The sequence below is a fragment of the Saimiri boliviensis genome, chromosome 3 (assembly GCF_048565385.1).
Source record: "Saimiri boliviensis isolate mSaiBol1 chromosome 3, mSaiBol1.pri, whole genome shotgun sequence".
NCBI lineage: Eukaryota > Metazoa > Chordata > Mammalia > Primates > Cebidae > Saimiri > Saimiri boliviensis.
The window spans coordinates 110,919-183,007 of NC_133451.1; the positions used below are offsets into that span (position 1 = coordinate 110,919).

General features: G+C 41.3%; 1 protein-coding gene and 1 pseudogene across 2 annotated transcripts; both read left to right on the forward strand.

Annotated features, from left to right (window-relative positions):
* Nucleotides 1–6,034: 6,034 nt before the first annotated feature.
* On the forward strand, nt 6,035–50,771 carry LOC101044614 (uncharacterized). Of its 2 annotated transcripts, XM_010332987.3 has the most exons (4): nt 6,035–6,214; nt 10,180–10,306; nt 10,822–10,917; nt 48,974–50,771. In XM_010332987.3, exons 1-4 carry the CDS (start codon nt 6,212–6,214, stop codon nt 50,689–50,691), a joined length of 1,944 nt encoding a protein of 647 aa, XP_010331289.3. In that variant the 5' UTR covers nt 6,035–6,211; the 3' UTR covers nt 50,692–50,771. The 2 variants fall into 2 exon arrangements, with proteins under 2 accessions (XP_010331289.3, XP_010331291.2); XM_010332989.3 differs by lacking the exons at nt 6,035–6,214; nt 10,180–10,306; nt 10,822–10,917 and adding an exon at nt 31,202–31,273.
* On the forward strand, nt 11,923–18,707 carry LOC101043756 (serine/threonine-protein phosphatase PP1-gamma catalytic subunit-like; annotated as a pseudogene).
* Nucleotides 50,772–72,089: the final 21,318 nt, after the last annotated feature.

A 72,089-nucleotide genomic window follows, 5' to 3' on the forward strand; every position in this document is an offset into this window, starting at 1 on the left:
TGTAAATGAGTGTTATACATGAACCTCCTTTCAGAAGCCAATTCCTTGTTGCACTACAGAATATTTAATTACATTGCAAAAAGTAAGAAATAAAGAAAACAGTTAATGATATTACTGTAAACATCGAAAAGGCTACAAAAAAAGAAATAAGATTTTGTTTTTGTCTTCAAAGTGTTTTCCATGCAGTGAAGCACTTGCATGTTGAACTGAATGCAATACTGGAGAAAGTTCTGGGTTCTTCAAAACAATATACAATCAGCTTGGTGCAGTGGCTCATGCCTGTAATCCCAGCACTTTGGGAGGCCAAGGTGGGTGGATCACCTGAGGTGAAGAGTTTGAGACCAGCCTGGCCAACATGGTGAAACTCTGTCTCTCCCAAAAATACAAAAAAATTAGCCAGGTGTGGTGGCGGGAGCCTGTAATCTCAGCTACTCAGGAGGCTGAGGCAGGAAACTCGCTTGAACCTGGGAGGCGGAGGTTGCGGTGAGCCAAGATCACGCCACTGCACTCCAGTCTGAGCAACAAGAGTGAAACTCCACCTTAAAAAAAAATAATACAATCAATTTATATAGTAATTCCTTAAAATTAGATTCTAAAATATAGTAGCATGCGGATAAAGCATAGCTAATGCTTTAAATTATTCTGGAACAATGCTTTCTTGAGGATATCCAAATTTTCATGATAGTTTTCATGAAATGGAAGCATATACTGAGAGGGGAGATCCCATTCCCTCCTCCCGCTTCCAGCCTCTGCCTCCTCCCCTCCAGAAGGGAATGAGGGTGATAACGAGAAAAAAAGAAATAAAATACCAAAGAGCTGGGGAAATGACTCCCTTTTCAATTCCCAACATCTCTGCTATCTGTAAGCCTTGAAAGAGTTGCAAATGAATGTTATCCCTACTGGCTGCAGCCTGGCACTGGGTCACGCCCCTACATCTGCAGGGCCCAGGCTCCCTCCTGGAAACACCTCTGCCAACTAATAGTTTATTGTCTTTGTCTTGTTTCTGTAAGCCCCCTCCCCTGCCACGATGCATATAAATTAGCACCCTCCCCCTCATGCTGCATATAAATTAGCAAATCAATGAAGCCAAAGGATTGTAAGATTGAATGTCCAGCAAATGGACAATGACATAGTTTCACCTTAGTTTACCCTTTAGCGTTGTAAGCCTATAAAAAGGGAGAGAAGCTGCTTCTCAGGGAGCTCAGTGAATGAGACTGTAGCCAGCCCCCCACCCCACTGACCCTAGGCTCCCGGCCAAATAAGAAGCCACTTCCAGCCAGGTGCAGTGGCTCATGCCTGAAATTCCAGTACTTTGGGAGGACGAGGTGGGCGGATCATGAGATTAGGAGTTTGAGACCAGTTTGACCACCATGGTGAAACCCCGTCTCTACTGAAAATACAAAAATTAGCTGTGTATGGTGGTGGGTGCCTGTAATCCCACCTACTCAGGAGGCTGAGGCAGGAGAATCACTTGAACTTGGGAGGTGGAGGTTGCAGTAGGCTGAGATAGCACCACTACATTCCAGCCTGGGCAACAGAGCAAGACTATGTCTCAAAAAAAAAAAAAAAACAAAAAACAACAACAAAAGGCCACTTCCTTCCTCCGTTTGGTGTTCGAGAGGTTGTTTCTCACTGCTCCTGCTTAAATTAGATTAATCAGGAATGGCCTCTGTTACCCTTCATGGGACCTTCAACTTCTGACTGAACTTTTTTCAATTATTCTGCATCAATACTAGAATAATTTTAGTTAGGGATGATTTGTATCAGACTAGAACACTCTGGACCTTTTGGTTTCACATACTAATTGAAAACTCTGTAGGATGTGTTGAAACAGTGAAGAGAGACTTACAGGTCCAAAAAGCTGGGCAAGTGAAAATGATTTCAAAATAGCTCTAAAATTTTTAAATGTAGCAGCTGCTGTTGTGAATTTCATTGTGCCTTTTCTCTAATTCTCTGGGTCCAGATCTAATTATAGCACCTCCTGGTAGAACACCCTCAAGAGCTGACTTTGGCCACATGTGTCTCCGGTACTGGGGTTGAATCAAACATCTTAGTGAACAAACTTTAGTTTTACTCTTCAATACTGAAAAAAAAAAAGTTATGCCCATGGTTAAACCAGTATCCTACTCAATTCTTCTGTGGTGTTACTCACAAAATGAATTGCATAAAATCAGATAGCCCACAAGCTCAGCGCTCTTCCTGCAGCTGTCACCCGTAGACGCCAGTCCCTGCCTCTGGACACGCGTCTCCATTTCTGAACACCTGCTTACAAACCAAGGGCACCCACACCCTCCTCAGGTTCAATCACATGGCAGCTTGAGATTGTTTTGGCTGGGAGGATTCTTGAATTATAAAGATTAAATTAGATCAATCAGGAATGGCCTCTGTTACCCTTCATGGGACCTTCAACTTCTGACTGAACTTTTTTTTTTTCCTTTAAAATTGGGGTAATAGCCCATATACTCCATATCTCACAAGGTCCATTTGTATTGCTCAAAAGAAGGTATATGAAAATACTTTGAAAAAAACGTGTAGACATTGTCAGTATATCATACCATGTGAGAGAAGCAACAAAAGGAGTTTGGTCTTTAAAAACTTAACACAAGTCCATGTTCATGCATTTGAATGTACACCATCCTTTAAAGCAGTCACCATTGGAAGCCATATACATCAAATATTATGAGGGAGAAACTTGAACAAAAAGATGAATTGGCTATAATTTATGGAAAAGTAAAGAAAATTTCAAAAACCTCTATATGTGAATGCTTACCTATATTTAAAACACATCAATTCTATGAGGTTTGTATTAACCCTTTTTTACAGAAGAAGGAACTGAACCCTATTAAGGCTACATGTAGTAAGTGCAGAGGTGGAACTTGAACCCAGATCTTCCAACTCCAAGCTTCTTTCCAACTAGACTATAACTGCATTTTTTATTGCTTGTAACAAAAGACATAGGAGAGAGTAGATTTAAATTATGTACAAGCAGCTGAGAAAAGTCCTTATGAGGGGCTTTTCTCAATTGAGAAAAGGATGACATTCTTTGGAGGGCAGAATTTCTAATCTCTCCACCTACAATTGAATGTTATGTTCACTGCTACCACTGGTTAAATGTGAGGTAGACATTGACTGATAGTTACAACCAATGATACAGTCACTGGCCTAATTACTTTGGTGATTTCTATACCTTGCTGTCTGACATTTTCAGGTGCTTTGTATAAGGCATATGTGTTTCAAGAGCTCTTCAACTACACCTGATCTCTATGCTGATGCGTCAGTCTGCTTGCTGTTAGAAAGCTTGGCATATTCTCCAGACAAACTCAAAGGATGGTATCTCAAAGCTATTTGTGAGTACACTGAATTCTATGCCTCAGATGATTCCACTGTGGAAAATGATGTGGAAACCCAGTTGAAACTCTCTCAATTCAGTTAACTTTTATATCACAAATTTTAAGTCTGGAAAAGGAAAACAAGCTCTTGTGTCCATACTTATTCTTTCTTAAGCTATGAATACAATAGTGCATCTTAACATGGCTGAAGAAAAACTAATTTATTTGACTCTGTTTATAGAATATAATATAGTTTTCTAAGATAAAACTTAAGGATAATATTTTACTTTTTTTGTGAGACAAAGTTTCACTCTTTTTGCCCAGGCTGGAGTGCAATGGCACGATCTCAGCTCACTGCAACCTCTGCCTCCTGGGTTTAAGAAATTCTCCTGGCCGGGCGCGGTGGCTCAAGCCTGTAATCCCAGCACTTTGGGAGGCCGAGGCGGGTGGATCACGAGGTCGAGAGATCGAGACCATCCTGGTCAACATGGTGAAACCCCGTCTCTACTAAAAATACAAAAAATTAGCTGGGCATGGTGGCGTGTGCCTGTAATCCCAGCTACTCAGGAGGCTGAGGCAGGAGAATTGCTTGAACCCAGGAGGCGGAGGTTGCAGTGAGCCGAGATCGCGCCATTGCACTCCAGCCTGGGTAACAAGAGCGAAACTCCGACTCAAAAAAAAAAAAAAAAGAAATTCCCCTGCTTCAGCCTCCCAAGTAGCTGGGATTACCAGCATACACCACCATGCCTGGCTAATTTGATATTTTTTTAGTAGAGACAGGGTTTCACAATATAGGTCAGGCTAGTCTCGAACTCCTGACCTCAAGCGATCCACCACCTCAGCCTCCCAAAGTGCTGGAATATTTTACTTTTGTATACAGGCAAAATATTTTAATATAAGTAATTATTAATTTTGAATTTTGAGTCTTCTAAGTTAAAATAGACAGTTGTAACTCAGAGACAGAAAGTTGTTGCTTTTTGTTCTTTAGTAAAGATTGTTATGAAGCAGCTTATCACTCTCTGTGCCTTCACCATTCTCCTGGGTTATGATTTGGTGAAAGGGCTGCAGGACAAAAGATGGAACCTGTACAATAAATGGGGAGAAGTGAGAAAATTGATGATACCTACAGAAATGAAATCCTCTCCAATCAACAAACTAGGTGATTGGATTCTATCACAATTCTTGTATTTCCATCCCGGACTTGGTGGCTAGTCTTTTGAAAGTAGAGGCATGTTGTGGCTTATAGGATCACATACCACTTAATAAATGTGGTTAAGAACTTCCTCTTGTGCCAGGATGTTGCTCCTAAGGGACTGTCCCAGCTTGGGCAAAGGGGCAATAAGTCAACCTAAATGTCCTTAACTTGACCCGGCTCATTATAAAGTCATTAACATGACATTAGCATAGCGGTTTTAGCTCCCCTCCTGTAAATTTCACTTAGGCACTCATGGGTAATAACCAAAATGGAGTCGCTGTGGCCAACCCCAGGCATGTGCAGAAGCAGTACCCTTAATGGGGAACTTCAGCCCTCCCATTTGGGCAGAACCCACAGAAGACTTCCTTTTTCTTGCCACACAAAAGACCTAGAACTCAGCCTCATTTCTGCCAACCTGTTTTCAAGTCCCCTCTTGCTGCTAAGAGCTTTCCTTCTGCTTAATAAATCCACTCTGCCTTACTCACTGTCTAGCATCAGTGTGCTCCATTCTTTTTGGTCGTGGCACAAGAGTCCAGACGTGGCTGAACTGAGGAGACCACCACACCTCCACCAAACAGCAACTGGGAAACCGTGGTCTTCACGTGGATACTCTCAGATTGCAGCCACTGCTCTCTTTATGGGCACTGTCCCATCCCACAGTGAAGCCTGAGGAGAAAAGTTGGTAGAGAGAGGCTGTTCCCTCACTTCCAGCAGCAAAGAGGTGTTCAGGCCCTCACCTCCCTGAGATCAGAGGCCTTATGGCAGCACTCAGTGTGACAGCCACCTGACATATGCAGCTACTGGGTACCTGGAATGTGGCTGGATTTAAGTAAAATGTGCTGCAAACATAAAAAACACAGTGAGTTTAGAAGAGATTTAGGTCAAAAAATACTTTGTTATTAATTATATATTGATCACAATTTTTTTGATACAATGGGTTAAAAATTATTACAATTTCACTTTTTAAAGTTATTTTTGACGTGGATAATAAAAATGGAAAATTCACAAATAGCTAACATTTTATTTTTTACAGGATTGCCTCCCTCTTAAAATCTCAGGTGTCCTACTCAAAAGACAAGCGGCCAGAGGGGTTATGAAATGTAAAATATTAAAATAATTGTCATTATACTATTTCCATTTGTGAAAAAGTGTGTCTGTGCATCCATGTGTGTGCGCGCGCGGCGTGTGTGTGCGCATGCACGTCTGTGTATGCGAGCGCGTGTGTCTGTATAAATGTACGTCTGTGTGCATGCTTGCGTGTACTTTATAAGTGGACCTTACACACCACAAGGTTAAAAATGACCCCGGGGCTGCATCAGGCCAGGCACGGAGAAAAAGCCTGTAAGCGCCTGGAGGCCCGAGCCTGACACTGGTGCCTCATGATGTGGAGTGTATGGTTGCAACTTCTGTCACTCAAGGCCTGAGGGCGGGGATTGGAGCCACATCCAAGAGTGATGGAGCGACAACTGCCCAATCACGCACGCAGCCAGAGAGAAGGGGGCGGCTTCCGGGATCTGGCAAAGTCTTTTCCTCTGGCTCCTGCTAGGGCGCGGGTTAGGTGTTTACCGACTTGTGTCCTCGGCTTCCGGAGGCCCGGGTGACTCTGCCACAGCCTCGGCCTCCGTCGCTCTGTGAGCTGATTCGCATGATTCGCAGCTGAGACTCCGCGACACCCTGAAGCCCAGAAATGGTGAGTGTGCGGGGCAGGGCGTCCCGAGGCCGGGGAGGCCTCCTCGGAACCGGCGGGAAATGGCGGCGGCGGCGGGACCGAGTGTGTGAGCCGAGTCCCCGCCGCCGCCGCTCGGCCGTCGGTCCTCAGTCCCCTCCGGTGGGGGACCCGGGCTCCCGTCGGCCCCCGCACGGCGGCTCTGGCCCGGCCTGCGGCCCTTCCTGTGCAGCTCTGCGCCCGCACCCGCAGCGTCCCCGGGCTGTGAGGTGAGGAGGAGCCGATCGGGAAGACGCCGGCGCGGCGTGCGCGGTGCCTGCGTGGGAGGCGCTGTGGTCCGGGGTCCCGCCGCTACTGGACCCCGTTCGGAATTAGATGGAGGCTCCGTGGAAACATGGAGTTCCTGTGAGCAAACGGGGACTCGGGGATGGGACGGCCCCGGCCGTGGCTCGTGGTTTGGGGGCTGCCCGCGGGTCTTGAAGGAAAGGCTTTTGTGAGGTGTGTGAGGGAGCGAAGCGAATCACCCGCCCGCCCCGACTTTCCCGCCGGTTCCCTCGCCCTGTGCGTGTCCCCCGCGTGGCGTTCCTGAGGGGCGTCTTTTCGAATCCACCGGCGTAGGTGCGCCCAGCGCTGCGCTGAGTTCTGAGCAGTTCTGCCACGTGATTGAGCCTGAGGAGGGTGTGGGCGCCCTTGGTTTGTAGGCAGGCGTTCAGAACTGGAGACGCGTGTCCAGAGGCAGGGACTGGCGTCTGCGGGGGGCAGCTGCGGGAAGAGCGCTGAGCTTGTGGGGTCGGCGCTGACCCTGGGTGGTGTCGTTAGTGACTTGTTGGACGTCCCATCCCGTTGGGGTTGGAGCGTTGACTGGTGTTGAGCAAACTCCCGACGTTTTTTCTCAGAAGAAAGACATGGCTGAGTCTGGGCTTGAGGGAGCCTCGGCTGGTTTCTGCCCATACGCTGTCCCACTGGGCAGTGTCCTGTTCCTCCAGGTCTCCTCCCGGGGAGAGAGGGGACTGGGAACTTAGAGGAAAGGAGTTCTGAGAAACATCCCTTCCCTGCACCCTGCTGCCAGCCCCCACCCAATGCTAACCCAATCCTGAATGCGCCTGCTGGGAATTTGCGTGGCCACACTACTCCTAGGACTGGGTTTACCCTCAAGAATTGTGCACATGGCACATTTGCTCCTAGCCTTCTGACAAAAACACAGGCAGTGCCCAGAAGACTCCTGGCTTATCTCAACCCCAGACACTGGATATGTAGCAGGAACCTGTTTTCTTCAGCAACCCAGGCTTCTGGACCACCTGATCCTAATCTCTTCTTCCTTTATGGACACAGGAATCAGAGCGTAGCCCTGACTGGGTCTGTACCTGTACTGTATGTAGCACACACCAGTGCTTCAGTCAGTCCTGCCCTGCTCCCACCCGTGACTCTTGGTAGCTCCTTTCTTCTGCTTTTTCCTTCCCACACATTCTCTCTTCTGTGCACTCAGTGTGCCCATGTTCATCCTTTAGGTGCCTATGAGAATTCAGATGTTATGGGTTCAAGACCATGCCTTTAGGCCTGGCTGTTGTAGGAGCAAGCACAAATTAGAAGAGGTTTAATGCTTTCTCTTTAGAATGAGGGAGGAATTTTTGCTCTTCTCCTTTTTCTTAAAGCATTTAGTTTGAGAACTTTTGTATTTAAATATTTTCTCCGCTTCTTTGAAATATTTTTGAATCATTTTTATCAGGTAAATAAGTCATTTGTCTTTTTTGACTCAAAATTGTCTTTATCTGGGACCTAGGAACTATTGTTTGAAATGTAAATAGCAAGAATATACACTCTATTTCACAGTTTCCATAGGAGACTAGGAGGCTGTCTTCAGCAGATACCTAGCTCCACATTGCAAATCTGTATCCTGTCTTTGAATATTAGAAAAAAATTAGAAAATCCAGATGACTTCCCAAATTACAAGGTGAAATTATAATAAACTGTGTATGACAAATGGTACTCTTCAAGGCTTTTACTTGAGAACTGATTATGGTGACTTTCTGTGTTTGCAGTCTCTTAATAGATTGCTTACGACGCACATCACATTTTCGTTGAATTATACAACAAAACATTTTCTTGCAATTCTGTTATTGTGGAGACTTTTTTAGAATTGCAGATGATTTTGCTTTTAGTTGTATTTTCCACACGCAGACCAGAATTACCAGATGTTATACACAAAGTGCCATTGAGAAAACGTTATTTCTCAAGATTTCAGTCACAACCCACAGTTGTGCAGCAGAGTGCACAAAGTACAGCAAAGTGCTTCCCAAATCTGCAAACAGAATGGTCTCTCTCTTTGGAATCTATAGTCCTTTGTAGTGCACTTAGACTAAATTTCTACAAAAATAACTTTTCAGGACAGCAGTTATTTAACCTCCTTCAGTGCTCCTGGCGTCTTCAGTTCTGACACTGATTTCGGAGATTTGGGGCCCGTAAACCTTACCATAATCACACATATGTATTGATTAAACATGGGAATTTCTGCTCCCTCCCACCTTCCGTTGCCCAAATGGCCACAAATGTGCATAATCACCAGCCCTCCAAGATCTAAATGGGCAGTTCCAAATTCTGAATTTATGTTCTGGGACTTGATAAAAGAACTTTTATCTGAGAAATACACGTTTTTAAATTTATGAGACTCAGATGTATTAATATGAGACCACACTCACATACTGTTCCACTCATTGAACTATTTGTCTTTTGAAATTCCTTGTTAATTGCCACAAGTGGCTATAAATTAACCTAATAATGCCACACTGGACACTATAACCCACACCCTGTAGCTTAACATATATGGCCAATCACTAACCAATAAGAATTTCTGACAACTTTTTTTTGAGATGGAGTTTTGCTGTTATTGCCCAGGCTGGAGTGCAATGGCATGATCTTGGCTCACCGCAGCCTCTGCCTCCTGGGTTCAAGTGATTGTCCTGCCTCAGGCTCCTGAGTAGCTGGGATTACAGGCATGTAACACCATGCCAAGCTAATTTTGTCCTTTTAGTGGAGACGGAGTTTCTTCATGTTGATTAGGCTGAGCTCGAACTCCGGACCTCAGGTGATCTGCCTGCCTTGGCCTCCCAAAGTGCTGGGATACAGGCATAAGCTACTGCACCTGGCCAGCTATCAGTCTACTCTCTGACTTTCTTTTTGCCTTTAAAAATATGCTTGTAACTGCTTCTAATTAGAGTGTATATTCAGGGCAACTTTATATTCCAGGATTGCAGCACACATCGATCTCACCTAGAATCTACACATAAAAGCTGGCCTCTGCCTAAGATTCACAAGACAGGGCCAGACTTTGGGTTGAAGACATACAGAAATGTCATAGAAAACATTTTCTGTGTTATGAGAGATCAACATAAATATCCTAAGCCCCACTTTCAGAGTGGAGCCCTTTGAGTTTTCCAGATCTGCTGCAGCTATGTAAGAGGCTTCTGGTGTGAATACAGTCCTATGGCAGGATCTGTAAGTGTAAACAAGCACCTTAGCAGTGGGAAGTCAAGACCACTAAATATCTAAGTCCATAATCCCAACTATGCCTTCCTGTGTTACTGGAGTAGAGTACTTTTGTCCTTACCCTACCTCAGATTAGTTGATCGGGGACAGGAGATACCACATCCGAATTCAGTTTCTCGTGTGACATTACAGTGAGGCCTGGGTCAAGCATGAGGGCTTCCAGATACTTTAATAAGACATGAATTCACCCTTTGTTCCAGGAGGTCAGAGGGACTGCTCTGCTTGGTTTTAGTAGGGACAGGTCAGTATAGCCCATATTTCCATAGCAGCAACAAAAATTGCTGGCATGCCCTCGTTTTTCCTCAGAGTTATAGAATACTTTAGAGAACATTATTGTGTTAAAAGTTAGTTTATCAGATAATTCCTGTCAGTCCCATAAGTCAGAACTAGTTCTCTTCTTTGACTTGTAGTCAAATTAAGAACTCTGTCACTTACCGTGTTTTCAGGAACTCTTAACATTCAGGGATGTGGCCGTAGAATTCTCCTCAGAAGAGTGGAAATGTCTGGATCCTGCCCAGCAGAATTTATATAGAGATGTGATGTTGGAGAATTACAGAAACCTGGTCTCCCTGGGTGAGGATAACTTTAATACATAATTCCTAATACTTCCTCAAAGTTTCATTTTATTTCTTTGTAGAATGTCTCTTGGGAGCTTCTGATTGGCATGAATTTAATTTCAATTCCTTTCTACAAGAAAAAATTGGGAGTTTGCTGGTATAAAAAAATACTTAGGATGTTTCATCATTACATAAACCTTCTGTTTTCTTGAATTTATTTGTGTCCTTCACTATAGGACAGTGGCAATTCTAGAAATTAAATGACGTAAAATGTTGATTTTTACATTTTAAAATCCAATTTGCCCCGCTTATTTTTGACTCAGTAGTACTGGGTAGTAGAACTTATAACCCACAGGTTTAAAATATTTAAATACTCTAAAGATTCTGTCAGCAAACAATTTTTGGATTTTCTAGAATGTTCTATAATTTCTCTCTTCTACTTAACATAGTAATAGGTTGGTAAGTGGAGTATCCTCTAGCAATAGCCATGTGAATTTTTTATTTTTTTTTATTTTTTATTTTTTAACTCAGGTGTTGTGATCTCTAACCCAGACCTGGTCACCTATCTGGAGCAAAGAAAAGAGCCCTACAATTTGAAGATACATGAGACAGCAGCCAAACCCCCAGGTAGGTGAGAGTGAATGAAGGAGAGGACACAGGCAAGGTGGCCAAAGATGAATAAGGAAGCTAGGCCTTAAAATGTAGTTTGGGAAGCTCTGTGCCAATGAAAGTAATTTCTGAAAAGGCTGCATTTTTTCTTCTATTCACAAGTAGAGTCATCTTCTGTCCCATGCTCTTAAATCTTACAAGAATTTTCATTTTTTCTTCAGTGATCTCCCTTCAAGTTTACAGGGAGAGCCAATGTCCACTTTCTCAATAAGGGGCTGCATAATCAGACTGTTGTTACATTGCTTTTAGAGACAGTAGGACATTTATATTAATAAGGAGCTCTATGTTAAGATATTTTTTTGAACTACTGTTTTTGCATCATGCCTAAAATGTATAAGGTGAGTAGTAGACATAATGGGATTTGGTTTAGAAATCCCAGGAACACCAAGGTCAGGTGTTGCATCTTTTCTGCTTAGTGATTTTTCATCCTGTAGAGGTCGCAAATATAATTCTACAAAAATTCATATGCAGCAATTTTAGCACAAAAATCAGCATTTTTCCAAATATGAAAAAATATGTTATTTTACTTCAAAATGTCATTTAAAACAAACTGATATTTGTAATTTAAACTCTATATATTCAGAATTTCAAATTATAATACAGTTTAAAGCAAAGGTTTCCAAACTTTGGCTTCCCTGTGCCACACTGGAAGATTTATCTTGGAACACTCTTAAAATTATTAAATACACAAACAATAATTACAGCTGATGAGCTAGGAAAAAAGAAATAGGTTTGTGAATAATTTTTGTGATATCCATCGGCACGGATAAGCAAAAATGTTCTCACACTCAAAGGATTGGATACTATTGGTTTAAAGTATCTACTCACCTTCTAGATTTCTTTCTTTTTGGGGGTGGGGGCAGGCAGATGGAGCCTCGCTCTGTTGCCCAGGCTGGAGTGCAGTGGCATGACCTCGGCTTGCTGCATCCTCTGTCTTCTCCTGCTTCAGGCTCCCGAGTAGCTGGGATTACAGGAACCCACCACCACACCCAGCTAATTTTTTTGTATGTTTAGTAGAGATAGGGTTTCATCGTATTGGCCAGGCAGGTTTTGAACTCCTGACCTCTAGTGGTCTGCCCGCCTTAGCATCCCAAAGTGCTAGGATTACAGGCATGAGCCACTGTGTCTGGCCCACCGACTAGATTTCTTAAATGCACTGTGTCATTAACCAGTTTAGAACGTTCCTAAGTGTATATTAAGCTCTTATTACCTTATTTCTTAATAACTATTATAACTATTATCTTACAATTTTGTCTTACTTGAGCTATAATCTATATGTAGAAATATGTGTCACACATATGCACATCTATATGAGTCATATGTATATAGGAAATTCTCACTTAACATTGTTGATAGGTTCTTGGAAAATGTACTTAAAACAACATATTGTTTAAGAAAAGGAATTTTACCAGAGTTTAATTGATAAAAACAAGTTATGTTTGAATGGCATATAGCTACATTGTTTCATTTAAAGATGCAGTTTTCAGCCGGGCGCGGTGGCTCAAGCCTGTAATCCCAGCACTTTGGGAGGCTGAGGCGGGTGGATCACGAGGTCGAGAGATCGAGACCATCCTGGTCAACATGGTGAAACCCCGTCTCTACTAAAGATACAAAAAATTAGCTGGGCATGGTGGCACGTGCCTGTAATCCCAGCTACTCAGGAGGCTGAGGCAGGAGAATTGCCTGAGCCCAGGAGGCGGAGGTTGCGGTGAGCCGAGATCGCGCCATTGCACTCCAGCCTGGGTAACAAGAGCAAAACTCCGTCTCAAAAAAAAAAAAAAAAGATGCAGTTTTCAAGAACCTATTTTGAATATTAAGTGAGGACTTATCATACATATGTGTTTGTGTGATATGGATTTTTCTGATGAATAAAAATTGTAAAGCTGTATATTTAATGTGTACAGTGTAATGATTTAATATGCATATACATTTTGAAACAATATTGTCAAGTTGCTGAACACATCTATTACCTCACATAGATAACCTTTTTTTTTTTTTGTAGTAAGAACACTTAAGGTTTACTGTTGTAGGAAATATATATGTATCTCTGTTCCATTGGTTTTTGTATCTGTTTTTATGCACATACCATATTCTTGATTACTATAACCTTTAAATAAAGTTTGAAATTAGAAAATAGATGCCCCCAGCTTTGTTCTTTCTCAAGATTGCTCAGGTTATTTTAAGTTATTTAAGATTACACTTAAATTTTACAAATATATTTTCTATTACTGAAAAATGCCACAAACATTTTGATAGGGATCACACTGAAGCTATAGATCACTTTGGATAATACTCCTTGACAATATTAGTTATCCTGATGGAATGTGTTTTCATTTATTGGTATCTACTTCAATATCTGTCATCCATATCATACTGTATTTAGTGTATACATTTTTATGTCATCCTTTACATTTATTTATTTTATTTATGTATTTATTTTTTGAGACAGAGTCTCGCTCTGTCACCCAGGCTGGAGTGCAGTGGTCAATCTCAACTCACTGCAACCTCCGCCTCCCAGATTCAAGCGATTCTCCTGCCTCAGCGTCCTGAGTAGCTGGGATCACAGGCCTGTGCCACCATGCCCGGCTGACTTTTTGTATTTTTAGTGGAGATGGGGTTTTGCCATATTGGCCAGGCTGGTTTGGAACTCCTGGCCTCAAGTAATCCACCCACCTCGACATCCCAATATGCTGGGATTACAGGCTTGAGCCATCATGCTTTGCCCCTTTATATTTATTTTTATTAAGTTTCTTATTTTTATACTATTGTAATTGGAAACTTTCTTTTTTTAGGAACTTTGTTGTTACTGTCTGGAAATAACAACAAATATTTGTATGTACAGTCAAGTGCAGTGCTTCATTTCTGTAATCCCTGCACTTTGAGAGGCTAGAGACCAAGGAAGGTCAATCACTTGAACACAGGAGTTTGAGATGAGCCTGGGTAGCAGAGTGAGACCCTGTCTCAAACAAAAAATCCCACAAGTATTTGTATGTTGATTATTTATCCTGATACCTTAATGAATGTATTTATTAGTTCAGCTTTTGTTGTTTTACTCTAGGGTTTTATTTATATCCATGATCCTATTATCTACAAACAGTTACATTTTTACTTTTATTCCAAGCTGGAGAGCTTTGTTATTTTCCTTGCCTAAGTGTTCTGATACAAAGTTTCAGTAATATGTTAAGATGGAAGCTATGGCCCTGAAGGCATGCTTGCAGATCTTGGCCTCAGTTGTGGTCCCTGAAACAGCCCCAGGTCTGTACATATGAAGGATCTAACAACTCTTACAGTTTCTATAAACTACTTTTGGCAGGTAAAGATCTCCTTTTGTTTTGTTTTGAGACAGAGTCACTATCGCCCAGACTGGAGTGCGGTGACACAATCTTGGCTCACTGCAACCTCCACCTCCCGGATTCTAGCGATTCTCCTGCCTCAGCCTCCCGAGTAGCTGGGATTACAGGTGTGCGCCACCATGCCCAGCTAATTTTTGTATCTTTAGTAGAGATGGGGCTTCACCATGTTGATCAGGCAGGTCTCAAACTCCTGACCTCATGATTCACCCATCCTGGCCTCCTATAGTACTGGGATTATAGGTGCAAGCCACCGTGCTTAGCCGTAAAGATTTCCTTTTGTTGGGTCCGCAAGCTGATGAGATTACCTCTGGGGTTGCTGAAAAGGGTTGTAGGTGGCTCACAAGGGTGCTGCTGGTTCTGCTGTGGGGTCTGCCTTTGATGGTTGTGTTATCAGATGTAGGATCCAGCCCTACTAGGGTTGTGGGGCGTCTCCTATTGCTGTGCTGAGGTACTCGATCCGAGAAATGAGACAGGACACCGAAGGACTGGATAGGAGCAGCTGGGCTCGGAGGGGGCCAACACTACCTGCAAGCAGAGACAGGCGAGGCCCCAAGCGTCCAGGCTCATCTGTATTTATTAGGTACAAGCCGGGGGAAAGGATAGTGAGTGAGGTTGTCTTAAGGATAGTGTTAGGGTCAATGCAGTCATGTGCACAATAAAGCGAAGGGTCCACCCCCATTAGGTCACCGAGATAAGGAGGTGGTCAATGTGCAGCAAGGAGTCCACCCCTAAGGAGGTGGGCAGTGCACAGTAAGGAGGGTGCAGTGTGCAAAATCTCTTATCTACGGGCAGGCTACTTCTGAGAATTTCTATAGGAGGATGCTCTGAGTCAGCACAGTAGCAACAGAGCTGACAGGATCTACAGCCACCTGCAGGCTGCTACTAAGGATTTCTGTAGGAGAATGCTTTGAGTCAGCACAGTGGCAAGAGAGCTGACGGTGTACAGCCACCTAGGTGCAATTATACCGGAGGGGTTTTAAGCCCTCAGGCATACATGGGATTGCCAGCCTGAGGCCAGCTTTCCACAAGACTGAACACAAGTTACCATAACTCCCTTTCAGGAGAAGTGACTCTTGCTCCGAGCCTGCCATACAGCGGGTATCTTTACAATACTGAACGCTGCCGCCTAGACCTGCCATGTAGCACATGCCCTTTCAGGCAGGGACACTACCACCTGGGTCATTGATTCTTGTCCTGGTGTGGCTGTTTTTCCCTTGTTCATGCTCTGCAATGTGTTTGCTCTAGACATTCCTCCAACTAGACACTGAGATACGATTATCTGTGAAGAGATTATATAAATAAAGGGAAATAAATGAGCAGTAAGATATTCTTCAGACACTAATTGTGCCGGGGATCTGCTTAACTCTCCTTCCTCGGTGCCCAGAATGGGGGTTACCCACACCAGAGATTTGGACAGTTACAGATTCCTTCTGGGCCCTGGAAAGATTAAATATCATTGAGGACATTAATCTACATGGCAGGCAGTAGGGTCAGGTTTTGAAGTTTATCGGCACGATAGGCAAAATACCATGTGTATGAATGGGATTGGCTTCTACTGACTACTTGGGAACAGTTTTCACAGTTCTCTCTGTGGGTCCCTGAGTTTGTACAACTGGCCATTGACTGTGGCTGTGAGGGCTAGAACTGAGTCACGGGGCTGCTTCAGGGAGCACAGCTGAGGCCAAGATCTGCAGGCCTGCCTCCAGGGTCATAGCTGGGTGTGTTCTCCTGCAGGTCTCTTGATAGGAAGGACCACTTTTGGATTATAGCTGAGAGGAGTTAGACAGAGGTTGCAGAACTGCTTCAGAATCCTCAGTAAGACCAAGCCTGGTGCACCATTTCCTTGTCTGTAGCCACGTCTATGGGCTCTTGAGTTGGACACCTGGATGAGGGCCTGCTTTCCCCAAATAACCCTTTTGATCTCTGGCTTCACTGAGGTTTCACAACCCTAACCATATGCAAGCACGTTTCTACTTCTGTTTTCTACAAGTTTACTACTTAAAATATCTTATATAAATGAAGTCATATACTGTCACTTTGTTAGTGTCTTAGTTCACTTAAAATAATGGCTTCGTCATGGTTCCAGTGGGGAGAGACGGAGGAAGCAGGGAGTGGGGCAGTTGGGTGGGGACCCGCCAGGGCTGCTGCCACCACCGCCGCCACCACCACCTCCACTCATGGCGTGGGAAAGGAAGTGTGAGTCCCGGGTGCAAGCCGGCAGCGGCACCGCTGAGGGAGGGTCGGCAGTGGGAGGGCGATGGCAGATTTAGATAAACTCAACATCAACAGCATCATCCAGCGGCTGCTGGAAGTGAGAGGGTCCCAGCCTGGTAAGAATGTCCAGCTTCAGGAGAATGAAAGCAGAGGACTGTGCTTAAAGTCTCTTGAGATCTTTCTCAGTCAGCCTATCCTACTAGAACTTGAAGCATCATTCAAAATATGTGGTGACATCCATGGGCAATACTATGATTTGCTGTGACTTTCTGAGTATGGTAGTTTCCCGCCAGAAAGCAACTACCTGTTTCCTGGGGACTATGCGGACAGGGGAAAGCAGTCATTGGAGACAATCTGCCTCTTACTGGCCTACAAAATCGAATATCCTGAGAATTTTTTTCTTCTCAGAGGGAACCATGAATGTGCCAGCATCAACAGAATTTATTTATTTTATGATGAATGTAAAAGAAGATACAACATTAAACTGTGGAAAACTTTTACAGACTGTTTTAACTGTCTACCAATAGCAGCCGTAGTGGATGAGAAGATACTCTGCTGTCATGGAGGTTTATCACCAGATCTTCAATCTATGGAGCAGATTTGGCAAATTATGCAACCAACTGATGTACCAGATCAAGGTCTTCTTTGTGATCTTTTGTAATCTGACCCCAATAAAGATGTCGTAGGCTGGGGTGAAAATAACAGAGGAGTGTCCTTCACATTTGGTGCAGAAGTGGTTGCAAAATTTCTCCATAAGCATGATTTGGATCTTACATGTAGAGCCCATCAGGTGGTTGAAGATGGATATGAGTTTTTTGCAAAGAGGCAGTTGGTCACTCTGTTTTCTGCACCCATTATTGTGGAGAGTTTGACAATGCAAGTGCCATGATGAGTGTGGATGAAACACTAATGTGTTTTTTTCAAATTTTAAAGCCTGCAGAGAAAAAGCCAAATGCCACAAGACCTGTAACACTTCCAAGGGGTATGATCACAAAACAAGCAAAGAAATAGATGTCATTTTGACACTGCCTAGTTGGGACTTGTAACATAGAGTATGTAACCTTCATTTTTAAGACTGTAATGTGTACTGGTCAGCTTGCTTAGATAGATCTGCGTTTGTGGGGGCCCTTCCCTCCATTTTTGGTTTAGTGAATGGCATTTGCTGGTTATAACAGTAAATGAAAGACTTCACTCCAAAAAGTGTTTTGTTTTTTAATTCTCTATTCCTTTTGCAAACAATTTTAATGATGGTGTTAAAGCTGTACACCCCAAGACAGTTTATCCTTTTTAAGGGGTAAGTGTACAAATGATCTTTTTTTAATTCAGTACAACCCATAATCATGTAAAAACTCATTTTCTTTAGGGCATAAAGAGAGCCGTAGGCTGCTCTGATTCTGTACGTGTTCTTGTCCATAAAATGCATACCGTTGATACGAACCACTGTGAACATTTTTTATTTGAGAATTTTGTTTCAAAGGGACTGCTTTTTCCTCTCATTGTCTTGTTATATCTAAACTAGTTTTTATAGTTGTCAACATTAGGAGTAACTTTCAACCTTGCCAGCATCACTGGTATGATGTATATTTAATTAAAGCACACTTTTCCCCTACCGTATACTTAAAATGACGATTAAAGCCATTCTTTTAAATATTTGTGACTATTTCCTAAAGCCAAAGTTTCTGTTGAATTATCTATTGACCACCCCTAAGTACAAGGTGGTATGGTTGTGTACACATGCTACCTTCTTGGGGATTCAAAAACATGTTTTTGATTTTGAATAGCAATTAGTGATATAGTGCCGTTTAAGTTACTAATGACTACAGGTAATATTTTGTACAATTTCCATATAGTCTATTCATTAAGTAATCTTTTTACAGTTACATCAGGCCTGAACCCGTCCATTCAGAAAGCTTCAAATTATAGAAACAATACTGTTCTGTACGAGTGACTGATTATGCTTTCTTTGACCTACATTCTTTATTCTGCAGTGAAGTTGAGGCTTATAAGCTGAAACAAAGGATCTAACCAGTTTATACAGAAGTCACAGTAACTATGACTTTTTTAAACCAAGATCTGTTAAAAAAGAAATCTGTTTCAACACATGACCGTGTACAGTACCATGTGGTGAAAATGAATTCAGACTTATTAAATGGTGAACTTGTTAAAATAATAAATAAATAACGGCTTTAAGATTTATCCTTATTGTAGCATCTGACAAAATATTTTCATTTGAGGCTTCAGAATATTTTGTTGTATGTATAAGCCACATCTTTTTTAATCACTCATCTATGAAGAACATTTGAGTATTTTCACTTTGTGGCTTTTGTAAATGATATGATTTGGATCTGTGTTCCCATCAAATCTCATGTCAAATTGCAATCCCTAATGTTGGAAGTGGGCAGGTGGACGGTGGTTGGATTATAGGGTTGGCTTCTCGTTAATAGTTTAGCAGCAGCCCCTTTGGTACCGTCTTTGCCATAGTGAGTGAATTCTCCAGGGATCTCATTTCTCAAAAGCATGTGGCACCTTCCCCCTCATGCTGTCTTGCTCCCGCTCCCACCATGTTAGATGACTCACTGTACTTTTCTTTCTGCCATGACTGGAAGCCTCAAGGCCTCCTCAAAAGCAGACGCTGCTATGCTTCCTGTACAGCCTGTAGAACCATGAACCAATTAAATCTCTTTTGAAAAATAAATTACCAAGTGTCAGGAATTTTTTTAGAGCAATGCAAGAATACACTAATATAGTGGATATTACTGCAGTAGACATAGATGCACAAATGTTTCTTTCAGGTATTTGTTGCATATTTCAAATACATGCTGAGAATTGGAATTACTGAGTCATACAATAACTTCATTTTTAATTTTTGGAGGAAACTCCATACATTTTTCAGGTGACTGCATCACGTTTTTCCCACCAGCAGCGTATACAGGGTTTCAAATTCTTAATTTCTGTACATTGTTGACAACATACATTATTTTTTGTTTGCTTGATATTGGCCATCCTAACTATTCATTGTGGTTTTTCTTTACATTTTTCTAAAGACTAGAAATATCTTTATAATCCCAGCACTTTGGGAGGCCGAGGCGGGTGGATCACGAGATCAAGAGATTGAGACCATCCTGGTCAACATGGCGAAACCCCATCTCTACTAAAAATACAAAAATTAGCTGGGCATGGCAGTGCGTGCCTGTAGTCCCAGCCACTCAGGAGGCTGAGGCAGGACAATTGCTTGAACCCAGGAGGCGGAGGTTGCGGTGAGCCGAGATCGTGCCATTGCACTCCAGCCTGGGTAACAAGAGTAGAACTCCATCTCAAAAAAAAAAAAAAAAAAAGATTAGAAATATTTTTTAATAACTATATTTTATCTTTGGAGAAACATTTTCATCTCTTGTCTATTTGTTAATCATGTTACTTTTTGGGTTTTTTTTGGAGTTATTCTGGATGTTATCTGTCATATATAAAAATATATATACATATATATTGGTTTTTCTGCTTACATGGAGCGCTTACTAAATCTTTGTTTTAATGTGCAGAGATAAAATTTAATGTAGTCCCACTTTTTTGTGTTTTTAAATTTGTTTCTCATGTATTTGATGTTATATGCAAGAAAACATTGCTGAAATCAATGTCATAATATTTCTTCCTATATTTTCTTCTAAATATCTAATAGTTACAATTCTTATCTTTACATATTTAACTCATTCAACATAGTTTTTGTATATGGCTCAGAGGAGGGATCCAACCTTAGTTACTTTGATGTGGATATAGTTTTCCAACACCATTTATTGAAGAGACTGTATTTTTCTTACTGTGTGATTATAGCAACATTGTTGAAGGTCATTGGAGCATATCCACAATGGTTCGTTTTGAGTTCTGGATTCTGTTCCATCATCTATTTGTCTTCTTGCAAGTACCACACTATTTATTTAGCTGTATCTTTCCAAAAAAAAAGTGTTGTGCCTGCAACTTGTTCTTGTTTTCTAAGAATGTTAGGGCTATCAATGGTCCTTTGAACTTCCATGTAAATGTAAGAATTGTAAAAAATATTTCTTCACAAGGTGTCATTTTTATTTTCAGGATAACATTGAATTTGAATATCACTATGTGTAGTGTGGTCATTTAACAATATTAAATCTCCAGACATAAAGAAGAGTATGTTGAAGAATGTGTTAAGTTTCATATAGTTTTGGATTTGGCAATTTTGCTTCTGCTTTTGGTTTCTAGTTTTATTACATTGGTATAAAAGGATGTGTTGTATAATTCAGTATTGTATAGTGCGAACTAGGCTCAATACTTTGATGACAAAACGATCTATACAAAAAACCTCATGACACAAGTTTACCTGTATGAGAAACCTGCACGTATCCCCTGATCTTTTAAAATAAAGAAAAAAAAAGTTGTTTTGCATTCTAACAGGTTGTCCATGAAACAGTAGCTACTCATTATCTTCTCCACTTAAGTGATGACACAGTTTAGTCAACTTTCTGTTTCTGTGTGTTTAACTACTTTAGGTATCTTATGTAAATGAAATTATATTGTTTGTCTTTTTGTGCCAGGGCTTCTTGCACATAAATAAAGTCTTAAAAATGTGTCCTTCTTGTGGATTTAACAAAATTTTCTTCTTTTAAGAAGCTGAATAATATTTAATTACTTATGTATTTGAAATGGTCTTTTATTTTTAATTGGATTTTTAAGTTTTGGGGTACATGTGACGAACATACAAGATTGTTGCATAGGTACACACATGGCAGTGTGGTTTGCTGCCTTCCTATCCATCACCTATATCTGGTGTTTCTCCCCATGCTGTCTCTCCAAAACTCCCCACCCCACCCCCGCTGTCCCTCCCCTATTTCCCCCTGACAGACCCCAGTGTGTGATGCTCCCCTCCCTGTGTCCATGTGTTCTCATTGTTCAACACCCGCCTATGAGTGAGAACATGCGGTGTTTGATTTTCTCTTCTTGTGTCAGTTTGCTGAGAATGATGGTTTCCAGGTTCATCCATGTCCCTATAAAGGACATGAACTCATCGTTTTTGGTGGCTGCATAATATTCCATGGTGTATATGTGCCACATTTTCCCTGTCCAGTCTATCATTGATGGGCATTTGGGTTGGTTCCAGGTCTTTGCTGTTGTAAATAATGCTACAATGAACATTTGTGTGCATTAGGTCCCATTCGTGTTCTTATAGTAGAACGATTTATAATCCTTTGGATATATACCCAGTAATGAGATTGCTGGGTCAAATGGAATTTCTATTTCTAGGTCCTTCAGGAATCACCACACTGTCTTCCACGATGGTTGAACTAATTTACACTCCCACCAACAGTGTAAAAGTGTTCCTATTTCTCCACATCCTCTTCAGCATCTGTTGTCTACAGATTTTTTAATGACTGCCATTTGAACTGGCGTGAGATGGTATCTCAATGTAGTTTTGATTTGCATTTCTCTAATGACCAGTGATGATGAGCATTTTTTCATATGTTTGTTGGCCTCATGTATGTCTTCTTTTGAAAAGTGTCTGTTCATATCCTTTGCCCACTTTTGAATGGTCTTGTTTGTTTTTTCTTGTAAATCTGTTTTAGTTCTTTGTAGATTCTGGATATGAGCCCTTTGTCTGATGGGTAGATTGCAAAAGTTTTTTCCCATTCTGTTGGCTGCCAATTCACGCTAATGACTGTTTCTTTTGCTGTGCAGAAGCTGTGGAGTTTGATTAGGTCCCATTTGTCTATTTTGGCTTTGGTTGCCAATGCTTTTGGTGTTTTGGTCATGAAGTGCTTGCCTATGCCTATGTCAGGAATGGTTTTGCCTAGAATTTCTTCTAGGGTTTTTATGGTGTTAGGTCTTATGTTTAAGTCTTTAAACTATCCAGAGTTAATTTTAGTGTAAGGTGTCAGGAAGGGGTCCAGTTTCTGGTTTCTGCACATGGCTAGACAGTTTTCTCAACACCATTAATTAAGCAGGGAACCCTTTCCCCATTGCTTGTTTTTGTTAGGTTTGTCAAAGATCAGATGGTTGTAGATACGTTGTGTTGCCTCCAAGGCCTCTGTTCTGTTCCATTGGTCTATATCTCTGTTTTGGTACCAGTACCATGCTGTTTTGATTGCTGTAGCCTTGTAGTATAGTTTGAAGTCCAGTAGTGTGATGCCTCCCGCTTTGTTCTTTTTGCTTAGAATTGACTTGGCTATGCAGACTCTCTTTTGTTTCCATACGAAGTTAAGGTGATTTTTTCCAGTTCTGTGAAGAAGGTCATTGGTAGCTTGATGGGGATAATGTTGAATCTGTAAATTTCTTTGGGCAGTATGGCCATTTTCACTATATTGATTCTTCCTAACCATGAACATGGAATGTTTCTCCATCTGTTTGTGCCCTCTCTTATTTCGTTGAGCAGCGGTTTGTAGATCTCCTTGAAGAGGTCCTTTACGTTCCTTGTTAGTTGTATTTCTAGGTATTTTATTCTCTTTGTAGCAATTGTGAATGGCAGTTCGTTCTTGATTTGGCTCTCTTTAAGTCTGTTATTGGTGTATAGGAATGCTTGTGATTCTTGCACATTGATTTTGTATCCTGAGACTTTGCTGAAGTTGCTTATCAGTTTCAGGAGATTTTGGGCTGAGACAAGGGGGTCTTCTAGATATACAATCATGTCGTCTGTAAATAGAGACAATTTGACTTCCTCCTTTCCTATTTGAATACCCTTTATTTCTTTTTCTTGCCTGATTGCTCTGGCTGGAACTTCCAATACTATACTGAATAGGAGTTATGAGAGAGGACATCCTTGTCTAGTGCCAGATTTCAAAGGGAATGATTTCACTTTTTGCCCATTCAGTATGATATTGGCTGTTGGTTTGTCGTAAATAGCTTTTATTATTTTGAGATACGTTCCATCAATACCTAGTTTATTGAGAGTTTTTAGCGTAAAGGGCTGCTGAAATTTGTCAAAGGCCTCCTCTGCATTGATTGAGATAATCATGTAGTTTTTGTCTTTGGTTCTGTTTATGTGGTGAATTTTGTTTATAGACTTGCTTATGTTGAACCAGTCTTGCATCTCCGGGATGAATCCTACTTCATCATGGCCGATAAGCTTTTTGATGTGCTGTTGACATCGGTTTGCCAGTATTTTATTGAAGATTTTTGCATCTGTGTTCATGATGGATATTGGCCTGAAGTTTCCTTTTCTTGCTGAGTCTCTGCTGAGTTTTGGTATCAGGATGATGTTGGTCTCATAAAATGATTTGTTAGGGATTCCCTCTTTTTGTATTGTTTGGAATAGTTTCAGAAGGAATGGTACCAGCTCCTCTTTGTATGTCTGGTAGAATTCAGCTCTGAACCCATCTGGACCTCGTGTTTTTTGGGTGGTAGGCTCTAAATTGCTGCCTCAACTTCAGACCTTGTTATTGGTCTATTCAGGGTTTCGACTTCTTCTTGGTTTAGGCTTGGGAGAATGCATGTGTCTAGGAATTTATCCATTTCTTCCAGGTTTACTACTTTATGTGCATAGAGATGTTTGTAATAATCTCTGATGATGGTTTGAATGTCTGTGGAATCTGTGGTGATATCCCCTTTATTGGGTTTTTTTTGCTTTTTTTTTTTTGAGATGTAGTTTTGCTCTTGTTACCCAGGCTGGAGTGCAATGGCGCGATCTCGGCTCACCACAACCTCCGCCTCCTGGGTTCAAGCGATTTTCTTGCCTCAGCCTCCTGAGTAGCTGGGACTACAGGCACACACCACCATGCCCAGCTATTTTTTGCGTTTTTAGTAGAGACGGGGTTTCACCGTGTTGAATAGGATGGTCTCGATCGCTTGACCTCATAATCCACCCGCCTCAGCCTCCCAAATTGCTGGGATTATAGGCGTGCGCCACCGTGCCTGGCTTCCCTTTATCGTTTTTTATTGCATCTATTTGATTATTCTCTCTTTTCTTTTTTATTTATCTGGCTAGTGGTCTATTTTGTTTATCTTTTTGAAAAAACAGCTCCTGGATTTATTGATTTTTTTGAAGTTTTTTTTGTGTCTCTCTCCTTCAGTTCTGCTCTGATCTTAGTTATTTCTTGTCTTCTGCTAGGTTTTGAGTTTTTTGATCTTGCTCCTCTAGCTGTTTCAATTTTGACGATAGGGTTTCTATTTTAAATCTGTCCTTGCTTCTCATGGACATTTATTGCTATATATTTTTCTCTAGAGACTGCTATAAATGTGTCCCAGAGATTCTGGTATGTTGTGTCTTCATTCTCGTTGGTTTCGAAGAACATCTTTATTTCTGCCTTCATTTCATTTTTTATCCAGTCAACATTCAAGAGCCAGTTGTTTAGTTTCCATGAAGCTGTGCGGTTCTGAGTTAGTTTCTGAATTCTGAGTTCTAACTTGATTGCACTGTGGTCTGAGAGACTGTTTGTTAAGATTTCCGTTCTTTTGCATTTGCTGAGGAGCGATTTACTTCCAATTATGTGGTCGGTTTTAAAGGAGGTGTGATGTGGTGCTGAGAAGAATGTATATTCTGTTGATTTGGGGTGGAGAGTTCTGTGAATGTGTATTAGGTTTGCTTGGTCCAGGTCTGAGTTCAAGTCCTGGATATCCTTGTTAATTTTCTGTCTTGTCAATCTGTCTAATACTGACAATGGGGTGTTAAAGTCTCCCACTATTGTGTGGGAGTCTAAAAGTCTCTTTGTAAGTCATTAAAAACTTACCTTATGTAAGGGTGCTCCTGTATTGGGTGCTTATGTATTTAGGATCGTTAGCTCTTCTTGCTGCATTGATCCTTTTACCATTATGTAATGTCCTTCTTTGTCTCTTTTGATCTTTGTTGGTTTAAAGTCTATTTTATCAGAGACAATAATTGCAACTCCTGCTTGGTTTTGCTCTCCATTTGCTTGGAAAATCTTCCTTCATCCCTATATTTTGAGCCTTTGTGTATACTTGCATGTGAGATGGGTTTCCTGGATACTGCATACTGATGGGTTTTGGCTTTTTCTCCAGTTTGCCAGTCTGTGTCTTTTGATTGGGGCATTTAGCCCATTTACATTTAGGGTTAATGTTGTTATGTGTGAATTTGATCCTGCCGTTTTGATGCTAGCTTGCTGTTTTGCCCATTAGTTGATGCAGTTTCTTCATTGTGTTAATGCTCTTTACCATTTGGTATGTTTTTGGAGTGGCTGGTACTGGTTGCTCCTTTGTATGTTTAGTGCCTCTTTCAGGAGCTCTTGTAAAGCAGGCCTGATGGTGATGAAATCTCTGAGTACTTGCTTATTCGTAAAGGATTTTATTTTTCCTTCACTTATGAAGCTTAGTTTGGCTGGATATTAAAATTCTTGGTTGGAAGTTTTCTTTATGGATGTTGAATATTGGCCCCCACTCTCTTCTGGCTTGTAGGGTTTCTGTTGAGAGATCTGCTGTGAGTCTGATGGGCTTCCCTTTGTGGGTAACCTGACCTTTTTTTCTGGCTGCCCTTAGCATTTTCTCCTTCATTTCAACCCTGGTGAATCTGAGGATCATGTGCCTTGGCGTTGCTCTTCTTGAGGAATATCTTTGTGGTGGTGTCTGTATTTCCTGGACTTGAATATTGGCCTGCCTTGCTAGGTTGGGGAAGTTTTTCTGAATAATATCTAGAAGCGTATTTTCCAGCTTGGATTCATTCTCTCCAACACATTCAGGTACACCTATCAAATGTAGATTAGGTCTTTTCACATAGTCCCATATTTCTTGGAGACTTTATTTTTTTTTTTACCGTTTTTTCTCTGATCTTGCCTTCTCATTTTATTTCATTGAGTTGATCTTCGACCTCTGATATCCTTTCTTCTGCTTGGTCAATTCGGCTGTTGAAACGTGTATGCTTCGTGATGTTCTTGTGTTGTGTTTTTCAGCTCCATCAGTTCACTTACATTCCTCTCTAAGCTGTTTATTCTTGTTAGCATTACATCAAATCTTTTTTCAATGTTCTTAGTTTTTTCCATTGGGTTAGAACGTGTTCTTTTAGCTCAGAGAAGTTTGTTATTACCCACCTTCTGAAGCCTGATTCTGTCAGTTCATCACACTCATTTTCCATCCAGCCTTGTTCCCTTGCTGGTGAGGAGTTGTGATCCCTTGTAGGAGGAGAGGTTTTCTGGTTTCAGGTGTTTTCATCCTTTTTGCACAGGTTTCTTCCCATATTTGTGTATTTATCCACCTGTTGTCTTTGTAGTTTTTGACTTCCATATTGGGTCTTGTGAGTGGATGCCCAGTTTGTTGATGATGAAGTTATTTTTTTTTTGTTTCTTAGTTTTCCTTCTAACAGTTTGGCCCCTCTGCCGTAGGACTGCTGAGGTCCATTCCAGGCCCTGCTTGCCTGGGGATCACCTGCAGCAGCTGCAGAATACTAAGGGTTGCTGCCAGTTCATCTGCTATCTTTGTCCCAGAAGGATACCCGCCAATTGTCAGTCTGATCTCTCCTTCATGAGGTGACTCTTTGGATATACGGGTCAGGGAGCTGCTTGAGGAGACAGTCTGTCCTTTATAGGAGCTCAGGTGCTGAGCTGTGAGCTCCGTTTTTCATCCAGAGCTGCTGGGCCAGGTACGTTTAAGTCTGCTGCAGCAGAACTCATAACAACCCCCCCTTTTCTTTTTCCCCCAGGTGCTCTGTCCCGGGGAGTTAGGGCTTTATTTATGAGTTTCTGTTGTGCTGCTGGCTTTTTTCAGGGCTGCCCTGCCCAGCAAGGAGGTAGCCTAGTCACTCTCTGCCTGCGGAGGCTTTGCTGAGCTGCTGCGGGCTCTGCCCAGCTGCCATGTGCACTTCCCTGCAGTCCTGTTTATAGGGGTGTAGTTAGAACTGCCTCAGCAATGGCAGGCTGCCTCAGCAATGGCAAACTACCTCCGTAGTGGTGGACTGCCTCAGTAATGGCAGATGCCCCTCCCCCTTAGAGCAGGACCATCTAGACCATTTCCAGAGCATAACATCAGGATGTATGATGCTTCTGTTTTTTTTATCGGGGTGGAACCAGCTGAGCCTGATCACCTGGCTCCCTGCCTCAGAGCCTTGTTGTTGTTGTTGTTGTTGTTGTTGTTGTTGTTGTTTGGTCGACTGTCTCCCAGGTGTTCCAGTCACCTGTTGAAAAGGCGCCAGGATCTGTGTGATTTCCCATGCGGCGACCCACTGCGCCGGCTGAAACAGCAGCACTGAGATTCATGGCACTTTTTTACCCGGGAATCTCCTGGCCTGGCTCCCTGCTTTGGTCCCCTTTTTAATCAGATGAATGAGTGACTCTGCCTTCCCAGAGCTCCAGTTGCCATCTAGGACGGCACATGGACCGTGTATTTTGTACAGAGAACTGCCATGCCGGGGCACTGGCCAAAAGAGCCCCACAGGCCAAAACAGCTGCAGAGGCCAAAACAGCTGCGCTGGCAACCCATGGGGCTCCTCCACCTGGGAATATCCTGATCTATGGGCAATAAAAATCCGTCTGGAAATGCGGTGTCCACTCACCCTCCACACTTTCACTGATAGCTGCAGTCCTGAGCTGCTCCTTATTGGCCATCTTGGATCCCCCCTGAAATGGTCTTTATTCATTCATTTATTAAGAAAAGTTCGTTCTTTCCACTTCCTTGTTTTGGAGATAATGCTACCATGACTATAAATGTGTAAATTAGTCTTCATTGAGTATGTGCAATGGATTATTTATGGGCTCTACTCTGTTTCACTGGTATTTTTAAATTGAATTACAAACTATTTCAATTACTCTAACTTTATAATAGGTTTTTAAAATCTGGATATATGATGCTTCTGATGTTTCTTTTTTTCTTTAGTTCTGATAGAATTTTAGGATTGCTTCTTATATTAATGCAAAATATGTATAGCTCTCATCCAAAGTATACCACCATTTCCTTCAGCACTTTATGTCAGGTGAGACAAAACTCATCTTTGGACAGTCCCTCGTAAACCAGGAATGCAGACATATATTCTACATTTTTCTTTATCTCCTAAGAAGAAGCATAGAATTGGGAGTTTCTTCTGGTTGCGCCATGCTGTATTGGGAGGAGATAGGGCTGTACTGGGCATATGTAATAAAATTTTTTTTCTCTTCTACATGTTTTTGGCATTGTGCTCAACCAAAGTAGTACAAGTTTTTAACTATGTTCAGGAATTCTCACAAAGGCAATATGATCAACGTGCTGTTAAGTTCATATATCTATGAAGAAATGAGGACCAGTGATGTTTGTTTATAAACTTTTCATTTTAAATTTATATTTCATTATTATCTTAATTTTTGTTAGTACATAGTAGCTCTGGGTATATATGGGTTATATGAGATATTTTGATGAAGGTATGAAATGCATAAAAATCACATCAGGGTAAATGGTTATTCATTGCCTCAGGTATTTGCTCTTTGTTTTACAGATAATATAATTACATTCTTTTAGTATTTAAACTTGTACAGTTAAATTGCTTGTGACTCTAGTCATTCTGTTGTACTAGCAACTACTAAATCTTACTCTTTCTAATTATTTTGTACCCATTAACCTACCCCCACTTCCCCCCAATCGCTCACAATACTTTCCAGCCTCTGGTAACCATCATTCTGCTCTCTATCTCCATGAATTAATTTAGTTTTTAGCTCCAGCAAATGTGTGAGAACATGCAAAGTTTGCCATCATGTGCCTGGCCTATTTCTCTTAACATTATCACCTTCAGTTCTATCCATGTTGTTGCAAATGACAGGATCTTACTCTTTTTAATGAATTAAAAGTACTCCATTGTGTATTTGTACCGCAGTTGCTTTATCCAGTCATCCGTTGATAGACACTTAGGTTACTTCTAAATCTTGGCTGATGTGAACACTGCTACAATAAAAATGGAGGTGCAAGTATCTCTTTGATGTCCTGATTTCTTTTATGTACATACCTAGGAGTGGGATTGCTGCATAATATAGTAGCTCTATTTTTCATTTTTTGAGGAACCTCTAAGCTGTCCTCCATAGTGGCTGTACTAATTTACATTACCACCAAGAGATTATTAGAGTTTGCTTTCTTCTTTTCAAATTGTTCTGGCTGGCACTTTCAGTACTATGTTCAGTAACAGTGGTGAAAGTTTTGTGCCTCTTTTGGCTTGTTCAGGTGCAAACACCTTTTCGGAATGTCTTTGAGTTTCATTTCCCAACTTTACAAGCTAAACACTTTATAAGGTAACTTGTCCTCAGCCATCCTGTTGTCTTTTCCTGGTCCTAGGTTTCAGAACTCTCTGGGAAGACCGCAGATGTCCATGGTGTCTAGGAAGTAACAGCTACTGCACCATCTCCTCATGGTGGACAGCCTGAGGTTTGAGCTGGAGCCTCAGGGAAGCAGCTGGGTGTCCTGGTGCTGAGAGCACTCTTCTGGTTTACTCTTCATCCAAAAAACCAAATCCTTGTGACATTAAGATTTTCTGTCTCCAAATCTGATGTCCATATTTTGGAGACACACTGCTGGTCAGCCAGTGGAATGCTGATAATGAAGGGAAAGTCAGAAGTAATTCCTACCTTATGGATTTTTTCAGAATTGTGAAGGGAAAAAAAAGTACCCCAACAACAAGGAATGTTCATTCTAGCAAGATGATACAAGGACCTGCAAAAAAAATAAATAAATAAAAAGTACTTCAGGCACACAGAATCACACAGTGCAGAGGTCCTTGGGAGCATAGTCATTGAGTATTTCAATGAGCAGGATGCGGGTGGAAGGGTCTATATCATAGGATGGCCTGACTTGCCACTTGAGTCAGACATATTCTAGCCTGGGTTTGTCATCTTGAAAAGATTGTTTATTTATTTCAACTTTCATTCTTATTAATTACAATGCATTTTATTGGTGGAGCTTGAAAACTAGGAAGATATTCTCAAAGAGGCATAAAAATGTGAATTTGAGAAAAATCAGGTGATATATTTTGTCAAAAATTCTTATTTTCAGTTTTTTTCTTGAGCATGGGTAGTAAGTTTCTGAAATCTGTACATTTTGGGAGTTGTTTCACATAGAATCCCAAGACTTAGTTGTAAAAATATTACTGGGTGAAAAGAAGTAGAAAAAATTCCTCTTCTTTTATGGCTGCAGAAAACTGAATACTTTTCCTCAAAAAATTGTGATAGATAAATTGGTGATTTATAGAGATTTGCCAAAACATCAGTTTCTTTTTTCTGCATGGTGAAGTATTTGTGATAGTGGATAAGTCTACTCTGTATCCTGTTATCTGCATGTCTCAGTTGAGTGGTTTTGTTTGTTTGTTTGTTTTTTCTTTTTTCTTTTTTTTGAGACAGAGTTTCGCTCTTGTTACCCAGGCTGGAGTGCAATGGCGCAATCTCGGCTCACCGCAACCTCCGCCTCCTGGGTTCAGGTAGTTCTCCTGCCTCAGCCTCCTGAGTAGCTGGGATTACAGGCACATGCCACCATGCCCAGCTAATTTTTTGTATTTTTAGTAGAGATGGGGTTTCACCATGTTGACCAGGATGGTCTCGATCTCTTGACCTCATGATCCACCTGCCTCAGCCTCCCAAAGTGCTGGGATTACAGGCATGAGCCACCGCACCCAGCACTGAGTTGAATGTTAAATTCTATGGACTAGGACTTGACATTCCTGGAAATGCTCATAAATGATTGCTTAATTGTTTGTTATTACAGAAATGCCTAAATGATATATTTGCTGTCTGAAATGGATATTTTGGCTTTTCCTGTTGAAGTATAAAATGTTACAATTTCTATTTCTCCTGTGAACATAAGCATTGAGTTTGAGGAATTTTGCTGGATTCTTCTAACACTGAGTGAGTTCTTCTAATTTTTATTTATTTTAGTATTATTATTTTTTAGACAGAGTCTTGCTCTACTGCTAGGCTGGAGTGCAGCAGCGCAATCTCAGCTCACTGCAACCTCCACCTCCTGGCTTCAAGCGATTCTTCTGCCTCGACCTCCCGAGTGTCTGGGACTACAGGCACATGCCACCACGCCCAGCTAATTTTTGTATTTTTAGTAGAGATGGTGTTTCACCATGCTGGCCAGGATGGTCTCGATCTCTTGACTTGGTGATCTGCCCACCTTGGCCTCCCAACGTGCTGATATTACAGGCATGAGCCACCGCGCCCAGCCACTGAGTTTTTTTTTAAATAAAACAAAGGGAATAACCTTGACTGGGAATCAGACCTAAGCCCTTTAACTGCAGGGTAAAGCCAATCTTGACACTGTCAAAGGAGGTAATCAATAGCCCAGTGGTCACTTACTGGGGATCCTAACCCTAACCCAGTCCTTTCCTGCAGGTGTCCCAGCCTGGCTCAAATTAGACATGGAAGGAACCTTTATACTGAGAAGCTACAGATCCCTGGAAAGCTGAGGATCAACAGGCAGATGCTGTGAGAGTTGGGATGGAAGGAGGTTTATGGTGTCCTGAGAGGGTATAATTGTTACTGTCATAGAGCTGATCCCTAGATATTGTCAAATAATTTCCAATGTAGGTAAGAAGTGACTGTTCTAAGGAATATTGCAATGGGGAAGGCACCAAGCATAAGACCTACAAGCATCTCCTAAATGAGGCAGAAAAGGGCTATTTTTCATACAGAGGAACAAACAAGATTAGGAAGAAGGTGAGAAGGAGAGGGCAGAATGGAGAATGGCAAAATCAGATTGAGGATTAGAAAATGTTTCACCCTGAAGTCAGCCTTTTCTTGGGAGGGGCATAAAGAGGGGTTGTATGCTGGCTCAGACTGAAAGTGGAATAGACTCCAGGGGCCTGGGGGAAGGAGAGAAACTTAAAGTTTGGTTAACAAGTACTGAAGACAAAAATATTTAATTGTTTATGAGGGAAAAATGAGAATTTAGAGTCCGTTAATTTGTGATATCTAAAGAAGGAGCATCATCAAACTCAATGAAAGGGTTATTTCTTAGCAGTAAGCTTTTTTTATAGGACACAAAGGATTGAAGAGACCATAGTTAGAAAGCTACCAAGATTCACTACCCACCTCCTTTTTCCCCCCACTTTCCTTTGTCCTATGTATTTTTTCCCTTTGGCTTTTACTGCATTGTACCCAACGTTAATAACCTGATAAATATACATAAAGTGTTTCTGCTAAGTTCTGTGACTAGTATTATCAAATCCTTTGAGGGAGGGAGTTATGGGAAGCACATGATTTTTTCCCTTTAGCTTAGTGATTTGGGGGCCCCAAAATTTATTTTCCTTTCACAATATATTTATGTGATCCTGTATCGGGTGTGTGAGTGTCTGTGTTTATTCATTTTTTGAGACAGAGTCTTGCTCTGTCATTCAGGAGTGCAGTGGTATGATCTTGGCTCTGTCTCCCAGGTTCAAGCAATTCCCTTCCTCACTCCCAAGTAGCTTGGATTATAGGTGCCCGCAACCACACCTGGCGTGTGTGTGTGTGTGTGTGTGTGTCTGTGTGTGTGTGTGTAGTAGAGATAGGGTTTCACCCTCTTGGTCAGGCTGATCTTGAACTCCTGACCTCATGAGCCACTGCCTCTGGCCTATATTTTTTTATTGTTATGTTATTTTGACAAATGAGCCTCTTATTACCATGTAGTGAAGTTCTTTTTTTCATGACAGATTTTTTTTTCTAGAAGTCTCTTTTCTCTGATATGGCCACTCCTACAGTTTTTTTTTAGTTATTATTGGCATGGAATAGTCTCATCCTTGAACCATTAACATATGTGTGTCCTTAAATCTAAAGTAAGTCAGCTGGGCGCGGTGGCTCACGCCTGTAATCCCAGCACTTTGGGAGGGCGAGGCGGGTGGATCGCGAGGTCAAGAGATCGAGATCATCCTGGTCAACATGGTGAAACCCTGTCTTTACTAAAAAATTACAAAAAATTAGCTGGGCATGGTGGCGCGTGCCTGTAATCCCAGCTACTCAGGAGGCTGAGGCAGGAGAATTGCCTGAACCCAGGAGGCGGAGGTTGCGGTGAGCCGAGATCGCGCCATTGCACTCCAGCCTGGGTAACAAGAGCGAAACTCCGACTCGGGAAAAAAAAAAAAAAAAAAAAATCTAAAGTAAGTCTTTTGTGCACAGCATATTGTTGATTTTATAAATCTATTTAGACATTTTATGAGTGTTTTAGTTTATTTTTTACTTCAATAACAATGTCCTAGAGTTGGTAATTTATAAAGAATAAAAGTTTGCTTAGCAAACAATCTTATTTTAAGTAAATAGCTTTCTGAGATCTGTATTTTATTTTATTTATGTATTTAGAGACAGGGTCCTGCTATATTGATCAGGCTGATTTTGACCTACTGGCCTCAAGCAAAAGTTAACTTCTATGTGTAGAAAAATTAAACAGTTGTATTCCCTTCAACACTTTCTGTCACACTTTACAATTTGTATATAGTATACCCATTAACAAATTATCGAGGCTATATGTATTTTAGTACTTTTTTGTAGCTTTTATATCAGAGTTAAAAGTGGTTTATGCACCATAATTAGAGTTTTATAGCCTTCTACGTTTGACTATATATATTTTCCAATAAGATTTATATTTTTATGTTTTCTTGTTTTAAGTTAGGATTCCATTATTACAACTTAAGAAATTCTTTTTTTTTTTGAGACGGAGTTTCTCTCTTGTTACCCAGGCTGGAGTGCAATGGCGCGATCTCAGCTCACCGCAACCTCCACCTCCTGGGCTCAGGCAATTCTCCTGCCTCAGCCTCCTAAGTAGCTGGGATTACAGGCACGCACCACCACGCCCAGCTAGTTTTTTGTATTTTTAGTAGAGACGGGGTTTCACCATGTTGACCAAGATGGTCTCGATCTCTCGACCTCGTGATCCACCCGCCTCGGCCTCCCAAAGTGCTGGGATTACAGGCTTGAGCCACCGCGCCCGGCTACAACTTAAGAAATTCTTACTAGCATTTCTTGTAAGACAGGTCAAGTGAATATAAATTTCCTCAACTTACTTGTTTAATCTGAGAATATCTTGATTGATACTTCATTTCTAAAAAAACAGCTTTGTCAGGTATAGTCTTCTTAGTTGTCAAAGTTTTTTCTTTTTCTCTCTTCATCTACACTTTAAATAGATGATCTCACTCCTATCTGGCTTGCATGGTTTCTGCTGAGAAATCTGCTGATAACCTTATATAGGGGTTCTCCTGCATGAAAAATCTTTCCTTTCTCTTGCTTCTTTTTTATTTATTTATTTATTTTTGAGACAGAGTCTTGCTCTGTCACCAGGCTTGAATGCAGTGATGCAATCTCAGCTCACTGCAACCTCTGCCTCCCGTGTTCGAGATTCTCCAGCCTCAGCCTTCTGAGTAGCTGGGACTACAGGTGTGCACAACCATGCCCCAGCTGATTTTTGTATTTTTAGTAGAGACGGGGTTTCACCATGTTGGCCAGGATGGTTTCAATCTCCCTATCTCGTGATCTGCCCTTCTCAGCCTCCCAAAATTACAAGGCATGAGCCATTGCACCCAGCCTAAGACATACATTTAAACAAATTTTAAAAATTTTTCTATTTTTAACTTCCCAAAATATGTACATTTTTACAGTTTATTATGCAGTTGGGGCCCAAATACTTTTTTCATTCTTTAATTTTTTTAAAAAATTATAATTAGGAACTTTCAAATGACTTAATTTTAACTTTGCTGTTTGTCTTTTTCCTGTATAACTGGCTCCTGTTAAGGGTTTCTCTTAAATTTTTTATTTCTTTTTTTTGCATTCTTCAGCTCCAGCATATCCATTTGGTACTTTCTTTACTGTAATTGTAATTTTGTTCATGCATTCTTGTTTAAAAAAAAATTAATTTTTTTGTGCATCTCATTGAGATTCTTAAAGGTAATTATTTTGAATTCTTAGCCATTTTTTAGATCTGTGTTTTATTGTAAGTGGTTGCTGGAGCATTTTCAGTTTCCTTTGGTGATGTTATGTTTGCCTGATCCTTTACTATCCGTAAAGCCTTGTTTTGATGTTCTTGCTTCTGATGGAGCAAATAACCTGTTTCAGTCATTATAATTTGGGGAGGTTAATACTTCTCCTATTGGATCTCTGGGCTGATGATATTTCCACTGAGATTGCAATTAAATGCATTGGATCCAGGTCCAATAACTACTACTGGGTCTGCAGTGAAATTCATGCTTGCCAGACCTGTTATCAGGCCATCAGTCAGTTGTGGATTCTGTCTATTTTCTGGGAAGACTAACTTTCTTTAAGAACGTGATCGCCGGGTGCGGTGGCTCAAGCCTGTAATCCCAGCACTTTGGGAGGCTGAGGCGGGTGGATCACGAGGTCAAGAGATCGAGACCATCCTGGTCAACATGGTGAAACCCCGTCTCTACTAAAACTACAAAAAATTAGCTGGGCATGGTGGTGCGTGCCTGTAATCCCAGCTACTCAGGAGGCTGAGGCAGGAGAATTGCCTGAACCCAGGAGGCGGAGGTTGCGGTGAGCCAAGATCGCGCCATTGCACTCCAGCCTGGGTAACAAGAGCGAAACTCCGTCTCAAAAAAAAAACAAAAAAAAAAAAAACGTGATCAGTAAGACCAGCAATGAGAAAAAAAAAAAAATCTCCAGTTACATATGCAGATGGGAGTGCTGATACAATAAATGTGAGCAGGTATGGCTCCTGCTGTGTGGCTCTTGCTGGATGTTTCAAAATGCTCTAACCTAGTCATTGGACAGGTTCCTAGATGAGTAGTACTGACACTTGATCACAGCTGAGAGGGTGTAGAACTGATTCATAAAGGGCTGTTTTAGGATACACAGCTGAGACCAAAGTCTTCAGGTATGTTTCTGGGTTTCTCCCTTCCAGATTTCTGGGTTGGCAGTTCTGCTCCCAGACTCTAGCTGAAGGGACTGGAGCTGGGTTATAGGACTGCTTCACAATGTACAGTGGGAATAACGTCAGCCACCATGCCTACAATGGCATATATAGGTGTGCTTTTTGGCAGGTCCCAGGTTAGTAAAAACTGCTTCTGGACTTTGGTTGTATGGACTTGGAGCCAGGGTATAGTGCCACATCAAGCCTCTCCATCAAATATTGGCAAACCTATAGCCAAGGGCACAGATGGGTGTTTCTCTCTTTGAGTCCCTATGTGTTTGGGCTTTCTCCCACACCATGACTGACTTGTGCAAGGGATGGATTTGGAGCTAATTCAGAGATTGCAGACAGAAACAACATCCAAAGGCCTTTACCTGAGACACAGGACATGATGAATCTTCCTAGGTGTCTTGGCAGATGGTGCTAGTGGTGGAAACAAAACCAAATGTTTTACAGCTAATTCTACAATGAGAATTGGACATATTTTTTATTCTGTACCCAGGACTATGATGGGCAGGCATGCCCATGCCACTCAAGGGCATGCCCTCTTAATACAGCCCCCCTGCAGTCTTGGATTCTTCTGTTTTTATGACACATCTATATTACATTCAATATTTTATAGGTCAGAAATTTTCTGTTGTTTCAACTCCATTTTACTGGGGAGTGTTTTCATGTAGGTTCTCCTCAATTATTTTTTTGTTTGTTTGTTTTAATCTTTATATTTGCATGGTAATTTTAAACTCTACCTTTTATGACCCTGTGGTGTTTAATTCAAATAAAAGTCATTGGGTTTCACTCTGAGCAAATTAAAAATATATGTATAAATCAGACATTTCTATTGCCTATAAAAGTTACCTATGTGGTATTTGCCTGTATACATATTGCCCCTACGTTGTTTGTAAATTACTCACTTGAGTGGTCATCAGTGTTTTCTTGTGTAGGTGAGTAGTCAAAGGAACAGTGTAAAATTATCATCTATTTGATTATAAGTTATTCTGTGAGATAAACACTTGTTATTTGAAGCTGATTTTTGAAAAATGTAACCTTTTTTTTTTTTTTTTTTTTTTTTGAGGTGGGGTTTCGCTCTTGTTAACCCAGGCTGGAGTGCAATGGCGCGATCTCGGCTCACCGCAACCTCCGCCTCCTGGGTTCAGGCAATTCTCCTGCCTCAGCCTCCTGAGTAGCTGGGACTACAGGCACGTGCCACCATGCCCAGCTAATTTTTTTTTTGTATCTTTAGTAGAGACGGGGTTTCACCATGTTGACCAGGATGGTCTCAATCTCTTGACCTTGTGATCCACCCACCTCGGCCTCCCAAAGTGCTGGGATTACAGGCGTAAGCCACCGCGCCCGGCCGAAAAATGTAACCTTTTTAGGTAGATGTAAATATTGTGATAAAAACTTAATCTTGCCAACTTAAACATTTTCTTTTTCTTTTTTTTTTTTCCCCCCAAGACAGAGTTTCACTCCTCTTGCCCAGGCTGGAGTGCAGTGGTGCAATCTTGGCTCACTGCAACCTCCACCTCACAGGTTCAAGCGGTTCTCCTTCCTCAGCTTCCCGAGTAGCTAGGATTACAGGCATGCACCAACACACCTGGCTAGGTTTTTATTTTTAGTGGAGATGGGGCTTCTCCATGTTTTTCAGGCTGGTCTTGAACTCCCAACCTCAGGTGATCCACCTGTCTCTGCCTCCCAAAGTGCTGGGATTATACAGGCGTGAGCCAACACACCCAGCCAACATTTTCAAGTATACAGTCTAATGGTGTTAAGTACATTTACTTTATTTTGAGTGGATCTGTAGATTTTACCTTACGGAAGTAAAGTTTAATACCCTAAAAACAATAAGCTGCCTTTTTTTTCTCTTTCTCCAGCTCCTGAGGAATACCATTTTACTTACTGTTTCTTTTTTTTTTTTTTTTTTTTTTTTTTTTTTTTTTTTTTTTGAGACGGAGTTTCGCTCTTGTTACCCAGGCTGGAGTGCAATGGCGCGATCTCGGCTCACCGCAACCTCCGCCTCCTGGGTTCAGGCAATTCTCCCGTCTCAGCCTCCTGAGTAGCTGGGATTACAGGCACGTGCCACCATGCCCAGCTAATTTTTTGTATTTTTAGTAGAGACGGGGTTTCACCATGTTGACCAGGATGGTCTCGATCTCTCGACCTCGTGATCCACCCGCCTCGGCCTCCCAAAGTGCTGGGATTACAGGCTTGAGCCACCGCGCCCGGCTTTACTTACTGTTTCTATAATTTTATAATTCTCAGTGTAATTGTATAATGTCTGTTTGATTCTCTTATTTTACTTAAGGTAATGTTCTCAGGCTTTGTTTTGTCCGATGTGTCAGAATATCTTTCTGTTTAAAAATGACATATTTCATTGTATGTGTATGTCATATTTTTAAAATCTGATACTGATAAAGGAACATTTGTGTTGTTTCCAGGAATTGTCTTTTGTAAATAATGATGGATGAATATGCATGTGTAATATCAATTTAAAGTCCTGCTTCAGACATCCTTGGGGTATTTTGAATACAGTGATAGTATCATGTATATGTCCATATTTTTTGTTTTCTGAGCCTTTGATGTTATATCCAAAAAGCGATTGCCAAAACCGGTTGCGTGAAGCCTTCATCAAATATAATGGGGTTTTTTGTTTTGTTTTGCTTTGTTTTGTTTGGAGACAAGAGTCTCGCTCTGTTGTCCAAGCTGGAGTGCAGTGTAATCTCGGCTCAGTGCAACCTCCTCCTCCCGGTTTCAAGCAATTCTCCTGCCTCAGTCTCCCGAGTAGCTGAGACTACAGGTGCGCACCACCATGCCCAGCTAATTTTTATATTTTTTAGTAGAGATGGGGTTTCACCATATTGACCAGGCTGGTCTCAAACTCCTGACCTTGTGATCTGCCTGCCTTGGCCTCCCAAAGTGCTGGGATTACAGGCATGAGACATCACTTCTGGCCTCCTTCATTATGTATGTTTTTACTAGATTTCCACGCATGTGTGAGATCATATGGTATTTTTCTTGATATATCTGGTTTATTTCATTTAAGGTAATGGCCTCCAGATTCATTCATGTTGTTGCAAATAGAAAACTTTTATTCTTTTTTGTACATTGAATAGTATTTTTTTGTGTATATATAGTACTTTTTAAAATTCATCTGGTTTTGGACATTAGCATTTGGATTGATTCCATATCTTGGCCATTGTAAATAGTGCTGTAAAAAATATGGGAATTAGATTTCTCTTTGACATACTTATTTCATTTTATTTAGCTAAAAGGAAAATAGAATTAGCATGTGCTCCAGCAATATTGTTTAATTTAAAAATTAAAAATAAAACCATCATGATACAGGAACTTGCATTTGTGTGTGTGTGTGGTCATCATTGTTTTATTGTGTAGGTGAGGAATCAAAGAAACAGTTGTAAATTATCATCCATTTATTGCTGAAATATATGTTATCGTGTGATAACGTTGTTTTGTTTTTGTTTTTGTTTTTGTTTTTTGAGATGGAGTTTCGCTCTTTTTACCCAGGCTGGAGTGCAATGGCGCGATCTCGGCTCACCGCAACCTCCGCCTCCTGGGTTCAGGCAATTCTCCTGCCTCAGCCTCCTGAGTAGCTGGGATTACAGGCACACGCCACCATGCCCAGCTAATTTTTTTTTGTATTTTTAGTAGAGACGGGGTTTCACCATGTTGACCAGGATGGTCTCGATCATTTGACCTCGTGATCCACCCGCCTCAGCCTCCCAAAGTGCTGGGATTACAGGCTTGAGCCACCGCGCCTGGCCACGTTTTTTTTTTTTTTAATAATGGCTCTGCTAACTCACAGTCTTACCAACTATGTGTTAACTTTTCTTTTCTTTTTTTTTTTTTTCTTTTTTTTTTTTTGAGACGGAGTTTCGCTCTTGTTACCCAGGCTGGAGTGCAATGGCACAATCGCGGCTCACCGCAACCTCCGCCTCCTGGGTTCAAGCAATTCTCCTGCCTCAGCCTCCTGAGTAGATGGGATTACAGGCACGTGCCACCATGCCCAGCTAATTTTTTGTATCTTTAGTAGAGACGAGGTTTCACCATGTTGACCAGGATGGTCTCGATCTCTTGACCTCGTGATCCACCTGCCTCGGCCTCCCAAAGTGCTGGGATTACAGGCTTGAGCCACCGCGCCCGGCCCCCATGTGTTAACTTTTCTGTGCATTCTCACTACCAATTTTTTTTTGTCTAATTAATCATTCTAACTGGAGTAAAGTGGTATATTTGCATTTCTTTGATAATTAGTAATGTTCAGCAGCTGTGCATGTACCTTTTGGCCATTTGTATTTCTTCTTTAGAAAAATACCTTTTATAGTCTCCTGCATATGTTTTTTTTTTTTTTTTTTTTTTTTTTTTTTTTTTGAGACGGAGTTTCACTCTTGTTACCCAGGCTGGAGTGCAATGGCGCGCTCTCGGCTCACCGCAACCTCCGCCTCCTGGGGTCAGGCAATTCTCCTGCCTCAGCCTCCGGAGTAGCTGGGATTACAGGCACGCGCCACCATGCCCAGCTAAGTTTTTGCACCTTTAGCAGAGACGGGGTTTCACCATGTTGACCGGGATGGTCTCGATCTCTTGACCTCGTGATCCACCCGCCTCAGCCTCCCAAAGTGCTGGGATTACAGGCTTGAGCCACCGCGCCCGGCCCTGCATATGTTTTTAATTGGGTGTTATTTTTGTTGTTGGTTATATTGTAAGTTTACCTTGTCATATGTATATTTTGCAAATATATTCTTTCTTTCTGTACATTGTCTCTTCACTCCGTTTTCTTTGCTGTGCAAAACACTTTTACCTTATTCTAATCTCATTTGCATCTTTTTGCTTAATTTGCTTGTGTGTGACTTAAAGATTCTTTGCCCTGTAATTTGTGGTAAAGCATTCCTCTGTACTTCAAATAGCTTTATAGGTTTGAGGTTCTCGTTTAAATCTTTGTGATTGAGTTTTTATATCACAAGAGGTAGGGGGCCTAGTTTTGTTTGTTTGTTTTGTTTTTAATTATCATGTGGATAACTAATGTTTCTAGGAACATTTATTGAAAAGACTTTTTGTTTTTATTTTTCCAAATGTGTGTTCTGTGGACATCTTTGTTAAAAATCACTTGGCTCTAGGTTCGTGATTTTATTGCTGGGTTCACTGGATACTTTGATATCTCTATTGTTATGCCAATATTATGCTGTTTTGCTTATGATAGCTTTATAGTATATTTTGGAGTCAGGTAGTGCAGTGCCTCCAGCTTTCTTTGTTTTTTTTTTTGTTTGTTTGTTTTTGCTCATGATTACTTTTGCTAGCTGGGGGTGTTTGGTTGTTCCTTATACATTTTAAGCTGGTTTTTTTCATTTCTTTGAAAACAGTCATTTCTTTGGTATTTTGATAGAGACTGCATTGAATCTGTAGATCACCTTGGGAGTATAGCCCCTTTTATAACATTATTTCAGTTCATGAGCAAAAAAAATATTTTTTAGATTTTCATGTCATTTTCAGTTTCTTACTAATGTTTTATGCTTTTCATTATAGAGAGTGTTCACCTTTTTAATTAAGTTTGCTGCTAGACATCTGTATTTTTTATTGTGGATGCAGAAGCAGCATTGGGCAAAACTGAACATACCTTTGTGATTTTAAGAACTCAACAAATGAGGTATAGATGGTATATACTTCAACACAATAAAGGCCATATATGACAAATTGATGGCTGATACACTAGACAGGAAAGAGCAGAAAACTTTATTTTTCAATTTTTTTATTTTACTTTTAAGTTCTGGGGTACATGTGCAGAATGTGCAGGTTTGTTGCGTAAGTATATATTTGCCATAGTGGTTTGCTGCACCTGTCAACCCATCATCTAGGTTTTAAGCCCTGCATGCATTAGGTATTTGTCATAATGCTCTCCCTCCTCTTGCCCCCTATTCCCCCAGTAGGCCCTGGTGTGTGATGTTCCCTTCCCTATGTCCAGGTGTTCTCATTGTTCAGCTCCCACTTATGAGTGAGAACATGTGGTGTTTGGTTTTCTGTTCCTATGTTAGTGTGCTGAGAATAATGGTTTCCGGCTTCATCCATGTCCTTGCAAAGGACATAAACTCATTCCTTTTTATGGCTGCAATAGCAGAAAACTTTTTATCTGAGATCTGGAACAAGATAAGGAGGTTTTCATTTTATATTAAAATTGTGTATGACAATATTTCACTGTGTACGCTGTATGGAAGCACAGGTCAAATATGGATCAGCGATATGTCTATTTCCAATGTAAGTCTCTGTTTATCTGCATGCATATTGTTCCTTATTGTTTATGAGTGGTGTACTTGTTCTGTTTTTTTTTTTTAATACAGTGGTGAGTTTGCACTGCCTAGGTGAGTAATCATTGAAATTCTTCTAATTTTATCCTCCATTTATTTATAAATCTATGGTTTTAACCATCTTCCCACTGTATCTGTTTTAGCTATTCTTTTTTCTTTTTTCTTTTTTTTTTTTGACAAAGTCTTGCTCTGTCTCCAAGCTGGAGCACAGTGGCACAATCTCAGCTCACTGCAGTCTCTGCCTCCTGGGTTCAAGCTATTCTTCTGCCTCAGCCTCTTGAGTAACTGGGACTACAGGCATGTGTCACCACCCCAGCTAATTTTTGTATTTTTAGTAGAGACAGGGTTTCACCATGTTGGCCTAGATGGTCTCAATCTTGTGACCTTGTGATCCAGCCACCTTGGCCTCCCAAAGTGCCAGGATTACAGGCATGAGCCACCGTACCCAGCCTTCGATATTTTAATTGTCATCAAAACACATAAACTTTATAATCTTAAATAATTTTAAATATTCAGCTTAATCATATATTGATGTTGTTATTCACTGTATCTCTAGAATAAGTTTATCTTGCAAAGCTAACATCCGGTACACAACTACCTTTTCTGTTTTTTTGGCCCTTTACAAAAACAATTCTGTTTTCTATTTTAGAGTCAGACTGCTTTAGATACTTCATGTGACTTGATTCATATAGTTTCTCTGTCTTCGTGGTTGACTTCATGTTGCACAATGTCATCAAGATGTATGCTTTTACATGTTACAGTATTTTTTGCTTTTTACACACTGGAGCAATCTTACTATTTCAATATCTTTTTTTTTTTTTTTTTTTTTTTTGAGACGGAGTTTCGCTCTTGTTACCCAGGCTGGAGTGCAATGGCGCGATCTCGGCTCACCTCAACCTCCGCCTCCTGGGTTCAGGCAATTCTCCTGCCTCAGCCTCCTGAGTAGCTGGGATTATAGGCACGCACCACCATGCCCAGCTAATTTTTTGTATTTTTAGTAGAGACGGGGTTTCACCATGTTGACCAGGTTGGTCTCGATCTCTCGACCTCGTGATCCACCCGCCTCGGCCTCCCAAAGTGCTGGGATTACAGGCTTGAGCCACCGCGCCCGGCCTATTTCAATATCTTTATCTGTTTATGTGGTGAGAGAAATTTGCATGGCTTTCATTTGTTTGCTTTCAGTAACAATGCTACAATAATTATGAGTGTACAAATTATTCTTCATGTGACTGTATGTGTGAGAGTGTATATTTTTGCTGGATTTTATATTGATCTGGCTGTTCAGCTGTATACCCATACCAATTTTTTTTTAATTCTTTAGCTTTGTATGTGTTTTGATATCATGAGCTGTGGTGCCACCAACATTGTTTCTCTTTTTGAAGATTGTTAGATGCTTCACTGTCCTTTGAACTTTTGTATAATTCGGGGGTTGCTATTTCTATTTCTGTAAAAATTTAATTAAAAACTTGACACATTGCATCTAATGCGCAGATTACATCTGACAGTCTAGATATCTTCATAATATTAATTATTTGAAATTTTGAATAAGAGCATGCTGAAGAGTATGGTGTTTAGTTTCTATAAATTTGTCAGTTTTTTAGTTTTCTTTGTTGAGACAGAGTTTTGCTCTTGTTGACCAAGCTGGAGTGCAATGGTGGGATCTCAGCTAACCACAATCTCTGCCTTCCGAGGCCATACATGACAAGTGATTCTCCTGCCTCAGCCTCCCTAGGAGCTGGTATTATAGGCATGCGCCACCACACCCAGCTAATTTTGTATTTTTAGTAGAGATAGGGTTTCTCCATGTTGGTCAGGCTGGTCTTAAACTCCCAACCTCAGATGATCTGCCTGCCGCAGCCTCCCAAAGTGCTGGGATTACAGGCATGAGCCACTGCACCTGGTCAGTTTTCTTTTCTTCTTCTTCTTCTTCTTTTTTTTTTTTTGTTTGTTTGTTTGTTTGTTTGAGACAGAGTTTTGCTCTTGTTGCCCAGGCTGGCATGCAGTGATGCAATCTCAGCTCACTGCAACTTCCGCCTCCTGGATTCAAGTGATACTTCTGCCTCAGGTTCCCAAGTACCTGTGATTACAGGCAGGTACCACCACGCCGAGCTAATTTTATATTTTTACTAGAGACAGTGCTTCTCCATATTGGTCAGTCTGGTCTCAAACTCCTGACCTCAGATGATCCGCCTGCCTCAGCCTCCCACGGTGCTAGGATTACATGCATGAGCCAGCATGCCTGGCCCAAGTTTTCTTTTTTTAATTAATTTCTATTATCATTCCAGTTTGATCATTAAACGTAATTTGTAAATTTTCTGTTTTAAAAAATTTGTAAAGACTTTTTTGTGAGGGGGGAGGAAAGAAAAATAGACTTTTTTGTGGCCTAACGGATTCAAGGAGAATATTGTATGAGCTATTCATATTCAGAAAAATATGTATTCTGCTGTTGTTGAAGAGTGTTCTCTACAATTCTGTTTGGTATAATTGTTTTATACTGCTTCAAGTCTTCTATTCCCTTATTAATATTCTCTCTTTTGATTATTCATTATAGAAATTGAGGTATTAAAATATCTTACTATAATTATATTGCTCTCTATGTCTTGCTTTATTTCTGTCAGTATTTGCTTTATATGTTTGGAACCCTAAAGTAAGACACACACACAGACATACACACACACACTAATATAGGGTATACAGACATTTTTCAGGGGTTCCAAGTCAACATTTTTATCATAGTTTAATGTTCTTCTTTGTCACTTATGAGCCTTTAGTTAAAATATATTTTATGAAATAGGACATTTTTTGACTTAAGATATACTTTGAGTAATATTATTTTGACCTCTTCTATTTTGTTATTTGCCTCAAGTTTTTTTTCTTTCATCTTGCCTTTTTCAGTCTCCTTTAATCATTAGATCTCAAGTGACTCTTGTAGAAAACCAAGTTGTATCTTGCTTTTTGATTTCTTAAATTATTTGGTGCACGTATTTCAAATGTAAAGTTTACTTCATAAATATTTAAATAATTTGCTGAAATAGAAAGCCTTATTCATGTTATTGTTTTACTCGATTATTGTATCTTTGTCCCTTATTATTTTTCTGTCTTTTGTGTCCTTTTGATTTTTTATTGATAGAATTTTACTTCTTATTTTTTTATGTATCTATACAGATTCTTTGTGGTATCTTGGAAAATACATAAAATTTCTCAAAGTATAAACTTAAGTTGCATTTGAAAATTCTTCCTCATTACATCTGCCCTTGACTTTGTTATTGTTATTAATTATATTTTCATGTTGTATATTTATTAACAGATCATGTTGAATAGTTTATGAACATTTTATGCTCTTTAAAATTTTAGAGAATAGTGGCCGGATGCAGTGGCTCAAGCCTGTAATCCCAGCACTTTGGGAGGCCAAGGCGGGTGGATCACGAGGTCAAGAGATCGAAACCATCCTGGTCAACATGGTGAAACCCCGTCTCTACTAAAATACAAAAAAAATTAGCTGGGCATGGTGGCGCGTGCCTGTAATCACAGCTACTCAGGAGGCTGAGGCAGGAGAATTGCCTGAACCCAGGAGGCGGAGGTTGCGGTGAGCCAAGATCACGCCATTGCACTCCAGCCTGGGTAACAAGAGCGAAACTCCGTCTCAAAATAAATAAATAAATAGATAAATAAATAAATAAATAAATTTTTAGAGATAATTAAAATGTTTTCTGCACTATCCTGATAATGGTACAGAACTACATTTGTGTATGTGCATGTCTTTACCAGAAAGTTATGTATTTTCATATGATTATGTTTTCTTGCATCATACTGTTTTCAGTGGAAGATACTTTTCTTCGGCATTTCTTTTGTAACGCAGGTATTGTGCTAATATACTTTTTCAATATTTGATTCTCTTGAAAGCTCTCTACTTTTTCTTCACTTTCAGAACAGTTTGGCTGGTTGTATTATTCCCATTTAGAAGCTATCTTTCAGCATTTTAACTATATCATAATTCCCTATTGTCTAAAGAAAAATTGTTGACAGATTCAATGACTAAGACCGCACTTAAAATCACACATCACTTTTATCCTGTAGCTCCTAAGATTCTCTTTCTTTGACTTTTGAAACTTTGCTTATATGTGTACCTTTTTAAAAATCTGTATATGTAGGCCGGGCACAGTGGCTCAAGCCTGTAATCCCAGCACTTTGGGAGGCCGAGGCGGGTGGATCACGAGGTCAAGAGATCGAGACCATCCTGGTCAACATAGTGAAACCCCGTCTCTACTAAAAATACGAAAAACTAGCTGGGCGTGGTGGCGCGTGCCTGTAATCCCAGCTACTTAGGAGGCTGAGGCAGGAGAATTGCCTGAGCCCAGGAGGCGGAGGTTGCGGTGAGCCGAGATCGCGCCATTGCACTCCAGCCAGGGTAACAAGAGCGAAACTCCGTCTCAAAAAAAAAAAAAATCTGTATATGTATCCTAGTTGAAGTTTGTTGAGCTTCTTCATTTTTTTACATCTTTTTTTTTTTTTTTTGAGACGGAATTTCTCTCTTGTTACCCAGGCTGGAGTGCAATGGAGCGATCTCAGCTCACCGCAACCTCCGCCCCCTGGGTTCAGGCAATTCTCCTGCCTCAGCCTCCAGAGTAGCTAGGATTACAGGCACACGCCACCATGCCCAGCTAGTTTTTTGTATTTTTAGTAGAGACGGGGTTTCACTTTGTTGACCAGGATGGTCTCGATCTCTTGACCTCGTTATCCACCCATCTCGGCCTCCCAAAATGCTGTATCCTTCTCTTTTGAAACTTTCTGTCATTATTTTTTTGTATTTTTCACCTCCACAATTTGTTTTTTATATTTTTAATGTTTTCATTGATAGTCTTATTTTTCTTGTTATATTTATTTGTATGTGTTCCCATTTAGCTCACTGAGCATTATTCAGGTTAAATTTTTAAAATTTGTATATCTTCATTTTTTATGGTTGTTTTCTGAAAAGTTTTAAATTTTTTAATTAGGCCATGTTGCCCTAATATTTTGTATATATTTTAATATTTGCTTGTTATTTGAACATGAACAAAAAGCTGTTTGTCATAGTATTTACAATGTTGCTTTGTCCTGACATAATCTGAATCCAGTTGTCTTTGCTGGAGACAATAGGAGCCTCTCATACATGTTCTAAGAATGCGTCTTGTCTGGAATTTTATGTTTATTGTTCAGTTTTTTTTTTTTTTTTTTTTTTTTTTGAGACGGAGTTTCGCTCTTGGTTACCCAGGCTGGAGTGCAATTGCACGATCTTGGCTCACCGCAACCTCTGCCTCCTGGGTTCAGGCAATTCTCCTGCCTCAGCCTCCTAGTAGCTGGGATTACAGGCACGTGCCACCATGCCCAGCTAATTTTTTTTGTATTTTAGTAGAGACAGGGTTTCACCATGTTGACCAGGATGGTCTCGATCTCTCGACCTCGTGATCCACCCGCCTCGGACTCCCAAAGTGCTGGGATTACAGGCTTGAGCCACCACGCCCGGCCTATTGTTCAGTTTAAAGGGTTTGACCATGTTTCTTCTTAACAGCCTCTAATCACTATTCTACCTATTCCCTGTATTTAATACTGCAGTCTGCTCCTGAAACATTTGCTCTTAACAGACCCAAGCTATTCTTTCAAAGTATACCACCATTTCTCTCAGCTGTCTCTGTTACTGGAGACAGAAACCAGATTTTGTAAAGACCGCCACAAACAAGAAGTAAGGATATATGTGTCAGTATATTTCTTCTAAGTAAGAAGCCAGGAGTTGAAAGTTTACTCCTATAGGCACAGTGCTATATTGGAGAGGAGAAAGAGCTGTGTTGGGTAAATTTAACAAACTTCCCTTCCTGTTCATGTGGTTCTTGGCATCGTGCTTACCAGAGGCATTCCATACAATTAACTCATTTTAAAACTTTGCGGCTGGGCGCGGTGGCTCAAGCCTGTAATCCCAGCACTTTGGGAGGCCGAGGCGGGTGGATCACAAGGTCAAGAAATCGAGACCATCCTGGTCAACATAGTGAAACCCTGTCTCTACTAAAAATACAAAAAATTAGCTGGGCATGGTGGCGCATGCCTGTAATCCCAGGTACTCAGGAGGCTGAGGCAAGAGAATTGCCTGAACCCAGGAGGTGGAGGTTGCGGTGAGCCGAGTTTGTGCCATTGCACTCCAGCCTGGGTAACAAGAGCGAAACAGCGTCTCAAAAAAAAAAACAACTTTGCAACAAGGCATTTTGGTCAGTATATTTTTATTGCAATTATATGTCTGTGAAGAAATTATAACCTGTGATACTTTGTTATGCTAGCTTACTAATGTAGTTTGTATATATTTTATATGTTAGATCCATAAAGTGTATTCATATGAATCTAGTAAGTAGGATAATTTATTTTTATTTATTTCAGCTACGTGTTCTCCTTTTACCCAAGACCTTTCACCAGTTCCGGGGATAGAAGATTCATCCCATAAACGTATACTGAGAAGATGTGAGAAATATGGACATGAGAATTTACGATTAAGAAAAGACTACAAAAGTGTGAATGCGTGTAACGTGCAGAAAGGAGTTTATAATGGGCTTTTCCAATGCTTGTCGATTTCCCAGAGCAAAATATTTCAGTGTAATGCATGTGTTGAAGTTTTTAGTAAATTTCCAAATTCAAACAAACAGACAAAACACACTGGAGAGAAACTCTTTACATGTACAGAATGTGGCAGATCATTTTACATGTCACACCTAACTCAACATACAGGAATTCATGCTGGAGAGCAACCCTGCAAATGTGAAAAATGTGGTAAATCCTTTAATAGGTCCACATCCCTTACTAAACATAAGAGAGTTCATACTGGAGAGAAACCCTACACATGTGAAGAATGTGGCAAAACCTTTAGACGGTCCACAGTGCTGAAGGAACATAAGAAAATTCATACTGGAGAAAAACCCTACAAATGTGAAGAATGTGGCAAAGCCTTTACACGGTCCACAACGCTGAATGAACATAAGAAAATTCATACTGGAGAGAAACCCTACAAATGTAAAGAATGTGGCAAAACCTTTAGATGGTCCACAAGCCTGAATGAACATAAGAATATTCATACTGGAGAGAAACCCTACAAATGTAAAGAATGTGGCAAGACCTTTAGACAGTCTAGAAGCCTGAATGAACATAAAAATATTCATACTGGAGAAAAACCCTACACATGTGAAAAATGTGGCAAAGCTTTTAACCAATCCTCAAGTCTTACTATACACAGGAGCATTCATTCTGAACAAAAACTTTACAAATGTGAAGAATGTGGCAAAGCCTTTACTTGGTCCTCATCCCTTAATAAACATAAGAGAATTCATACTGGAGAGAAGCCCTACACATGTGAAGAATGTGGCAAAGCCTTTCATAGGTCCTCACACCTTGCTAAGCATAAGAGAATTCACACTGGAGAGAAACCCTACAGATGTGAAGAATGTGGCAAAGCTTTTAACCAATCCTCCACTCTTATATTACACAAGAGAATTCATTCTGGGCAAAAACCTTACAAATGTGAGGAATGTGGCAAAGCCTTTACACGGTCCACAACTCTGAATGAACATAAGAAAATTCATACTGGAGAGAAGCCCTACAAATGTAAAGAATGTGGCAAAGCCTTTATATGGTCCACAAGCCTGAGTGAACATAAGAATATTCATACTGGAGAGAAACCCTACAAATGTAAAGAATGTGGCAAAGCTTTTAACCAATCCTCAGGCCTTATTATACACAGGAGCATTCATTCTGAACAAAAACTTTACAAATGTGAAGAATGTGGCAAAGCCTTTACTCGGTCCACAGCCCTGAATGAACATAAGAAAATTCATTCTGGAGAGAAACCCTACAAATGTAAAGAATGTGGCAAAGCCTATAACTTATCCTCAACCCTTAATAAACATAAGAGAATTCATACTGGAGAGAAACCCTTCAGATGTGAAGAATGTGGCAAAGCCTTCAGTTGGTCCTCATCCCTTACTAAACATAAGATAATTCATACTGGAAAGAAATTCTACAAATGTGAAGAATGTGGCAGAGCTTTTACTCGGCCCTCAACCCTTACTGTACATAAACGAATTCATACTGTCAAGGAACATATTTGATAACATAGTTGAATGACATTGCTAAGTAATTTTTTTCTTCCAGTGTCTTTAAACAAATAAATTCAAGAATATTGTTCCCATATGATTAACTTGTATTCTTTTTTGTTTTAGTTAAAATTATTTTTTAAAATTTTTGTAGGTACATAGTATGTGTATATATTTATGGCATATGTGGGTTGTTTTGATGGGGCATACCACCTGTAATTATCACATCAGAGTAAATGAGTTATTCATCAAAAGCATTTATTTGTATTACACACAGTCCAGTTAAACAATTTATTTATTTTGAGATGGAGTCTAGCTCTGTCACCCAGGCTGGAGTGCAATGGCACAATATGGGCTCCTTGCAATCTCCACCTGCCGGGTTCAAGCAATTCTCCTGCCCCAGCCTCCTAAGTAACTGGGACTACAGACAGGCACCACCATGCCCAGCTAATTTTTTGCATTTTTAGTAAAGATGGGGTTTCATCATGCTGGCCAGACTGGTCTCAATCTCCTGACCTTGTTATCCACCCACCTTTGCCAACAAAATGCTGGGATTACAGGCATGAGCCACTGCACCCAGCCACTTTATTTTTAACTTTATAATTATTTTTTTGCTTGTTATTTTATGATTATAGTATATCAGAATATAATTGTAATTCACACATTTCTGTGTCATGAATGCTTTTAAAAAAATATTCCATGGCTCATGGGCCTGTAGTCCCTGCTACTCGGGAGGCTGAGACAGAGGAATTGCTTGAACCCAGGAGGCAGAGATTGCAGGGAGCCAGGGTCACACCACTGCACCCAGCCATTTTAATTATTTTTAACTTTATAATTTTTTTTGCTTGTTATTTTATGATTATAGTATATCAGAGTATAATTGTAATTCACACATTTCTATGTCATGAATGCTTTTTAAAAATGTTCTGTGGCTCATGGGCATGTAGTCCCAGCTACTCAGGAGGCAGAGGAATTACTTGAACCCAGGAGGCAGAGATTGCAGGAAGCTGAGATCACACCACTGCACTCGAGCCTGGCAACAGAGCAAGGCTCCATCTCAAAAAAAAAAAAGTACCATGTTTTTCTTTGAACATGTAGCATCTCTTCCTGCAAACAAATAGATACTTAATTTACATGGAGTTAAATATGTATATTACTCTAATGATAAAACTTAGATGTAAGAAAATTATGGCGCAAGCAGTGGTGTCTGTGTGAGAGTTTGTATCTTTTTTCCAAAGAAAATAGCAATACTGGAACAAACAAGATTATTTTAGTAAGGTGGATAATTTACTAGAAATCTAGAAACCTAAAGCATTCTGAAATCAAATCTGTATTTTCTTAATTACTGTAATATTTAATGATCATTGTTGAGACTCCCTCAAGCAGATTCTATTTATGTGTCTATTACTCATTCTAGAGCTATAATTTGCTTGTTTCTTACTTTTTTTGTTGTTTTTACTTTATGAAGTATTTATTATGTGACCTGTTCAGAAATTATAATATTTTTTATAAAATTCAGCAGTGCACACAAAATTTTTAAATGGAAATTCACATTTCTTAAGTTTTAGAACATTTCATTTTATTGCTTTAATTGAATAATTGTATATGCACTGATTAGTTATCCTTTCACTTTTTAAAAATAACATAAATGAGTTTATCGTGCCAATTGTTCAGGTAAGTACTGGGAAAACTTTGTAATTCATAGGATGTTTTGATATATAATTACAGTAAACATAAGAAAGTACTGGGTGTGTAATAGATGCTCCATAATTAGCCACAAGTATTCTTTCTGGAGTTCATAGCTCCAAGTAAGAGATTGAAAATATCTATGGTGAAGAAATGGCAGTCTGCATGTGGAGAGATCTGTTCCCAGGCTGCAAAACTGACTGATTGTGAACTTAAAGAGAATTTCTGCTTTTCTAATTATCTTTTTGTGATGTATTTACTCCTAGGTATGTATGCCTCACAGCCCTTTTTTGTTTTATGGCTACAGTTTCCTCACTGTTCTCTTTATGCCATGTAATTTCATACAGACTTTCTGCGTTCTGATTAGAAGTTTGAAATCTTTTAATGTGGCAAATTGTTTTTAACTCGAGTGTTTGAGGTTATTTATAGCTTGTCAATGCAATATTTAGATCACTAAATTGACATAAGTCATTTATTGTCCACAGGGGCATTCGTGAAACACGAAGTGAAATACCAGGAGCTGGTTCTGGAGATTTGGAGGGCAACCGCAGGCCCCAGTGTGGGTCCCAGCCTCTGGCACACTGGTACATGCCCAAAGTACCCCTCAGGCCACCACCACTCTCATCAGGGCCCTTGCTGCTATCATTGTTATAATCTGTGCCTGCAGTCCCCTGGTGCCTGCTCCAGGTGGCAGATGACTTTGCTACCAGCATTCACACCTTTTTATTCCATCTGTGCAGGAGCACTTTATAATTCTGAATCTGTTTTAAAAATCATTTTACTAGGCCGGGCGCGGTGGCTCAAGCCTGTAATCCCAGCACTTTGGGAGGCCGAGGCGGGTGGATCACGAGGTCAAGAGATCAAGACCATCCTGGTCAACATGGTGAAACCCCGTCTCTACTAAAAATACAAAAAAGTAGCGGGGCATGGTGGCGTGTGCCTGTAATCCCCGCTACTCCAGAGGCTGAGGCAGGAGAATTGCCTGAACCCAGGAGGCGGAGGTTGCGGTGAGCCGAGATCCTGCCATTGCACTCCAGCCTGGGTAACAAGAGCGAAACTCCATCTAAAAAAAAAAAAAAAAAAAAAAAATTTACTTGAGCTAGCTCATATAAAAGGAATTACATACTCTTTGTTACTATGTTTTTGATACATTTCACTGAACATTGATGTCTTAAAGTTTTACACTTGTTGTAGCATGTGAATGATTTGCTTTTTGAAGGTACAGCCATATTCCATTGCATGCATATGCCATATGGTAACCATTTATCAAGAAACCTTAAGTAGCTTTCACCTTTTTTTATGGGCGGGGGAGGGATGCTCTTAAAAATATGTGTGCAGGCCAGGCACAGTGGCCTATGCCTATAGTCCCAGCACTTTGGGAGGCCGAGGCAGGTGGATCACCTTGGGTTGGGAGTTCAATACCAGCCTGACCAACATAGAGAAATCCCACCTCTATTAAAAATACGAAATTAACCAGGCGTGGTGGCACATGCCTGTAATCCCAGCTACTCAGGAGGCTGAGGTCGGAGAATCACTTGAACTTGGGAGGCAGAGGTTGCAGTGAACTGAGATCATGTCATTGCACTGCAGCCTGGGCAACAAGAGTGAAACTTCGTCTAAAAAAAAAAGTGTGTGCAATTGTGTATTCCAGGTCGTGCTTTGCATACATAGATTCCCAGAAGTGGGATTGCTGGATTGTATAATAATTTATCTTTTTTTCTTGAATTGTATAATAATTTCTTCTTTCTTTTGGATTGTATGTTAATTTATTTTTCTTTCTTTGGATTATATATAATTTCTTCTTTTTTTTTTCTTTTTTTTAGATTGCGTTTCACTTTGTCACCCAGCCTGAAGTGCAGTGGTGTAATAATGGCTCACTACAGCCTTAACATCTTAACATTCCAGGCTCGAACAATCCTTCCACCTCAGTCACCTAAGTAGCTGGGACTACAGGCACATGCCACCACATCTGGCTAATTTTTGTATTCTTTGTAGAGGTAAGGTCTCATTGTATTTCCCAAGCTGAAAACAAACTTCTGAGCTCAGGTAATTCTCCCACCTTAGCCTCCCAAAGTGTTGAAATTACAGGCATGAGCCACATTTCATTTTTAATATTTTGTAAAACCTCCATCCTACTCTCTTGAGAGCTGCATTATTCTTTTTCACCAACAGTGCATGGAGGTTCAAAATGCTCTACATACTTGACAACATTTATTACTTTTTATTTGTTGAATAGTGGCCACGCTAATGGGTGAGAGGTAAGAGCTGATTGAGATTTTGCTTTGCATTCTTCTCAGAAGTGAATTTGATTGTGTTTTCAGATTCCTCTTGTTTTTGCATAGCTTCTTTTAGGAAATGTCTTGGAAGACATTAGTCCCATTTTTTTAAATTAACTTACTCACTTTTGGTGATTGTTGTTTCAGAGGTCAAAGGGATGATATTTGTACTCCACTTAATGTTTCCCTTGCTGTGCTGATGTGCAGGTTTTGAAAGTTTATTGATACAGTACCTTTTCTAATTCTCTTGTCGCTTCTGCTTTTAATGTGATATTTAAAAAAAAAAAACTGCCAAAACCAATGTTATTAGGCTTCTCCCTATATTTTCTTCTAAGTGTTCCAGAGGTATATATCTTACCTTTAAGTATTTAGTTTATATAAAATATTTTGTTTGCATGTTATCGAAGCAAGTGGTCCAAGTTTATTATCATTAATTTAGCCCTTTCTCACACCATTTGTTGAGGAGTCTGACCTTTTCTTCACTGTTTGGTCATGGTAACCTCGTAAAAGATTATTTGGTAATGTTTGCACAGGTTTATTTCTGGGTTCTTTATTCTGTTCTGTTAGGCATTTCTTTGTCTTTATGCCATTACCACATTGGTTTTATTTTTGTAGCTTTGGAATCTGCTTTGACATCATGAGATACAGAACCTCTTTGTTTTTTCCTAAAGCTGTGTTGGCTATTCATGGTCCCTTGAGATTACATGTGAATTTGAGAATTATATAAAATATCTCTGCAAAATAAGTAATTGGAATTTTAATATGATGACATTGAATTTGTGCAATACCCGGAAGTATTGACAGCTTAACAATATTGCATCCTGACTGAGAAACATGCATTTGTGTCTGTGTTTGTGTGTGGATTGACTGTCAAAGTGTTTCCTTGGCCTGTCTCTGGCCTCCTGCACAACTCTAGCTATGGAAGACTGGCTGACCACTTGATCCTCAACTGGTTTATCTTCTTAGATGTATCATTGTCAACTTGGTAGAGCAATAAAAACACCTTTCACAAGTTGAACACAATCATCTACTTTTGGCCCAATCTCACACACACAGACCCAGAAAGTTGGAAGCTAAGAAAGGTAAATTCTCTATGGTAGAACTGTAGGTTATTTTAATTTCCTTTATTGAATTTTTTTTTGCATTGTGTCATTTAATCCAAACAAAACATTATATATATTTTATCCTTGCCTATATTTGTATATCCATATAAAATAAAAAGGGAACAAAAGAGAAGAAAGAGCAAAGGAAACAATGTAAAGTAAGAAAAAGAGAGAGGAAAAAGGAAGCAAAAAAGAAAAATAAATGCAATTTAAAAGAGGTAGAAATTAGAACCAAGAAAACATCTGGGCAGCGTAATCACTGTTTTGTTATACAAGGACCAAACCAACAGCTCCTCCTGAAACAGAGATATCAGAGACTGCAAATAACTCCTGAGCATTTTCTATTTTTACTGTTTATTCTTTCCCTAAGTTAACCTCACTTTTTTTGTCAGCTGAAACTAATCACAGATATATTAATTTGTTTTTACATTGCTATGAAGAAATGCCTGAGAATGGGTAATTTATAAAGGAAAGAGGTTTAATTGACTCGTAGTTCTGCATGGCTCAGGATGCTTCAGGAAACTTACATTCATAGCACAAGGGTAAGCAAGCACAATCTTCAAATGGCAATAGGAGAGAAAAGTGTTGAGTAAAAGAAGAAAAAGCCTTTTATAAAACCATCAGCTCTTGAGAGAACTCACTGGCTATCAGAAGAACAGCATGGGAGAACTGCCCCCCTTGATCTAATAAGCACCCGTGAGGTCCCTTCCCAATGGGGATTACAATTCAAGATGAAATTTGAGTGGAAACAAAACCAGACCACATTATTCCACCTTTGGTCCCTCCTAAATTATGTGTTTCTCATTCCAAAACACAATTATGCCTTCCCAGCAGTTCCCCAAAGTCTTATTTCAGCATTAACCCAAAAAGTCCAAGTCCATAGTCTCATGTGAGACAAGACAAGTCACTTTATCCTATGTGCCTATGAAATCAAAAGCAAGTTAGCTACTTGCAAGATATAATGGGGTGTACAGGCATTAGGTAAATATACTCATTTTAAATGGGAGAAATTGGCCAAAACAAAGGGGCTGCAGGCCCCACCGAAGTCCAAGAAACAATAGGTCATTCATTAAACGTTGAAGTTCGAAAATGATCTTTGACTGTATGTCTCACATTTAATTCATACTGAGGAAAGAGGTGGGCTTTCACAGCCTTGAGCAGCTTCTCTGTGGCTTTGCAGGGTGGTCTCCCTCAGCTATTCCACAGTCTGGTGTTGAGTATCTGTGGCTTTTCCAGGCACACAATGCAAGCTGATGGTGGATCTACCATTCTGGGATCTGGAGGGCTTGGCCCTCTTCTCACAGCTTTAGTAGGCATTGCCTCAGTGGGGACTCTGTGTGGGAACTTCAACTCTACATTTTTCTTCTGCACTGCCCTAGCAGAGATTCTCCATGAGGGCTCTGCCTCTGCAGCAACCTTATGCCTGGACGTGCAAGTATTTCCATACATCCTCCAAAATCTAAACTTAGGCTTCCAAACATGAATTCTGCATGCCTACAGAACCAACACCATGTGAGAAATGCCAAGGCTTGGAGCTTAACATCTTCTGAAGAGATGGTTCAAGCTGTACTTTGACCCTGTTTAGCCATGACTGGAGTGGCTGGAATCCAGGGAACCAAGTCTTGAGACTGCACACGGCAGGGATTCCTGGGCCTAGCCCATGAAATTCTTTTTGCCTTCTGTGTCTCCAGGGCTGAGGAGGGGATGCCACAAAGGTCTCTAACGTGCCCTGAAGGCAACTTCCCCATTGTCTTGGTGATGAACATTTGCTCATTAACCTATGTTAATTTCTGCAGCCAGCTTCAATTTCTTTGCAGATAATGGGTTTTTATTTTCTACCACATCATCAGGCTGCAAATTGTCTAAACTTGTGCTCTATCAGCTTTTAAATGTTTTGCTTCTTAATTTCTGCTTGCCAGATACCATAAATTACCTCATCTTCAACCTTCCACAGATCTCTAAGACAGGAGCAAAATGCCACCAATTTCACAGCAAGGGTCACCTTTATTCCAGTTCTCAACAAGTTCCTCACCTCCATGTGAGACCACCTCAGTCTAGACTTCATTGTCCGTATCACTATCAGTATTTTGGTCAAAGCCATTCAACAAGTCTCTAGGAAGGACAAACTCCCACATCTTTCCTTCTTCTGAGGCCTCCAAACTTTTCCAGCCTCTAACTGTTACTCAGTTCCAAAGCCACTTCCACATTTTTGGGTATCCTAATAGCAGCATCCCACTGCCTCAGTACCAGTTTACTGTATCAGTTCATTTTCATGCTGCTTTGAAGAAATAAACCTGAGACTGTAATTTGGAAGAAAAGGGGTTTAATTGACTCATAGTTCTGCATGGCTGGGAAAGCCTCAGTAATCTTACAATAATGGCAGAAGGGGAAGCAAACACATCCTTCTTTACATGGTGGCAGGGGAGAGAAATACCAAGCAAAGGGAAGGAAAGCCCTTTATAAAACCAGCAGATCTCATGGGAACTCATTATCACAAGAAAAGCATAAGGGAATTACCCACATGATCTAATCACCTATATCCCTGCCCCAAAATGTGGGGATTACAATTTGAATTACAATTGAAAATAAGATTTGGCTGGGGACACAGAGGCAGACTGTATCACCAGATCTCTAACAATATTTTACTTTGTTGTTATAACCCAGATCCAAAGACTAAAAAGTATTTCCTAGTCATGGCTGCTTTATTTCTGAAGTAGTCTGGGCAGAAGGATCAATTGTTACATGAAGTTGGGACAGGAATCCTGGCCAAGAAGAGAATTTCTCTAGAAAGGAGCCAGGGATTCCATGTATAAGAAAAACTCTTGGCCAGGTTCAATGGCAATCACAAGCAATTTTTCTCTGGCCAGACAGAATTGTGGTTGTCTGTGCGAACAAAAAGCCCAACTTTGGGGAATTCAATTATGACCTGTCTTTTATCTTTGAGGTTGCTGATGTTTGGATGCAGTTGTCATGGTTTTATTGTTTGTGTTTTTAACAATCTGGCCACTATTTTGTAGGGCTGCTGTGGTTTGCTGGGGCTCCACTCCAGACCCTAGTCACCTTGGATTTTCCAGTACCTGGAAGTATCAAAAGGGAAGCCTGAAAACCAGCAAAGGTGGCAGCCTGCTCCTTCCTCTTGGATCTCCATCCTAAGGAGATACCTGTTGTCTGCCTGAGTGCACCTGTAGGAGGTGGCTGGGGACCCTGGTTTGGAGGAAAGAGTCTAGCTGTGTTTTGGTAGAGCAGCTGTGCTGTTGGTTGATGCAGGAGTAGATGAGGGAACCTGCCCAGGGTCTTGTATGCACAGGCCCACAATGAACTGTGAACCCACCAATGCACTGGCAGAATGGAATGGAGCCAATGGAAAGTTCACACTTCATGCAGGGGTGAGGAACCTGGCCTTTTTAGGAGCTAGATCTACTGTGTGATGGCGGGGTATTCAAGATTCCCTCTTACTTTACTGAGTTTTTCTTTACCCCTTTTTACCCAATAAATTCTGCTCCTCACCCTTCAGGGTGTCTGCAAGCCTAATCTTTCCTTGGTGTGATAAAAATCTCAGTTTTTTGCTGAGGTAAGGAGAAAATTCTAAAAAGTTTGGTGCCTGGACATGGGCCTCGAGGAAGGGTAAGATGCAAACCAAAAATATTTTCCCCTGTTGCTTCTAAGCCTTTTCTCGTCCTTGTACTTCTTCTGAGAATAGAGGAAACTACACACCACTCCACCCCAACAGTCGCAGGTGCACTCGAGATGGACCAGTGAATGGTGGCTCCCCTGCACCCTCTGGGCTAGGCCCAGAATGAATGGCTTAGGCAATGAGTTATCTGCCACTTACCCACAGTTTCTCCCCCTCCTCTGACCAAGGACTCCAGCTCTGACCAAGCCAGGAGAAAATAACACATTTACATAAGAATAAAACGTTTCTTCCCTGTCCTCCACGTAAGCCTTTTGTATTCATTTTCTCCACTCTGTCAGCAGTTAACTTCTAAGTGAGAAGGGTTTTCTTTTCCCCTTATAGGGAACATTTTACTAGGCCAGGACCCCAACTATCACTGTGTATGTTCTCTGTAAAATTTTAATTGTTAAAAAAAAAAAGTGAAGCTCTTAAGCTGTAGACAATCTGGTGTGTTTTGTATGTCTTCCTGTTTGGTTAGTAGTAATCTTTGCTGCAGGCCTCCATTTTGTTTTATGTCCTTGCGGGCATGAGCTGTAACCACATGGCAGTGTTTTGCTTTAGCCTCTGAAGCCTGGGTTCAATTCTGGCTTAGAAAATGAGTACTTCTGGGTTGATATCTGTGACTTTTGCCATTTGGTGACTATCTTCCCTTTATGAACAAGTCCTGACTTTTATCTTAAACCTTTTTCTGAGTTGCCTTTAAAGGTTTAGGTTTTGTAAGAACTACTTACCCCCTTTGAAAATACCTCACACACACACAGTTAAGTTATAACCTTAATTGGTGCTTGTTGGTTTCACCTGTACAGTTACTTTTAAGAAAGTCTGAAAGCCAGAAATACTGGCTGCTTGGCACAGCTAAAGCAGGTAATGGGGAATTTAAAAGAACTTTCTTACAGAGCACTCAGCTTAATTGAAAGTGAATGTCCAAGTTATAGGTATATTTAAAGGCCTTTATGGTTTGGTTTTTTTTCCCCCTTGCACCTTGTTTTGCTGAAAAACAAGGATTTTTCTCAATTGACTGAATTCTTTCTCTTGATTCTGTCTTTCCACCCAATACATGCATGAGAGGCCAATAATCTAATTAGGAGATGGGCAAACAAAAAATCTTATAGCTACTGGATTCTTTTTTGCCTACCTGTGTAATTATATGTGTGCTGTGTGTGTATAATGTCTATTTTTATAAAGCTCTAATTGACCTAAAGAAAAATGAGTTATTGGATGAAATACTTTTTGAAAGGAAGGCAAAAGCTGTGGTACATTTAAGTTCACGTGACTTTAATCATTAAGAAATAAAAACAGACAGCAATTATTGGGAAAAATGCAGATGTCAAAATACACATTTTTGTTTACGGTTAAAGGACTGTTTTGAATTAGATAAGATAAAGCTAAAAGTCTAAACAAATTATAAAAAGTTTCTAAAATTAATCTTGCCAAAGAAATTTTGTGTGTGAACATTAAATTAGAAAGGATATCATATGTTTTTTCTGTAAATCAGGCATTGAAATAACAGCACAACAATGCACTCTTAAGGCACTAATATGCTCTTTAGCAAAATTTGTAAAGGGTTATAAAAGAGACCAGCAGATGCCCCCTCCATTGTCTCACATGCCCTGCACGAGGCATCCCCAGGGCCGCAGCACCCTAGCCATGAGGAGCCACCCAGGAAGCAGGTGGCCAGGCACCTAGATCCAAGAGGAGGAACCCAGCCTGCCCTATCCCATGAGTCGCCCTGGGCCCTCCATCCACCCTTTCATGCTGGGCAGGGCCCCAGTAGCTCATCCTCCTCCAGCTTCCGGGCTCAGCCTAGGCTCCGTGGGGCTCCACATGAGTGGCAGCGGTCAGTGGTCCCTGAAGGGCTGAGTCCTGGTTGCTGCGGCCATTGCCCTCCTGCTGCTCCTCCTCAGCACAGTCACCAAGGGCAAGACCAGCTTCTGCCACAAGGTGCAGGTGGCCCCGGTAGCAGACGGGCGGGCAGTTGCTGGCAGCTCAGGAAGCACATGTCCCTGGGGATGGGGTGAGGGCAGGAGAGTCCAGCTGCGAGGTTGGGACCCTGAGGCCCAGGGGCGGGTTTACAGAGTGCAGGGCCCTGGCAGATCCTCTGTGCTGTGCTGAGCTCTGGTGCTCAGGCATGGCAGCAGGTTCACCCTCCTGTTCCAACAGCGGGGCCTTCTTCACTTACACTGACCTTCACCAGCCCTCAGTTGTGGCTGCACTTGACAGTTCAGAGGATTAATGGGAGAACGTGTGTAAAGTGCATTGGAAATGATCGATTGTCAGCAGTCCCCTCCTGTTCCCTCTGCCCCACTCTTTCATCTCCTTCCAACACAAAGTAGGAGACAGCCGAGATTAGGGTTAAGATCCTATCATCTCCCAGCACAGGGTTTGCTAATGACTGTTTTCAGGATCCTTGGAGTGGGACCATCCCCACGGGACCCTCAGGGCAGGAAGGGGAAAGCACACACCAATTTGACAGATGCAGAAATGGAGGCAAGGTGAACGGCCCAAAGTGGCAGAACCTGTTAAGAGAGCTAGGAGTCCAGCCAGGTCCTCTGTCAGTCTCTCACTGAGCACCTACTATGTGGCGGACACTCTGAGGTGTGGGCACTCTGAGAAACACAGGCTTCGTGGATAGAAGGCACACCGTCCTGACTCCTAGGGCACAATATGGTCAAGGCTGTGCAATGTGCATGAAGCAAAGAGAGAGATAGACGGGGTGGGGGTGGACAGGACAGATTCACAGACAGGACCCTTGAGAAGGCAGTTAAAGTTCTGCTTCCAGCGCTGAGAAGGCCTTCCAGGCACAGAGGCCATCATGTGCAAAGGCACAGAGGCAAGTACCCGCTGACAGATGGCTGGAGAGAAACCTCGAAATGCTGTTCATGGGCTCCCCGCATCGTATCCTCCTCCCCAGACCTGCTCCTCCCAAAATCCCATCCTTCCAGTTAGTGATTCGAGCCACCGTCCTCACCTTCTCTCTCACACCCACCTCCCGTCGACCCCAACTTCAAGACATAAGAATTCAAATGCTTTTCATTCCCCATGACTACTCATTGCCTGGTGTGAGCCCCCATCAGCCCTCTCACCCTAACCAGTCTCCACTTCCATTGTTGACCCCTGAAGTCTCTTTGCAACCCAACACCAGGTGAGATCATATCAGTGCTCTGCACAGGACCATAGAGTGGCTTCCTGTCTAATTAGAGTAAAAGCCAACAGCTTTAAGATGACTCGCAAGGTCCTGGAGAATTGGCCCATGATGCCTGATCGTCAACCCTCTTAGCTTGCCTCCCACTGCACCTCCTCTCAGTTGCTCCCCACTGGCCACCCTGGCCCTGTGCTGTTTCTGGAACATAGGGCACCCCAGGGTCTCTGCATCTGCTCTTTTTTCTACCTGGATTGCCCTTCCTCTAGATAGCTGCATAGCTGCCTCTCTGCCTCTAAAATTGCAGAACTACTGCCCCTAGAGGTTCCCTGTCTTCCTTTCCTAATCTCTTTTTCTCCATTGTCCTCATCACCATCTGTTACACTATATACATTATTTATTCATTTTGTCTCTTCTTTTTTTATTGTATTTGGGCTCTGGGGTACATGTGCATGTCCTGCATCCTGCTGGATTATTGCATAGGTACATACCATGGTGGTTTGCTGTCTCCATCCCCCCCACCTCTCCGTTGCGTACATCAGGCATTTGTCTTGGTGTTATCCTTCCCCATCCTCCCTGCTGTCCCTCCCCTCCACCCACCCCCACCTAGCCCTGTGAATGTTGTTCCATCCCTGTGCTCAATTGTTCTCATTGTTAATCACCCACCTATGAGTGAAAACGCGGTGTCTAGTTTTTTGTTCTTGTGTCAATTTGCTGAGAATGATGGTTTCTAGGTTCATCCATGTCTCTATAAAGGACACAAACTCATCATTTTTTATGGCTGCATAGTATTCCGTGGTGTATATGTGCCACTTTTTTTTTTGTCCAGTCTATCATCGATGGGCATTTGGGTGGGTTCCAGGTCTTTGCTGTCATAAACAATGTCACAATGAACATATGTGTGCATGTGTCTTTATGATATAATGGCTTATAATCCTTTGGGTATATACCCAGTAATGGGATTGCTGGGTCAAATGAATTTCTATTTGTAGATCCTTGAGGAATCGCAACACTGTCTTCCACAATGGTTGAACTAATTTACACTCCCACCAGCAGTGTAAAAGTGTTCCATTTTCTCCACATTCTCTCCAGCCTCTGTTGTTTCCAGATTTTTTAATTATCACCATTCTAACTGGCATGAGATGGTATCTCAATGCAGTTTTGATTTGCATTTCTCTAATGACCAATGATGATGAGCATTTTTTCATATGTTTGTTGGCCGCTCATTTGTCTTATTTTGAAAAGTGTCTGTTTATATCCTTTGCCCACTTTTGAGTGGGTTTGGTTTTTTCTTGTAAATCTGCTTTAGTTCTTTTTAGATTCTGGATATTAGCCCTTTGTCTGATGGGTAGATTGCAAAAAAATTTTTCCCATTCTGTTGGTTGCCAGTTTGCTCTAAGGATTGTTTGTTTTGCTGTGCAGAAGCTCTTAAGTTTAATTAGATCCCATTTGTCTATTTTGGCTTTTGTTGCCATTGCTTTTGGTGTTTTAGACATGAAGTTCTTGCCTATGCCTGTGTCCTGAATGGTTTTGACTAGGTTTTCTTCTAGGGTTTTTATGGTGTTAGTTCCTATGTTTAGATCTTTAATCCATCTAGAGTTAATTTTTGTATAAGGTGTAAGGAAGGGGTCCAGTTTCAGCTTCCTGCACATGACTAGCCAGTTTTCCCAACACTGTTTATTAAACAGGGAATCTTTTTCCCATTGCTTGTTTTTGTCCAGTTTATCAAAGATCAGACGGTTGTAGATGTGTGGCATTGCTTCCAAGGCCTCTGTTCTGTTCTATTGGTCTATATCTCTGTTTTGATACCACTACTATGCTGTTTTGATTACTGTAGTCTTCCTTGTAGTATAGTTTGAAGTCAAGTAGCGTGATGCCTCCAGCTTTGTTCTTTTTGCTTAGGATTGTCTTGGCTATGTGGGCTCTCTTTTGGTTCCATATGAAGTTTAAAGTAGTTTTTTCCAGTTCTATGAAGGAGGTCAATGGTAGCTTGATGGGGATAGCATTGAATCTATAAATTACTTTTGGCAGTATGGCCATTTTCACAATATTGATTCTTCCTAACCATAAGAATGTTTCTCCATCTGTTTGTGTCCTCTCTTATTTCCTTGATCAGTGGTTTGTAGTTCTCCTTGAAGAGATCTTTTATTTCCATGGTTAATTGTACTCCTAAGTATTTTATTCTCTTTGTAGGAATTGTAAATTGGAGTTCGCTCATGATTTGGCTCTCTGTTTGCCTGCTATTGGTGTATAGGAATGCTTGTGATTTCTGCACATTGATTTTGTATCCTGAGACTTTGCTTATCAGCTTAAGGAGGTTTTGGGCTAAGACAATGGGGTCTTCTAAATATACAATCATGTCGTCTGCAAATAGGGACAACTCGACTTCTTATTTTCCTTATTGAATGCCCTTTATTTCTTTTTCTTGCCTAATTCCTCTGGCTAGAACTTCCAATACTATATTGAATAGGAGTGGTGAGAGAGGGCATCCATGTCTAGTGCCAGTTTTTAAAGGGAATGCTTCTAATTTTTGCCATTCAGTATGATATTGGCTGTGGGTTTGTCATAAATAGCTTTTATTGTTTTGAGATATGTTCCATCAGTACCTAGTTTATTGAGAGTTTTCAGCATAAAGGGCTGTTGCATTTTGTTGAAGGCCTTCTCTGCATCTATTGAAATAATCATATGGGTTTTGTCTTTGGTTCTGTTTATGTGGTAAATTATGTTTATAGATTTGCATATGTTGACCAGCCTTGCATCCCTGGGATGAAGTCTACTTGATCGTGGTGGATAAGCTTTTTGATGTGCTGTTGGATTTGGTTTGCCAGTATTTTATTGAAGATTTTTGCATCAATGTGCATCATGGATATCAGCCTGTAGTTTTCTTTTTTAGTTGTGTCTCTGCCAGATTTGGTATCAGGATGATGTTGGTCTCATAGAAAGAGTTAGGATTCCCTCTTTTTGTATTGTTTGGAATAGTTTCAACAGGAATAGTACCAGCTCCTCTTTGTATGTCTGGTAGAATTCAGCGGCAAACCCATCTGGATCGGGATTTTTTTTGGTCTGTAGGCTGTTAATTGCTGCCTCTACTTCAGACCTTGTTATTGGTCTATTCAGGGTTACAACTTCTTCTTGGCTTAGTCTTGGGAGTGTGCAAGTGTCCAGGAATTTATCTATTTCTTCCAGATTTACTGGTCTCTGTTCATAGAGTTGTTTGTAGGAATCTCTGATGGTAGTTTGTTTTTCCAAGGAATTGGTGGTGATCTCCCCTTTATCGTTTTTTATTGCATCTATTCTTCTCTCTTTTCTTTTTTATTCATCTAGCCAGTGGTCCACTTTGTTGATCTTTTCAAAAAGCCAGCTCCTGGATTTGTTGATTTTTTGAAGGGTTTTTTGTGTCTCTATCTCCTTCAGTTCTGCTGTGATATTAGGTATTTCTTGTCTTCTGCTTGCTTTAGACTTTTTTTGTTCTTGCTCCTCTAGCTCTTCCAATTTTGATGATAGAGTGTCAGTTTTAGATCTTGTCTTCTTTCTCATGTGGGCATTTATTGCTATAAATTTCCCTCTAGACGCTGCTTTAAATGTGTCCCATGGGATCTGGTATGTTGTGTCTTCATTCTTTTAGTTTCAAAGAACATTTTTATTTCTGCCTTCATTTCATTGTTTATCCACCTGTCATTCAGGAGCACGTTGTTCAGTTTCCATGTGATTATGCGGTTTTGAGTGCTTTTCTTAATCCTGAGTTCTAATTTGATTGTGCTGTGGCCTGAGAAACTTATGATTTCTGTTCTTTTGCATTTGCTGAGGAATGATTTACTTCCAATTATGTGGTCAATTTTGGAGTAAATGCAGTGTGGTGCTGAGAAGAATGTGTATTCTGTGGATTTGGGGTGGAGTGTCCTGTAAAGGTCTATTATGTCCTCTTGGTCCAAATCTGCATTCAACTCCTGGATATCCTTGTTGACTTTCTGTATTGTTTATCTGTCTAGTGTTGTCAGTGGAGTGTTAAAGTCTCTCACTATTATTGTGCAGGAGTCTAAATTTCTTTGTAGGTCATTAAGAACGTGCTTTATGTATCTGGGTGCTCCTGCATTGGGTGCATATATATTTAGGATCGTTAGCTCTTCTTGTTGCATTGATCCTTTTACCATTATGTAATGTCCTTCTTTGTCTCTTTTGATCTTTGTTGGTTTAAAGTCCACTTTATCAGAGACTAGGATTGCTACCCCTGCTTTTTTATTTTATTTTGTTTTATTTTGCTCTCCATTTGCTTGTTAAATCTTCTTCCATCCCTTTATTTTGAGTCTGTGTGAATCTTTGCATATGAGATGGGTCTCCTGAATATAGCACACTGATAGGTCTTGACTTTTTATCCAGTTTGCCAGTCTGTGTCATTTGATTGGGGTGTTTAGGCCATTTGCATTCAACATTAATATTGTTATGTTTGAATTTGATCCTGCCTTTTTGTTACTCGCTGGTTGTTTTGCCCGTTAGTTGACGTGGCTTCTTCATTGTATCATTGTTCTTTACCATTTGGTACATTTTTATAGTGGCTGGTACTGGTTGTTCCTGTCCCCGTTTAGTACTTCTTTCAGTAGCTCTTGTAAGGCAGGTCTTGTAGAGATAAAATCTCTCAGCAATTGCTTGTCTGTAAAGGATTTTATTTCTCCTTCACTTATGACACTTAGTTTGGCCAGATATGAAATTCTGGGTTGAAAGTTCTTTTCTTTATGGATGTTGAATATTGGCCCCCACTCCCTTCTAGCTTGCAGGGTTTCTGCCAAGAGATCCACTGTGAGTCTGATGGTCTTTCCTTTGTGGGTGACTCGACCTTTCTCTCTGGCTGCCCTTAGGATTTTTTTCTTCATTTCAACCCTAGTGAATCTGAAAACTATATGCCTTAGGGTTGCTCTTCTTGAAGAATATCTTTGTGGTGTTCTCTTTATTCCTGGATTTGAATGTTGGCCTGCCTTGCTTGTTAGGTTGGGAAAGTTGTCTTGGATAATATCTTCTTTTTTTTCCCCCCTTGGATAATATCTTGAATAGTGTTTTCCAACTTGGATTCATTCTCACCATCACATTCAGGTACGCTGATCGACCAATAGATTAGGTCTTTTCACATAGTCAAGCTCTCTAGCAAGGGCTTCATTTTGAGTTCTGTGGAGATGGGGCCTGCCAGGCCTTGTGGTCTGTTTCCCTGCTTTCAACTCTGCCTCCCTCTGTGGGACAGTCTGTCCTGCTGGCATTAGTCCAAACTCCCTCCCAGGTCCCTGCGACAATGTGCCTGGGTAGCTGCTGCTCTGATTTGCATTGACTACCCACAGTGCCCCACCATCTAGCAGGGCTCTCGTGGACTGTGGGTTGCAGGAAGGATGAGGTAAGCACAGAATCCGAATCAGAGCACCGAGGGGTTAAGTCCCCTGACCCTGCAAGCCAGCTGCACGTTTCAGGTGGGGAAGTGCCCCCCATCTTTATTTGCCCCCCTGGGTGGCTCTCACCCTGCAACTCCTTCCCAGGGCCTATTTTCAGTGCCATATGAGTCCCACAGAAATGAACCCAGCACCTCATTTGGAATCATGAAGTCCTCTAGCCCTCTGCCTCTCATTTGCTGGGAGCTGCATTCCGGTGCTGGCTCCTCTCGGCCATCTTGGTGCCCCCCAACCTCATTTTGTCTCTTATCTGTCTCCCCCAACTAGATCTCAAGCTCACACAGGGTGGGGACATTGTTTTGTTCACTGCTGTATCCCCAGGGACTAAAACATGGTAGGCTCTGGACACACATATGTGAATGGAAAGATGGAGTTTAAGTGCCTGAGAGAAGGAGGTGGGAAAGGAAATACAGGCAGAAAACTTCCTGGGGTTAAGGCATCTGACATTTTTCACAGAGGTTATGCAAGGGGGAGAGGAGAATCAGACATTAATTCTCAATTAAGCAGAGAAAGACTCAACAGAGAAATAATTAGCATCTGGGAGAGTAGCAGGAGAGAGGTAAAGACCTCCACCAGCCCATCCAGAGGATAACAGAAGCCCAGGAGGGGCCCAAGGGAAGCACAGGAGGGGCCCAAGGAAAGCACAGACAAGGCCTGAGCTGTCGGTCCCTGACAGCTGAGCCTATAGTGGCCGGGACAAGATGGGGTCTGAATAGTGGGTGAAGAAACTGGACAGTTGGACCCAAGAGGGAAAAGACCAGGAAGCAAAATGGAGCCTACTGGAGGCTGCAGAGTGGCAGAGCCGGCACTCATGTGGCTCCTTGGTTAGGTACCCCGCTTTTGGGCACAAGGAGCCCCATCCACAGCGAGGCCACTGTGGCTTGGAAGCAGACACTGGCTTATGTTGGTCAGGAGACTGTCTCCTGTGGCCCTGGCTCAGCATTCTCCAAGAGCAAGTCACCATCCCTCCTGTGGGCTTTCAGTTAGGACACAATTAGTGAATTCGAGTGAGAGAGAAAGAGAGAGAAGAGGTGTTTCTGTGCTTCCAGCCTTTCCCTTCCCTGCCACTTCAGTGGCTGCCTGATAAAGTGATGCCTCCTGGTCACACTTGCAATTCCTCACTTTTAATAATTCCACCCATTATTAACCTTTTAGGAATTGCAGAGGGTCTAATGAATTTGTGTGTGGCCATTTCAGGGTCACTTCAAACCTACACCTCCAGACCTCTAGATCACCCTGGGTTAATACTGGGACAGGAGAGAGAAGCAATGACAGGAGAGAAAGAGAGGAAGGGAGGAGGCACAAGAGGAGATCGATCTGGGGTTTGGTGATAGGGGAGGGAGAGGGTCACAAAAAATACTGGAGATGAAGAGTCAGCCCAGAGAAGAGCTTCTGGAGAGAGGGAAGATAATGCAGAGGCCCCAGTGACATTGACCAGAGCAGAGGACAAGGGAGAGGGAGTGGAAGAGGTAAGAAAGTTAGAAAGGAAGGGAAGGCCCAGATCAAAACTGGAGGCCCCCTTCTCCCCAGACCAGTGTGAAGGTTTTCACTATTCAAAGTCACAGAGATGGTATATTGTTTCCAATATGTGATATTGGTTTCCAACACCTCAATCTGGCCCAGTATCTGAGCTCAAAAGAGACTGCAGGGTCCTTGGGCAGAAGCAGGGAGACTGGTTTTGGCCCCTCACACTGTGTGCCAGGGCTACTGTGACAATGAGGCAGACCTAGCTGGGAGGACCCACACTGATGCTGACTTTGTTCTCTGGATTTTCACGTCTCCAAGGCAGTTTTCTCATCCATTAAATGAGGACACCACCATCTGTTGCAGAGCATCTTTGAGGAAGACACAATGGCAGAGGGCTGGTCCATGTTCAAGGAAAATATCTTGGGCCCCCAAAATCACTAAGCTAAAGGGAAAATTCAAGCTGGCAACTGATTAGGACAAACCTGACTTCCATTTCATTCAAAGTCATCCCTCTGCTCACTGAGATAAATGCCTATCTGATTTCCTCCTTTAAAAAGGCTAATCAGAAACTCAAAAGAATGCAATGGATTATCTCACCTACCTGTGACCTGGAAGCCCCCTCCCCACTTCCAATAGTCTCGCTTTTGCTTGGAGTTGTCCCACCTTTCTGGACCAAACCAATGTTCATCTTACATATGTTGACGATATGTCATGTCTCCCTAAAATGTATAAAACCAAGCTGTGCTTTGGGCACATGTTGTCAGGACCTCCAGAGGCTGCATCACAGATGCGTACCCACAACCCTGGCATAATAAACTTTTTAAATTAACTGTCTCAAATTTGGGGGTTTCACAGGGACTAGAACAGACAAAGGCAATCAGGAAGTGAAACACTGCCCCATGTTCATGCAGTGGCATTGTGTGCGGGGCATGTGCGGGTGCCTGGGGGGACATAAATAATCCTAAAATGGAAAAATGCACAACATTTTGGTAACTCTCAAGACCCAGGAATCTCAGAATGAAAGGCTTCTTGGGAGGCAGAGCTGGGCCTGAAGATTGGGAAATGGGGAAAATGTTTAGGGGAAGGTATGTCAGGTGTATGGACTTGTGTGAGCAAAGGACAGGAAGGGTTAAAGTGTAGGGCAGGAGAGGGAGAAGGCCAGAAAGTCAATTTGGAGTTAGGTTGGGAAGAGTCCTCGATGACACGTTCCAGTCTGCAGTTTATGTTGTAGCACCAAAGCGCTTCTGATGGGTTTAGAATAGAGGACTAAAGCAAGAAGGTAGATTCCAGCCTGGAACCCCAAAGGAGGAGCCTCACAGCCTCCGGTGAGGAGGGCTCATTCCTCGAGAGAGGCCAGTGCTCCATCTCCCAGTCCTTCTGACACTCTCCCTTATTCCTGCACCCACAGAGCCTGGGACCCTCTTGTGGCTCACAGTGGAGCCTCCTCCACATCCAGAGCTGACTTGGGCAGTTTCTTGGCTCCCTCCTTCTCTTCCTCTTGCTGGCATCAGTTTACAGAAAGCTTCTGTTTCCTGCTGCCACCCTCCCACAGGTGTGGCAACCTCAGTATTCCGTGAGCTCTATGTGGGGTCCTGTAGCAAGGGCCGAACGATGGATGCTGAGGGCCACCTGTATGAGGAATGACAACTCAGGTCTGGTGAAAGAATGCAGCATCTGGAAGTGCTTTGTCCTGGTGCCCGGGGTTTCACTGGTCAGGGTCACAACTCCAGAGCCCTGCCTACCCTTCCTCCCCACCTGCACCCTCTTTCCTGGATCTTTTTACAAGTTCATATTCTCCAGTTACCTGCTTGTTTCCCCAACAGACTGCAAGCTCCTGGAAGACAGGGACTTATCTGACTCACCCCTGACCCATAGGGCCTGGCTCCAAACAGCCTAGCAAGCACTTCCTAACCTCAACTAAATTGTAGGGTTCATTGTGGGCAGAAAGTAAGGGGGCACCTGCAGGAGCCACTGCCCTGGACCTGCCATGAGCCATTGATGTCCATTATTTCCAATATTCACAGCCACACTGACAGGACTTGTACCTGTTTTACAACTGGGGAAAACATAGAGAAACCCCATCTCTACTAAAAATACAAAATTAGCTGGTTGTGGTGGTGCATGCCTGTAATCCCAGAGCCTTGGGAGGCCAAGGCAGGATAATTGCTTGAACCCAGGAGGTGGAGGTTGTAGTGAGCTGAGATTGTACCATTGTACTCCAGTCTGGGCAACAAGAGCTAAAGTCCATCTCAAAAAAAAAAAAAAAAAAAAAAAAAATGCAGCACTCTAATCCAGCCACTGAGAGCAGAGCTGTTTCTGAGCTCTGGGAGCAGATGGGGCACTGCCCATGGTGCTAGTGACAGAGAGATGATTGTAGCAAAGGGCATCTCACAAAAGCCAAAAATAGACAAATGGAATGTAATTGAACTTAAGAGATTCTACACAAGAAAAGAAACTATCAATAGAGTGAACCGGCAACCAACAGAATGGGAAAAAATCTTGCAATCTACCAGTCTGACGAAGGGCTAATATTCAAAATCTACAGAGAACTTAAACAAATTTACAAGAAAAAAACAACTCCATCAAAAAGTGGACAAAGGATATGAACAGATACTTTTCAAAAGAAGACATTTATGCAGC

What these genes read in the sequence shown, in the direction of transcription:
- LOC101044614 (XM_010332987.3), top strand. An exon ending in CAGAAACCTGGTCTCCCTGG is followed by an intron (nt 10,307 to 10,821) that starts GTGAGGATAACT and finishes TTTTTAACTCAG; the next exon opens with GTGTTGTGATCTCTAACCCA. An exon ending in GACAGCAGCCAAACCCCCAG is followed by an intron (nt 10,918 to 48,973) that starts GTAGGTGAGAGT and finishes TATTTATTTCAG; the next exon opens with CTACGTGTTCTCCTTTTACC.